General features: G+C 31.6%; 5 protein-coding genes across 11 annotated transcripts; 2 read left to right on the plus strand and 3 right to left on the minus strand.

Annotated features, from left to right (window-relative positions):
* The first annotated feature begins 2,419 nt into the window (after positions 1–2,419).
* Positions 2,420–7,249, plus strand: LOC101211674 (rhomboid-like protein 19). Of its 2 annotated transcripts, XR_969570.2 has the most exons (9): positions 2,420–2,592; positions 2,769–2,893; positions 4,569–4,629; positions 4,755–4,921; positions 5,173–5,278; positions 5,378–5,580; positions 5,703–5,840; positions 6,805–6,974; positions 7,092–7,249. XR_969570.2 is itself a non-coding variant. In XM_004143753.3 (8 exons), the coding sequence occupies exons 1-8, from the start codon at positions 2,569–2,571 to the stop codon at positions 6,905–6,907; spliced, it is 927 nt and encodes a 308-aa protein (XP_004143801.1). In that variant the 5' UTR covers positions 2,420–2,568; the 3' UTR covers positions 6,908–7,231. The 2 variants fall into 2 exon arrangements, 1 of the variants encoding a protein (XP_004143801.1); XM_004143753.3 differs by having other exon boundaries at positions 6,805–7,231.
* Positions 7,250–8,639: 1,390 nt separating this feature from the next.
* LOC101211909 (tetraspanin-6) lies at positions 8,640–10,873 on the minus strand. Its single transcript, XM_004143754.3, has 3 exons — positions 10,209–10,873; positions 9,105–9,406; positions 8,640–9,018 (listed from the first exon to the last, which is right to left on the minus strand). The coding sequence occupies exons 1-3, from the start codon at positions 10,674–10,676 to the stop codon at positions 8,982–8,984; spliced, it is 807 nt and encodes a 268-aa protein (XP_004143802.1). The 5' UTR covers positions 10,677–10,873; the 3' UTR covers positions 8,640–8,981.
* Positions 10,874–35,337: 24,464 nt separating this feature from the next.
* LOC101219573 lies at positions 35,338–43,337 on the plus strand. Of its 3 annotated transcripts, XM_031885794.1 has the most exons (5): positions 35,339–35,631; positions 35,843–36,156; positions 36,585–37,430; positions 38,778–39,812; positions 40,970–43,330. In XM_031885794.1, exons 2-5 carry the CDS (start codon positions 35,994–35,996, stop codon positions 43,075–43,077), a joined length of 4,152 nt encoding a protein of 1,383 aa, XP_031741654.1. In that variant the 5' UTR covers positions 35,339–35,631; positions 35,843–35,993; the 3' UTR covers positions 43,078–43,330. The 3 variants fall into 3 exon arrangements, with proteins under 3 accessions (XP_011655309.1, XP_031741654.1, XP_004143829.1); XM_011657007.2 differs by having other exon boundaries at positions 35,338–36,156; positions 40,973–43,337; XM_004143781.3 differs by having other exon boundaries at positions 35,339–36,156.
* A 149-nt stretch (positions 43,338–43,486) lies between these two features.
* On the minus strand, positions 43,487–49,174 carry LOC101219816 (RNA pseudouridine synthase 5). Of its 3 annotated transcripts, none has more exons than XM_011657009.2 (14): positions 48,922–49,174; positions 48,764–48,821; positions 48,621–48,648; positions 48,468–48,514; positions 48,282–48,372; positions 48,021–48,183; positions 47,234–47,321; positions 46,062–46,140; positions 45,588–45,663; positions 45,253–45,320; positions 44,919–44,988; positions 44,709–44,787; positions 43,942–44,035; positions 43,487–43,806 (listed from the first exon to the last, which is right to left on the minus strand). In XM_011657009.2, exons 1-14 carry the CDS (start codon positions 49,016–49,018, stop codon positions 43,714–43,716), a joined length of 1,131 nt encoding a protein of 376 aa, XP_011655311.1. In that variant the 5' UTR covers positions 49,019–49,174; the 3' UTR covers positions 43,487–43,713. The 3 variants fall into 3 exon arrangements, with proteins under 3 accessions (XP_011655311.1, XP_011655312.1, XP_011655310.1); XM_011657010.2 differs by having other exon boundaries at positions 43,487–43,785; positions 46,062–46,146; XM_011657008.2 differs by having other exon boundaries at positions 46,062–46,146.
* A 3,033-nt stretch (positions 49,175–52,207) lies between these two features.
* Positions 52,208–55,219, minus strand: LOC101212152. Of its 2 annotated transcripts, none has more exons than XM_031886272.1 (4): positions 54,937–55,219; positions 54,158–54,308; positions 53,243–53,533; positions 52,208–53,087 (listed from the first exon to the last, which is right to left on the minus strand). In XM_031886272.1, exons 2-4 carry the CDS (start codon positions 54,290–54,292, stop codon positions 52,461–52,463), a joined length of 1,053 nt encoding a protein of 350 aa, XP_031742132.1. In that variant the 5' UTR covers positions 54,293–54,308; positions 54,937–55,219; the 3' UTR covers positions 52,208–52,460. The 2 variants fall into 2 exon arrangements, with proteins under 2 accessions (XP_031742132.1, XP_004143803.1); XM_004143755.3 differs by having other exon boundaries at positions 54,158–54,313; positions 54,937–55,218.
* Between the last annotated feature and the right edge of the window lie 14,998 nt (positions 55,220–70,217).

A 70,217-nucleotide genomic window follows, 5' to 3' on the forward strand; every position in this document is an offset into this window, starting at 1 on the left:
ATATTCGTACATTCTATCATAAGAACTTTCATATTTCATTCTTCCAAATTCTTCTTTTAAATGTGGAAATTACAACACTATTTATACTAATTAAAATATCAAATGAAAGGTTACACATTTAATTTTATGTATTTCGAACACATGATTATGTAACTCATTTGAATCCTGAATGAGTTATAGACTCCTGCTCATGAATGGTCGCCCATTGATTTATGTTGGAGAGAGTGACCTTCATTACTGGTTCAATAAGCCTACCATCTTGAGGACAAATCAAGTGGGAAGCTAGAAACCTAGCTTCACAAAATGGATTCACTCATTCTCGCCTTTAGGGTAAGTAAATAGGTTGTTTCTTTAAGGTCGACTCTAGAAACTTGAACAATGAGACCTTATCTTTTCACTAGCCTGAGAAAGAACATTTGTTTGTGGTTGGACCATAAACAAATTGTTCATAAAAGAATTGGTGGTACATAAGGAGCAAAGGAAAACTATAGAGGTAAAACGGTAATTTGACCCGATTGTAGTAATGAACAATATGAAAAAGATTAACCTGTAGAAAATGGTTAAATTAATGGACACATAAATATTCTACGGCTAATAAAAGTGCAATTATGGTTATGTAGTGGAGTTCTCCATAGTTAATGAATATCAATTAAATTAATTAAAGAGTTTAATTAATTAATCTTATATCATTGGAACTTATAATTGTTGGTTAATTAAGTACCATCGGATGTTACAAGAATTTTAAGTTTTGAATGAATTTGATGTGTTCAAGGAAATTTATTGAAGTTTATTGTATATGATATAAATTAATGTAATGTATGTAGATACAATAATATAAAGTTAATTAGATTCAAATTTAAATTTTATAGAATGAGAGCATTAAACGTTAAAATATCAATTAATATGAATTGGATTCATATTGAAACCATGACGAAAAATTAATGTGAATGAAATTATGAAAGCCATATTAGTATTATAGATTTGGAGAGATATGTGTATTAGAATATAATTTACACATACATTAGATTAAATATAAGATATTTAATAAATATATTAATTAAATTTGATTTAATTTATAATTGGTTTATTTAAAGGGGTTTTTAAAAAAGTATGTTTGGTATACGATCTTGGTGTTATGATATATATATATACATATGTCCTTTATTGTAATTTTACATAGTCTCTAGGGTTTAGTTTATTTTTTATATAAATATGTAACATTGCTTTGACTCAATGAGAATAAGACAGATACGTTTCTGAATTCTAAATTACATTGGCACACAATCGTTTAGATATGGAAGAGAAATATGTGAGAGATGATGAAGATCGTTTACCAAGTGGAAATTTGAAGAAGTGAAAAAAGAAAAAGAAAAGAGATGACGAAGAAAGAAGAACTCACAAACAAGAAGAAGAAGTTGATAATATGAAGAGGAGATTAATAAATTGTAAAGAAGAAGAAGAAAAAGGAGTGTTGACAATATTTAAGGACAAATATAGAATTTATGAAGGTATCGTGAGTTTTTTTATTTTGTTACACAATTCGCAAATATTTGGTGTTTATCTATATTTGTGAAAATTGACTGATTTAAATTAATTACCACTGTAAATCATACTTTTGCGAGAGGTGAGTCATCAATTATAACACCCTTTCGAAAGGGTTGTCCGTACAAAAAATTTCTTGTCACATGATTAAAATGAAAATCGTGAAAGTTTTAGTTTAAGTAAATTAGTGTCTCTATTGCACAAGTAAAATAATGGATTGCTTCAATATTTAGTTGATATTAATATTGTTTTTATATATATTAATGGTAGAAAATAGTATAAATTTTGATAATTCAATTTTATGATTTGTGGGTCTAACTTTCAAAAACTATTATATGTTTGAAGGCTTAATTTTAACGCTTATATAAGTTTATGATCTACCCAAATTTTTAAAAGATTTATTAACGAGAATTTAAGAATTTTTTAAATATTTCCTAATTTTTAAAATGCATGAGAAGCACATGTTAAAAGAAGTTTGAAAATGATTTTAAATTATCTTTTAAAAAATGCATATTTTAAGTTATAAAGAATATTTTAGTATTTGATTTTATAGTTTTAAACAACATATAATCTTCCATCATATAAATAAAAGATTTGATCTCCAAGTGTGATTAAAAAAAAAAAAAAATGTAACTTTCGTAGCATTGAAGTTAATTTAGACAATTTTCCTTTTACCCCTATTCTGAAAATATGAAGAGATGAAGGAGTAATTTGCAAAACATAGGTTTTCTTACAAAACAAGCAAAAGCGTTGGGAGCTGACGTGTGTTTCCCGCAAACAAATCATGGTCAAAGGTAAATCAGAAGTAAAGCTGATCTACATTATCTACATGATGTGTACCATATAAACACTACAGCTCACCGCACCCAATTACTCACATTTACGTTTCGATCTCCTAAGTTACACTTCATAGAAGACCCACTCCCCCCTCCCCCCCATTTAATCCAAAAGTCTCCGGCCAAGCAAAACAGTCCATTTTTAGCTCGCAACTCCGATCACCGTCTCCACCGTTCACCCTGTCCGCCCATGAGTACTCCATCAGTTCCGGGGGTATGCTTTGTTACAATTATTTGTTTTAATCTCTTCTTAATTGTTAGTGTATCAGTCGCATTCAGATCTCGCAGTTTGTCTCTTCTATCTTCGAATGTGTATTCCAGATCTTGACATTTTCTCGAAATTCTGCGACGTTTCGATTGATGTTTTTGTTTTGTGTTGTATTTGGACAGGGCTCTGGTTCGTTTACTGGATTCACCAAGCTATGCAAGGGCATAGCCGTTGTGCTAATTGGCGGGCATATCTTGGTTCAGCTTTTTCCTGTGGTTGTTAACTATCTTGCTCTTATTCCAGCCAGGTACCTCGCTTTGGAGAATTTAGTTTTTTTTTTTTATTAGCAATAGTGAAAACTGTGCGAAGCTGGTGTAGTTTCATGGCTGAATATATGCGATGCTTACGTTCTTGAAGTAATGCCAGTAGGTTTCTGGTTAGAAGTGTGTTTGTTTTATCGAGTTGAAATTTAGTAAGGAAAGAGTCTAGAATCTTGTGACCACTGATGATTGAATAACTGTATAAGATAGGATTTCAGGCGGGGGTGTGTGGAAGGTATTTGTTACACGTTTTGCATGTTACATACTTGTGAATTGTGATCCAGAGGCATGTGTAGAAAGATTGATGGAAGTTAGTCAATAAAGTAGTTTCCAAGCTTCGAAATGTGGTCAAAATAATAAGTTGTGATGTTATTGGCAATTCCACTATTTAATTTATTGGCCAAACCATCCATGTATCGTTCTGCCATACTTCAGAACAAAACGTTTATGTTGGTAGGAAGTAGCAACAAACCTTTTGAGAGGCTACACAATCTACTGCCTGAGTGTACTATTTTGATATATAGAACTCTTTCATTTTATTTTTTTTTTTCTAGTGAAAAGTCCAAAGATGTTATTACCTCCATGCAACCAGATGTTTTCACTGCTAACCAATCTGAATTATTGACTCTACGAAATAATTAGAGGAAACACCTACATGAGTGTGAAATGTGAATCCCTTATCATTTTGAATTGGCTTTATTCCCTGATAGAAAAAAAAAAGATGGTTATAAGATTAGAAATATAGAGAAAGATGTCCACAATAGAAAAAGGAAATTACAGAAAAATCAAGCCATGTTGAGCTGTATAAATATATAAAACTGAGCCCAAAATCTGAATGTTCACATTCATAGACCAGCAAGAGGTAGAATATAAATATCTTTTATCTGGAAAATTCTCCATGTGAATATTTTTCTTAGTAAATAAGAGTCTTCCTGTCCAACCACACTACTCAAAATTTTCATGCACATCTCTTAGGGAAACCTAACAGATTTAATTCAGAAGCAAGTAACTCTGAATTTGTTACAAAATTCAAAATGGAGAAAAATGTCACTTATCAAAGAAGCGAGGATCCATTATTTTAGGCAAGACATGGTGATTGATGTGATAGCATGGTAATGGAGCCTCGATCAACTGCAAGTTATGAGTTCTTGTGTACGGTGGACAATTGGACATACATCTAAACACTTAGTAGATTAGTTAAGATACTTACCTTTTCAGTTACAATGCAGTAAATACTAAATATGACTGCGAGCCATTTAGGTAACTTTCCTCACGAGGAGACTCAATTTGGGCATGAAAGTTTTGTATTTTCTTCTCATTGACTGATCATCAAAATTCCAAATTTGTCATTGTCATTCAGTATTCTATCACCACTTTCCATCTCTCAGTTTCTTGTATATAGATTTATCAAGCTAAGTCCATATTGATTCTTCGACTCTTAATTTTGACGAATAAGATTACATATCGTAATGAAGAAATTTGTGCCTAGTTTACTTAATTAATTAAATTTATTTGTATGATATGAGAATATTTCCTCTGAATTGATTAAAGTTCATTGATGGCCTTAGTATTTGACCAACTTTTAAGTTAAATTTTAATGGATAATGTGTAAACTATAAATGGTGGTCGGGTTATTCATTCCTTTGAACTTCTATTTTGTAGGACAATACCTTTTGCCTGGAATCTCCTAACTGCTGGTTATATTGAACAGTCAATATATGGGGTATGCAACCAAATTGTCGCGCACTAATTTTTTTCCATTTACAGAATAACGGTTTGAATTTATCTCACTATTTCTTAGTCATTTCTCCACTCGAAGTTACACTCACAGAGAGCAATATATTGCAGGTTGTTGTCAGTACAGTTGGCCTCCTGTTTGTTGGAAAGCTGCTTGAACCCATATGGGGATCTAGAGAATTTTTGAAGTTCATCTTTGTAGTCAATTTTCTAACTTCCTTATGTGTCTTTATCACAGCAATTGCCCTGTACTATATTACACAGGAGGAAAGTTATCTGTAAGTGCTACTGAGTCATCGTGCATCAGGCACACCTTTTAGGCATACTTGTGTACATGTCTTTAACTGATTGAGCATTCTGTTGATATCATCACTCAAAACTGTTTTAATCCATTTAGATTTGCATTCAAGTAAACTGTCTGATTCTTTTCCATCTCAGTATTTCTCAATTTGTCCTCCTCTTTAAACATGTTTCCTGCGCTGCTCCCAGGTTTTCCAGACATCTTATTTACATCTTTTTGTGGTGTCAGTTATTTGCCTGTATCTGGTTTCTATGGGATTCTAGCTGGATTCTTGGTTGGGATCAAACAAATGATACCTGATCAAGAGTTGCCAGTATTGAAACTAAAAGCTAAGGTATGAAAAATGTAGATAGATATATCCTAATTTTGAATAATTTTTTATCAGAGTTTTATTTGAACCCTCTTTCTGGCCTTCGCTTGCAATTTCATTCAGTGGTTGCCATCTCTTGCTGTATTGTTATCCATTGCCGTAAGCTTTTGGACAACAGGAGCTGCAACATATCTCCCAACAATAATATTTGGTACCTACATCAGCTGGATTTATCTGAGATACTGGCAGAGGAAACCTGAAGCAAAACTGAAAGGCGATCCAAGTGATGATTTTGCGTTCTCTACATTCTTCCCTGAACTTTTACGGTATAATGTTTTGTTTTGAAGCCTTTTCTATTTTTAAGCACCTGTTCCTCATGTTTCAGGAATACTCTGTGTTCTCTTTCCATAGTCTGTAGTATACTATGAATCTTGATGGTTGTGTGCAGGCCAGTCATTGATCCAATTGCATCGATATTTCATCGTATGCTTTGTGGAAGATCTGAATCCCCTGACAATGCTGAGGACTATACTGCTGCAGGCGCCCCGCTGCCCGGTTCAGATCCAGTTGAGGCATCTAGAAGAAGGTAATATTTGTTATTACTTCTCTTCTGACATACTACAAGTGTTTTCCACTTTTAGCATTTTCTGTAGCTTGCAGAAGACCTGCTTTTTTGTTTTAAATGGCTTGAGGTAGACAGGACAAAGCAAGAAATTATAACTAATTGGAAAGAGTCCTAAATTTTAAAATTTAAGCTTACCATTTAAAATTTTATTTTGGGGCCAAATTAGGAGTTCAAAATTTGTTTTATTATCTAGAAATTAGGTGCTACATTTAAAATTAAAAATTTTATGTATAACTTTCAAATTCAAATATTGAATTCCCATCACCTCACTATATGCATCTACCTTAGTGGTGATGTTTCGCTCTTTATATGCATCTTTTCACTTTGTGCTTTGACTGCAGAAGAGGTACCCTATTAACCACCCACCTTGTTGAACATGAACATTGTTGTCAGCACTTTTTCGAAAAGAAAACCATCCAAAGGGGGTGACAGGGTGTCAACCCACAGGGAAAGAGGATTTTTAAATCAAAATCAAAAGGGGAGGGTAATTTTGAATGGGCCCAATATTAAGTGCTCAAAGGAAAGGATGGTTGTCCACCAGTCAAGACGATTGTTTACAAACAAACTATTATGAGTTAAGAGGTCATAGGTTCTATCAATGGTTTTACCTATCTGGGTTTTAACATCCTACAACTTTTCTTGACACCAAAATGTCATAGGATTAGGTTAGTTATCTTGTAAGATTAGTTGAGATGCATGTAAACCGACCTGGATATTTAAAAAAAGTTGGAAGCTGCAAAAGCAAAAAGAAAAGAAAAAAAGAAGTTTCCATGAGTGTTTCATTTTTTAGAAGTGGAATTGAAGCTACAAAAGCAAAAACGAAAGAACAATATAAACATAAAGAAAATGTGTATGGCAAAAAATATAAAGAACTTGGTGGAGAGAAGAGAATACTCATAAAATTTGAAAATTGTACTCATTTCAGAGAAAGGGGAGCCAGAGCTTTGGAAGAAAGACTGGCAGCTGAAAGATTGGCGGCAGCCAGAAGTGCTCAAGAGTCGGGAAAAGATGCAACAGAGAATGTGTGATTGATTGATTGAGATTATATATGGTCATCTAAAAGGGTCTACGTTTGTTGATTAACTTCATGAACAGGTCCTCTTTTCTTTATTCTGAGATGCAATTTTGTTTTGCATATTTCTTATTTTGTGGTGCTTTAGTTGCAAAAAAAAAAAAAAAAAAAAAGTTGCTTCGTTTGTGCTTTTTTTGCAGCACTGGGGATTTATCTGTATACAGCCCGAGGTATATGAGTAGAGTTTCGTCCCAAGTTTCTCCTAAGACTGATTTTGAAATACTCTCAAACGTGTTTATAATGATTTGATTTATAATTCATTCATGGTATAAAAATCAAATCAAACCATTTTAAATTATAACATGCATGATTTATTTAAAAGAGATTTTAACTATTTCTAAATGTCTTTTTTGTTTTTAACTTTAGAATCTTTTATTGGGAATCTGTCCAAAATGGTTGCAAATTAGACTTGGTCCACGTGTAAGCAACTATACAGTTTTAAGGTAAGGGTAAGCTGAAGAAACCCTTAAAGGTATGTTAAGGTAGTTGTTACACTCTCAATTTTTTCATCCTAAAATTTGGACCCTCATATTTTTTAAAGTTCTTTGATCTTGAAACTTACAATAATGGTAGAGTTTTAAATTGGACTCCAAATGATAAAGAGATGGAACCCTCAAACATATATAACTGTTGTCATTTTTTGTTTCTTGTGTTATTTTTCTAATATTTTTCTAATTTTTTAGTTTAAATATAATTTAATTATGTAAAAATTTAAAAATATATAAACTTTATTAAAATATATAAAAAAAAAAGTAACATAATCAAATACACATAAAATACAATAATTTTTATTAATCATATGGTGTTAAAATTTGTTTTTTAATTCAATTCATTACTTGTTGATTTAAATTCAAAATCAACTCAATTATATTATTACATAAATATTGATTTTAGTAGAAGAAATTATATAATACAAAATTCTAACTAGTTTTGATGGTAGTAAAAGATAATAAATTTAAATTTAAAATAAGAGAAATTGTAAAAAAATTAGAACATTTGATAAAATATTTATCTTTAATAGAAAAATCAAACATAATAAATTTTGTTGGTTTTGTTGAGTGTAAATATATACTTTTTTTTAAAAAATAAAGTATAAAAATAACTATCGAAAAAAACTAAAATTTAGAAAGTATTTAAATAAAAATCTCAATATTGAAAATTGAAAATTGAAAATTAAATTAACATGTGATTATGAAAAATTATGAAAAATTAAGAGAAAAATAAAATAAAAATAAATTAAGAAATATTAAACATATATGTGAAAGATTAATTAAAAAAAGGAAAAAGTAAATTAAGAAATATTAAAACAAAAATATGAAAAATTAATAAAGGAAAAATGTAAATTAAAAAAATTAAACATATAAATATGAAAAATTAATAAAGGTAGAGAACAAATAAAACAAGCTAAGAAATAAAAAAGATCATCCAAGTTGGGAACTGAACCCAAGAGCTTTAGGCAAAATATATATATATATATATAGGCATGTCTCCTACCAATAAGCCAATTAAATAAATTAAAAGGCTTATTAAATAAATTAAAATGTATAAGAAAGAGAATTAATTAAAATGAGAACATAATTGGGATTTACAACTCTCTTAAACATTTTTAAAATTTTGAAAACGAACGAAAAGGTCATCGAACATATTTGTTTCTTAAAAATTGAGAAACAAAAACAAGAAAACGGACATATCAAACGGGCTTTAAAATTTTCAAACTCATAATTACATGAGTATTAGATCCATCACAAGGATCTAATAAGCAAAGTAGAATAGCAAACTTTACACATGTCTAGTATCAAATAAAGAAAGCAATTGTACATTAGGATAAGAAGTAAAGACTACATCGTGGATTTCAAAGTAGCCTAAGCTTACTGCATAAAAAGAAAGCCCTGAAAATCCCTACTCCCTTTCACTAAAATCGAAAAAGAAAAGAAAAAAAACTTAGTTTTCTTAACCTTAAGATACCAAAGAAAAGAAAAGAAAAGGCAAAGATTGATAAAATAGAAGGAAGATGGAGTTCCTTTATACTCTTAGTAAAACTCCTTCCTGTCCTCCAACCATCTCCACCTTCAAGAAACACAAGTTTAAGTTTAGAAAGACTGAAAGTAAAATAAACCCAAAACGTTTAGTAAAACATATGATAATTTGTTTACATCTTGTAGTCCCATCGCGGTTGAATTTTCGTCATTCGATTCTCGCCATATGCATAATCAGCTCGAGCTCGTTTCGTGTTTCGGAATGCACAACAACCAATTGAGTAAATGACAATGAGAAAAATGAGCATGACAACATTAAGAATAGAGAGCTTGTGCCAGTCTCTTCTTGCAGTCTCAAGCACGGCTACTTTGCACGAATCGCAGTCGTAGCACAGTATGTTGGGTGCCCCGTTCCATCGGTAGCAATCAGGATCTTGCACGTTCTCGCTGCATGTACTTGGTGGCTTGCAGCACCCCGACTGCAACCAAAATTTGTTCTCTACATCAGTTTTTCTGTGTTTCTGCTTACAACTTTCAATTTTTCATCTTATAGGTTTTGGACATATTCAAAATTTAACAGTTAAAATCTTATCAAACACAAAATTTCAATTTTGGAACTTATAGATATGTCAGCTTTATTATTATTAGTCTTTTATATGTCAGACGATATTAGATATAGACTAAACTATCAATCCAAGCTTATAGAACTAAAATGTTAAAAGTTGAACTAGTTTAGACAAGTATTCTAGAATAAGAGGTGAAAAGTTGAGATCTGTTGAATATCGAACTAAAATGGTTACTCAAATTCCTACAATTAAACTGTATATTTGTAACGTTAGGTGGGTCAAAGTAACAAGGAGACAAATAGAACTAATCGCCATTTCTTTTTCTTCTTCTTTATGTTTAACCTGTACTGATCTTCTTTTAGAAGATTAAACTGTGCATCAACATGGACTAGTCTTCGTTTAAAAGAATCAACCACTGATTAAGAGACAGTTTCTTTTTCTTTTTTTTTTTTTTAGAAAGAAATTTAAGAGACATGGTTAAGTAATGGATCAACCCTTTATGCTTTTTTGAATAAGGTCAATAATGGATCAACCTAAAACTTAAACCTTAGAGAGGTTTGATTGAACCTCGAAAATTAAATCATTAAATCATATTTAAGCGGATGAATGAAGAAGAAGAAGAAGAAGTAAATGTTAAATAAGGGACTACATAGAGACCAAATCTGCAACATAACTAAAACTAATTAGGTTTAAGAATTGGAAGAAGAAGAAAAACCTGAATGGGAGTGATGTCCCTCTGCAAATAATTAAGAGGAGAGAAAGAATTAGAGGCCTGATTGCAAGTATTAGACCCCAAAATGCAGCTTCTAATAGTAATCCAATACTGAGGATTATTAACTCTATTCCTTAGCCATGCCGAATAGTCTCCAACCCGATGCTCACCGCCGCCACCACTAGCCACGACAATGCCAAATATGGTGAGGCCCAAAAGGGTAGCAATTAGGAGCAACATGACGAACAAATAGAGCCATAGCGCCCAAGCAACGTCGAAACAAGCCCCGACGAAGCCAGCCAGTGAAATCAAAAGCACCAAAAAGCCAACCACAAGCAATGGTCTTTGGAGAAAGGCCTCGCAGGTGGTGCTGTTCCGAGCCATCCATAAGGCTCCCCCTATGATTGGAATTGACCCTAACAAAGTTAACAAATTTAGTAACCCAATCAATGAGTTGCTCAATTTGTTCATTTCTCTCTCTCTTTGTAATAATTCTTTGGTTTTGAGTTTGGGTTTTGTGAGAAGTGTTTTGGTTTTTTTAAAACGGTGGCAACATTTTTGGCTTTTTCCTCTCCTCCTCTCCTCTCCTCTCCTCTCCTCTCCTCTCCCTCCTAAATTTTTAACTTTGCCTTCAAATTTACACAAACTTTTATTATATGGAAAATACTTAATTTTATTGTTGTGTTAGAATTTACAAATTTTTCCTATGTTATATATACATGCAAGTTATGCTTTGTGTTAGCCGTTTTTGTTGAAACCTTCAAAACTTACTTATTAAGTTTCCCACGGCTTACTTACTTTTTTCGTATCATTTCTTTCGTGATACAAATTCAAATTTTCTTATCGATTCACATCCAATTTTGAGAAAAATATACTTTTCCATCTCTAGATTTTAGATTTACATTTTTATCTTCAATCTTTTGGATACTTATAATAAGGATAATTGCAAATTTAACAATTAGATTCAAAATAATTAAGTATATACCAACATTTTATCAATGATAATTCTATCACTGATAAACCATATTGTAAATATTGGTCTATCAGTGATAGATCATACGAACCTATCAGTGATAGTTTTTCTATATTTGTAATTTTTTTAAAATGTTGCTATATCTTTAATTAATATTTCTAATTACAAATATAGTAAAATCTATTATAGTTAATAAATTTTTATGATCTACTAGTGAAGTTTATCCGTTATAGATTTTGCTATATTTATAACCATGTTAGAGTTATTTTTTAAAATTTAATAAATGGATTAATTTGAAAGAAGAAAAATGTGGAATATGGAATAGGTCAAATCAAGGAGTGGTTCACTTTACTTTTCCTTTTTGTTTGTTTATTTTTCTCGGGAGTATGAGTTTTGGATTTTGTAGACGAAAGACCCTTCACAGTTTAACTGCCTTTGCCTTTTTCCTTTTTTAAAAACAATCTTTTCTCTTCACTTTATTTAATTTTAATCCTAATATTTTTTATTTTCAATATTTTAATTCAATCTTACATTTGTTAATTTATAATAAAATTGATCCTATTATAATATATATATATTTAGCCAAGTCTATGATTTGTTTTTATTTTACCCTACTTAATTAGCTAACTATTCTAAATAAAAATTAATGACATTTTTCAGAGTCTATGTAATAGGAGTTTGATAATTTGGAAACGTCTTTTTGAAATTGCTTTTTCTTTTTCAAAGTTCTCTTTGGCATGCGTGGGAGGAGGCTAAGGAATGAGGAAACAATTATAATTGTATTGAAAATCATTCCGAGAGTAACACTTGGAAATTAATGTATATGTCTTAATCACTAAGTTATATTCCTTGTGTATTGTTCTTTTATAGTTCAATTAATTATATTTATGTAGCCAAAGTTCTAAATTCTTTTCTAGGCACTTTACTTTCATGTTTATGATATATTCTAATTACTTGGTTACTATAGTGAGAGAAATAATGGAGTCTTTCTCCTAGAAATTGAATTAAACTATATTTACAAAATTGGCTTTGAGAAGTGAGTCTAAAGAAGTGGTATCTATACTTTATCAAATTTCTAAAGGCACGCAAAGAACATTTGGATTTTTTTGTGTATTTTTTGTATTACTATATTCTTCAACTTTTAGTAAAAGCAATCATAATTAGTTATAATTAGTTTTAATAAAATAGAATACAAGTATACCAATTTCATATTTATATCTTAAACTAAACTGAGGTTAGCTCAACTAATTACACATCAATATTGCTTCAAATTTCTGTACTTTACTTAAGACTTTGATGTCTTGTAACTTTAATCCCTAATGTATCTAAAAATATAGAATATCATTTTCTACCGTGAGTTATTTTGTACCAATTTAAATATTTTATCCTAAATTTTCTCTTTTCTCAAATTGAACTTTGAACTTAAACGTTCAAAAGTATTTGTCAATGTACTTTGCGTAAAAATTACAATGTTAATAAAAGTTTTGAGGTGCAATTGGATTTGAACCAATACCCGTGTATACCAATGATGAGATGCAGTTGGATTTTGAATTATGTATGTATGTGTATATGTATGACTGTATAAGTAATGTATGTATGTATATATGTATAAATACTTATATAGCCCATGAGGTCAAGTTAAATTTTGGATCCTTTTATGTATATTGGCCTTTTTTTTTTTGCCATCAATGGCAAATTAACTAGTTTTAATATTTTGATGATAACGAATTTATTTTTATTCACCAATAATTTTAATGTTACGAAGAGTTCGTTGTATTGAGTTCGGCACGATAAGTTCAACGCAATTTGAATCACTCAAATTGAAGCTCAAACGAATTTTAATGTCAAATTAAATAGGAAAATTGCATTAGAGGATAAAATAGTTTAGAAAAAAAACTCTTCATGACATCTCTTTTTTGCATATTGCAAATTTGGCAAATATGACAATAGTCGACTGTAATCTGACATAATTTGCTTTTAAATTTACTACTTTTGCAATTTTGAAATGAATTCTATTATCATAATTTTTTTTGTTATTTTTTTTTTTTGCTAACTTTCCAATTAAATAATTTTAGTTAATTAATTAATTTTAAATAGCCCCTAACCCTTCTTATCTTACCGTTTCGATCCGAAGGATTATCCATATTAATTAAAGAACATTTTCTTTTTAATGTAGTTTAATTGATGTGTCGAAATTTTATTAACGACAAAAGTAAAAATTAGAAACACAAAACAATATTATACGAAAGACTTCTCCTAGGAGATGTTAACTCATACCATCATAAGTTAGAGCAAAAGAACATCTATTTTCTTTTAATTCTCATAATCCTTCTTTTACTTCGTTTTGTTTAGGTAGATTACATTTTTACTTCGTTTGGTTAGGTAGATTACATTTTTTTTTGTTTGTAGTACAACAATTATATTACAAATTTTAATTGAGCTAAGTTAAATTAGGATAGAATATCATGTTAATATTTTTTTTGGGTACAATTTTAAATTTGTCGTTTTGAAAAATAGCAAAACTGTTTATTTTTTTCAAAAATAGCAAAATGAAGAAAAAATACAATAAATAAGAATTTGAAAAAACCCAAAACACCCCTATACGTAAAGTATAAACTACTTTCTTAGAGCTAAAATAGAATAAATACACTTTAATAAATATTGAATACATACTTGTTCAATCAAAATTAGAACTCTTTCTTTTCATTTTCCAAACATGTTGCAACGATCTTCATACTTCATTTTTATTTTTCGTTTCTCATCTTCCATTTTGAAAATCTTTCTTCATCTCCACTTTCCATTTTATTTTTTTGATCTCATCTTCTTCGAGCGGGCAAACTCCAATCTGCACCCTCTTCCATTTGAAGTTTTAGTTTCATCTTCCTTCGTCTCCACTTTTCATTTTTCTTTTTTGATCTCATCTTCTTCGAGCCGACAAACCCCAATCTCCACCCTCTTCCATTTGAAGTTTAAATTTCATATTCTTCATCATGCATTTTCAAGAAGAAGAATATAAACATTTGAAGCACGCAAACACTATCTTTATTTTCTATCTTCCATCTTTGATTTTCAAGTCTACAACCTGTAAACGCTTGGGTGGAAGAACAAAACCCTTAACTCAAAACAAAAAGATACAAAAATTATCTTCCGAAGAGGAATTTCAGCTGTTTTTTAATTAATATTATTTATTTATTAAAATGTATATAAAATTTAGGAGATTTTATCTAAAGACACTATATCTTAACCTATTTTATTGAAAAAAATAAATTAAGATACAAATAATTTTAATTTTTAAATTATTAAAGGTTTAAAAATTCAACTTATTTTGAAATAAAAAAAAGAATAGAGATTTAATTTTCAAATAATAATAATAAAAAGTTTGAAATGTTGATAGGAAAACTAATTTTAATTTTCAAATTCAAAATTTAAAATTTTAAAATAAATTAAGATCTAATACCTATTTTGAGAAAGGCCCATTTATGTTTTTTATTGGGCCTCATCCTCTCATATTCGTCTTTTAGCATTTGTCATTCATTAGTTAGGAAGTAGGAGAATCGGAAGAAATGATGAATTTTGGGAGAGATACTTAATTTTTGACAAAAAAAACAATTATGGCTAATTAGTTTTATGACAAATCAAATGCACAACACATACTTATTATTTTAAATATATCATTTTTGACTAATTTATTCCTATTGTTCGAAATGTGAACATTAATTAATTTCTAAAAAACTTCATACAAATTTGAGAAATGTGCGAATTTGAAAATTGAAAATAAAAAGATTTTTATTAGTTTTAATAATATCTAAATTTATTTATTTATTAACAAAAAAATCGTTTACCTTTAATTTAATCCAAAATATTTTATTGGACTCCTTGAAAATATTTTTTTTGGTTAATAAATAAATATATTTCATTAACCTACTTGAAAATATTTGTTTGGAAAATATAAAAGAGTATAAATTTAATTTTTTTCACATTGTAAAAAATACGTATATAGATTTTGTTTTCCAAAATATAAATACATTTAAGTTTTTTGGTATACCGTGTAATTGACTCAAACTCCCAAAAAACAATGATTTCATCTCTCATAATTTTTCTCCATCAACATAATCAAATCAATTAAAACCTTTAAAAATTCTAATTTTTATCCATTAACATAATCAAATCAATTAGCAACCCATATTCACTCTTCTTACATAGCCTCAACGCCTGATCACCTGGGAAAGGAAAATTTAATGTGTAAGTCAAAACTTTGTGAGGGGTGACTTAGAAATCCGTTTTTTGATAATAAATACAATCTTATAAATTCATTTTCATTTCTTAAACATAGACTTCCAACACCTTATTTTATAAAATATCACATAAATTGCGCATTAGCTTCCTCTTATTCCTTTCCACCAAGAACATGAATCATTCCTCACGCCAGGACAATTGGAATTCACTCTCGTCAGCAACTTGCATTTAGCCTACTGTGATGTTCACTCCATCAACAACATTCAGGAGTTTTCTGGTTCATTTCTCGTTGCACATGTGCTTGTTAATTTGGAATTCACCGTGCCAAAGACTTGGTTGGTAAATTCAGACTTAAGAGTTAATGTTGGTGTTTTGTGTATATCTAATTCTATGTGATGAGTCATTGGCAATGGTCATTGCATACTAGATGCTCACTATATATCTCATCTTTACATAAATACTAAGTTCTATTGAGTACAATTTTTTCTATTGCTTGCCTAAGTGTAAGCGAAACAATAGGTTTCCTGGGTAATCCAAGGTCGAACATAGAGAATTGATATCAAAATATTAGTTCTAGGGGTTTACTCTTCATTAAGGCAATATAAAAGAATTATCTATACAATATAATGAAGTGTAAGTTTATACTATATCTACTTATCTACATTAGAAAATTTGTAAAGGGGGAGTAGGATGAAAGTGAAATGGAATTGTGAATTAACTTATATATAAGAAAAAGTGAAGGAAAGTCCACACACATTATTAGGCGCTAAGCAACATTAAAGCCTTGATGTGACATAACTAAGTTAAGTAGCTTATGATTAAGACAACCACCTCTCAGTATCTTTAAACGTTTCACTATCTCGCCTCTTGGAATGCAAATGACTAAGTTTGGTTAAGCGAGACATATCTAGAAGATTTAACTTATAAAACTTATAGAGTTTCTCTTTTAAGGGTGACAACATCTAAACACCAAACACCCACACTTGTTCTCCTTTCATAACAAAAGTGATGGAAGTTATCTCGCTAAGGTAGAATTTGTCTCCAAACTCCTCATTGTGCATGTTAGCCATATCCTTGATACTTGTCCTCTCGGGTAATTGGTGATATACACTGGCCAAGCGATGAATATAGCTCAGCTAACGCGATAAGAATTATAAGCTAAGCTTCTTATTAAGAACTTATCACAGACCTAAACTACAAATAACACGTTGATAGATGAATAGTAAAGAAGTGATGGATTGAAGAGGTATAAACATGGAATATATTAAAGAATATAGGCCTTAGGCCAATGTATAATATGAACAAATACATTGCAAGGAAATATAAAAATGGAAAGTACATAAATGACATTACAAGTAGGGCAGAAATGGAAAGATGACATCTTCTCTCTTCGGACTCTAAGTTCTCGCTTAGAGACTGACTGAAGAAGAAGAAGACTTTATAGACGATGAAAAGGCTACTCCTTTCTACCACTATTTAACAATTTTCACAAAGTGTTATGACTATCTTGCAGTTATGGTAGCCTTTGAAAATATTTGGCTTAGTTTGTACTTGTTGGAAATTGGATTTGATTGGTTCGTACATAGTTCATCTTGATTTTTAGCTATTTGTTTGTGTTAGAAGTTAACTCACCACTTTCCCTCTCAACATGAATATCAAGTAGTTGGTGAAGTGGAAGAAAAGATACCTTTGAAACTCTAAATGCAGTGTAGGGTAGATTGATATATTTATGAAATTATCTCTAACACTTAACATTATTAGTATTGTACTGTATGATGTCTGTACTTAAATCATGAAATTAAGTTCAAACTGGTATGGTTGGAAGGTCATATTTTGGTAAGATTTTTCTTTCAACTTGTTATCCCTCCCACTCCCCTTCTTACTAGGTTTGGAAGAATCCATTGGAGTAGTGAAGCCAACATGGAGAGATGGATTTGATATAGGACTTTTTGTATGGTTATTCGAAAAATCTTGGTTCCAATGTAGTGATGTTAGGCTTGTTGGTACCTAAAGAATGTTTATTCTTTTTGTATGTAAACTACATTTTAACAAAAAATGGTTATTAGTCAATGTGTGCACAAAAATTATAAAGTGTATTATAGCGTATATATATTAAAGTATCGACTCTTTGTTTCCATATGGGTGTGATATATTAGAACATTATTATTAATGAAATGGTTAGTGTAATGGTAGAGCGACATGAAGAACAAGGAAAAACGGTAGTAATTGAGGAATATATGATAGAGAAAAAATGTCATAATATACGAATTCGTGACATTTTATAATTTTGTCTATAATAAAACAATGACAATTTAATTTTACAAAAAACTGTCATGATTAGTCTATCTTTGACAGAGAAAAAATTTCATAATATACAAATTTGTGACATTTTGTAATTGTTGTCAATATCTAAAAGATAACATTTACTTTTACAAAAACTGTCACGATTGACATATCCTTGACATATAAAAAATGTCATAATAAACGAATTCATTGTAAATGTTGTTAATATGCAAATGATAACAGTTATTTGTTATCATAAAATAAAATATGACATTTATTTGTTGTCAAAATATATTAATTAATGAGGACATTTATTTTCTATCATGAAAAATCTTATTGTGACATTTTTTGAAACTATCATGAAAGGACTTTCCACAATAGGCGATACTATGATATTAATTGATGCGATCAGAAATTACATTTAATTTCTGTCATGCAAAATCTTATTATGATTGTTGTGGTTATTAATTGATGCGATGAAAAATTACATTTATTTAAGATTGATATAATTGAAAATGTTGTATTCCCCAAAAAACTATTTCCAACTCGTCATTCACTTGAATGCTCCAAATATTCGTGCATTCTACTACAATAACACACAAGAACAAAATTCTACATTCTAGAATTTTCAGATTTCATTCATCCAAATTCTCTTTTTTAAATGTAAAAATTACAACCCTATTTATACTAATTAAAACATGAAATGAAAGGTCACAACATTTAATTTTATGTCTTTTCAACTTATTCATTCGATTCAATCTTTCCGCTTCAATGAATTGCGAAGGTCTTTGAAGTCCAAAGTTGAAGCTTTGCGATGAGACAAGTTGAAGAAGTCGTTTCGCTTACTAGGCGTTCAACGTGTCATCTTGCAATGAAATATGTATTGAGTGTCTAGGTGTTATACCTCCAACTGATTGCATGAAGTGACATTTGGGACGGGACGTGATTTAAAACTCCACTCTCTTAAATTTTCTCAATTATAAATTAAATATATAAATTATTGCCACCAAATTATCGTGAAAATACAATTAATATGGTAGAATAGTGTGAAAGAACAATGTAATCACCAAAAAAAAAAAAAAAGAATTGTAGAAGAGTGTTCTAATCAAAGGGTAAAATGGGAAGAAAATGTTTCTATCTCCACTTTTATACCTACACTCTCTCTCTCTATATATATATAGACACAAATGCAAGGATGAAAATTATTTGTTTGTTAATTTGTTAATTTATTAAGCTTCTATTTTGGAATCAAAAGAAAATTTTAAAATGGCAATCCCATGATTAGTGCGTTTGGAGTAGCCATGACTTATTAAATTAGGTCTACCAACTCTCTTACCCAATCGGGAGAGTTTGCACAATTTATTTATTAAATCCTTTGCTTGTGAAGTTGGTTTTAAATATATATATATAGAGAGAGAGGTAAAATTAAGTCTCTCTCCTCCATCTCTACCTCTATAAGTTGATGAACTTAAACAAAACAAAAAAAAAAAAAAATGAAAATGAGATATCTCTCAACTAGTTTTAATATAGCAATAACATGGTTCGTATCAAAATCTTTACGAGCTTCTAATATTCTCCCGTTACAATATCAATAGATTATTAGAAGCTTGTAAAATTTGATATAAATGATTGTTGATATTAGAAGCTCGTCGTTGGATACTCCAATACCTAATGTTAAAAGGTTGTCTTTGTGATGCAACTTGGGTCGAAGAAATAAAAGTAGAAAAAGGGTTTGTTGGGTTATGTGAACATGAGTTTGTCTGCAAACCGATGCTTATAGGTCCCCTCCATATTGAGGAGCACAAACACTTTTAATTTTATACTTTTATTTTTATAGTTAACTTGTCAACCGGAACTTATCTCAACTTACATAAAATATACATCATATCTATTAAGAGATCAAAGTTTGAACCATTGGATATGGTTGAACTCAACTATATATAAATTTTTCAATATTGTTGGTTAAAATAAACAAATTAACTGGAGGAACTTACAATTTCATCAATTTTAACCCTAAACTTTAATCTCGATTGTAATTTTTAATTTTTTTTATAACAAGGTTAAACCTTCTGCATCTAAATTGCAGTTTTAACTTCTTCTAATTTTAACCTATCTAATAAGTTATTACTCAAGTATCAGATTTCTCTTAATTATAGAACATTTATACAATACAATTTCTTTAGAGAAACACAAATATATGTTTTTTTTCTTTTGAAATTTATGAATTGTGATAATGTAGTACTTTAATTGTGTATTGAGATACTTATGCTTGTGCAATAATACTTTATTTTATTGAATTTACTGAATTTATGAACATGTTGATGGTTATAGTATTTGTATGAATTTAGATTTTAATAGGAGGTATATATTTACGAGTGTTTGAGGTACGAGTTGAGTTATGAACGTTTTGAAGCTTTATATATATCTGTAAAGTTTATATTATATATGTGATTGAGGTGCATAGTTATTTTGGCTAAGTGTTCTTTAAACGTTGAGTTGAGTTTTGAACTAGAGTATTTGGTGGAGTTTTTTCTAGCCTAAACCAATTTGCTTTTCTAACGATTCTTTTGTAACTTTTTATTCAATAACACTACACATCCATTTTTTTTTATAAAAAATAAGTATGGATTACATTTTTTTTAAAAAAAATTAGAGTTGGAATGTAAGAATAACAAAAATAATCCAATAACTAGGAATACTCAACCCATCCATATTATAAGGGTTGAATTGTGTTTGTTTAAAATGTGAGTTGGGTCGGGTTGAGTTCAAAATTCTGGTTTTTTATGGGTTAGGTTTTTTATGAGTTGAAAAATTTGGTTCAACCCAACCCAACCCGAACTATAGTATATATGTATGGGATAGTTGCAAATTTAGCAATTAAATTCAAATTAATTAAGTATATAGCACAATTTTAAAAAATTTGCAAATATAGCAAAATTTGTCAAATTCTATCAATAATATAAGTCTATCAGCGATACAAGTCTATAAGTGATAGTTTTGCTATATTTGCAATTTTTTAAAAAATATATTCTTAATTATTATTGCTAAAATAGTCCTCCATTATAATTTCCCTATATGTATACATGAAGAAGAAAAAAAAGTTGGTTGATACTTAGGGATGACAACTCGACAATCTAACCTAACCCAACACAAACCATGCATATTTTAAGGGTTGGGTTGAAATCCTATTCGAGTTGTCAACCCAACCAACCTGAAAATTCCAATCCAACCCATTTACGCCTCTAGTTACACATGTATTATTGGGAGTTTTAAAAAGGGTTCTGTTTAAGAATAATAATACTAAAAGAAAAACTATTTTTACTATACTAATTTATAATAAAAAAATCACTAAAAAATGAAAATATGAAGCGTAAATATTTGGTCAATTTTGCTTTTTTTTTTTTTTTTTTTTTTTTTTTTTTTTTTTTTTACAATTTTACTTTAAAAAGGGTTTAGAGTTTTTAAATAGGGTTTAGGTTTACTTTTGATTCATGCTTTTTTTTAGCTTAATTTTTTTGTTTTGCCCTTCAGTTGCACCCATATTTTTTCCAAAATTTTTAACACTCAATTGAAATAGCAATAGTAACTTATAACCTAATTAATATATGTTTTACAATTCTACGTGTAATCATTGTACTTGAGTTATAAAAAATACTTATGTTTTATGAACAACAAAATTATACTACACTTTCAAATTAGTGAATTGTATGAGTGTATTGTGAATAAAGAAAAAAAAAAAACAGTAGGTCATCAAGGAATCTGGGGCTAATTATAGCATCTTAGACCAAATTGTTAGCAAAGTTGATTATGCATGCTCATTAACGTTGAAAATGCGATCAAAATGCAATCAAAAGTTACACATTCTCTAGATAATATGTTAAGGGAGGAAAATTAACATCAATGTCAATCGTATGAAACATTTTGGATGAACCTAAAAGTAAAGTCATTGATGAATTATTCTTGAAATGAACATTATCATACTATCGTGGAGATATTAAAGTAGCACCAGACCTTAGCCATGTTGATAGAATCCTCAAATGTTGAATAAAGAAATTGATAGTTTTAGAAGTTGTAGTCATTGTGACCTAGCCATAAACGTGGTTCGCACAAATGTTGTAATTCACGAAGTTGGACATTGGAGTCGGTCAGTGGAGGTCTTTGCGAAGGTATGTATAAAGCAAGTGAGCAATAGTTACTAGTGGTGATTGTAGCAAAGTTGAGCACCACAAAGATAGTTGACGAAAGTGGTCGTTAGAGTTGATCATTGACAATGGCCGACGAGTGGAGTTATATCCAAAACGTTGGAAGGAGGGACTCTTTGATTGCATGAGATTTCATCTCAAAACCAATTGACAACAAGAAAAATAGCACATTTATAAGAAATCTCCTTGGTTTTTTTCAATGTGACACTCTTAACATCTCAATAGAGAGGATGGTGTGACGGTTGATTGGAAAATAGAGGTATGTTTTGAGAAAAATGAAGTAAAAGGGGTGTTCTCAAATAAATTAGGGGAAGTGGTGATTTTTTTTGTTTTTTTAATGGAGTGCCTATGTTCTATTTTTTTTCTTTCATTTTTTTATTCCATTACTTCTTTCATTCGTTTTTTTTTTATTTTTTATTTTTTATCTTTTAAAAAAATAACTAAAGCGGCAAAATATTTACACGTTATAGAACAATTTCGAAAATAGAAAAAGCTTAGACTCACAATGAAAAATACCAAAAAATGATCCGTGATTACTTAGTCTACAGGCACGTAATATATTTGGTTTAGATTTGGTTATTCTACTCTATATGATTGTTTAGATTTTGGTAGCCAAATCTAAATGATTTTTTTCAAAGTGTTGGTACGTTTAGATTTTCTAAGATGCATAATATATTTGGGAAACGATCGTTTAGATTTGGTAATTCATTCCGATCATTTAATATTATTTTTCAAGATTTTTTTTGTACACAATCGTTTAGATTTTGCACACGATCATACACGACCATTTAGATTTGATAGTTTAAATTAGGCGATCGTTTATATTTGGAATATGATCGTTTAGATTTGGTTACTTTTTTTACACAATCGTTTACATTTGACAATCTAATATCTCAACAATTTTTTTTCATGATATTTTATAGTTGGCACATGATCTTAAAAAACTAAATAACAGTTTGAAAAAATTATAGAAGAAGAGAAAAAGACAATGGTAAGGAAAAAAAATTACAAAAGAAAAAGATATGAAAATGAAGTACAAATGAAAATATTAAAAAAAATTGAAGAAGAAATGAAAAAAACAATGGAAATAAAAAACATTGCAAAAGAAAAAAAGAAAAAAGATTCCAGAAAAGAAGAGAAGAAAGACTATAAATATTTTTGAATTTGTGACGGACGGTAAATATATTTTATGTTTGTTCTATTAACGAATGTTATTTATTTTTATCAATTTGCTTCTTTCATCTTTTTTTTTTCTTTTCTTCTTTCTTCTTTCTTCTTTCTTTTATTTTAGTATTGAAAATTTGAAATTCTTAAATATGATTTTTTTTTGTGATAAAATGTATTTTTTATTTTTAAAATATTGTGTCCAGTTTATTCCTATGCTAAAATGACATTTTAATTAAAAAAAGTTATTAATTTTTAGTAAATTTTATTTCAATTTGGTTTAAAATTTCATATTGTTACAATAAATGTTATAATTTTAGTTTGACATTTGAATTCAGTTTCATTGAACAACTTTCAATCTTTGGCATTTATGTCAATTAATAAATTTAAAATAATTCTATATTAAGTGAAATTGAAACATGGATTTGCACTTTAACTTCAATTTTTGGTAACGTCTATTATTTAATTTAAAATAAACATATTCAATTAAGTAGATTTTTCACCATTATTAAAAATAAAAATAAAATTAAGATCTACCAATAAAATTGAAACAAAATTCAAATTTTAAAGTAAAATTGTATACAAAATTGTTTTTCATCGTTATTAAAAGTGTAAATCTTGAAATCTAGAGATAAAATTGAAACAAAATTCAAATCTTAAAAGTGTAAATCTTGAAATCTAGAGATAAAATTGAAACAAAATTCAAATCTTAAACACATAAACCAAACAAAATTTATTGAAAATATATTTTTTAAAAGATTAAAAATATCATTTCCAACCATGGGAATGAATTAGACCCAAAATGTAATAAAAAAAATATATATAAAAGATAATATTTAAGAATTTCAATACCAAAGTAAAAGGACAATTTAAAAGTAAAAGAAAAAAAGGTAAAAAAAAAAGGAAGCAAATTAATAAAAATCAAAGTAAAATATACTTTTGATGTTGAGGTTTGAAAATCACTCTTCAGTTTCAAAACAGACATTTTTATCTTCACCTTTCTTAAATACTTCTAAATTATTCTTGAATTAACGTTAGCCTAATGAAATACTTACTAAACCGTTACGGATGATTTTAAAATATTTTAATTTTTTATTTAACTTGTCATTGATTTTTCTTTTTTAATAACTAATATTTATAATAATACTGTTTAGTTGATGATTTTATGTAATAAACTTATCTTTAGTTGATGATTTTATATTAGGGAAAAAAATATTATTATAACTATCAAATATCAATATCTATATTTATTTTTCATTTTTTTAAAACTTACCTGTTAAATAAAAAAATTGTTTCCTTTTCACCGATAAATTATATAAAAGAAAAAATTACATAAATAGAAAGTATTTATATCATATAGTAAAATAAAAAATGATGATACTTCGAATTTTGGTGAAAGTTTAAATTATCCATTTTGAACATGGATTAAAATTTTTGTATGACGTTTAAAAGTTATATTTTAAAACTCTTATTTTAATTTATTCTTTAACTAATTCAATATAATTTATACATCATCAAATATAACTAACATCTATATTAACATTTAACTGTTCAGTAAGCATTTTTAAATTCATAACACAACTGACTAAACATGGATGAAAATGTCTAATAGACGAAAATCACCTATTTTTCCTAATTAATTTCAAAACACCCTTTTTGTTATTTTAACATTACGGATATTTAAACTTAAATAATAATACTAAATTGAGTCTAAGAAAAATTGAATTGGTATTTTAGTAATTCCAACTTTAGCCCTATTAAGTAGTAACGAGCATTTAACAAGAAGCTCCAAATTCCACCGGTAAGGTATTTAATGCTTTAAGACTCCCCGCAGCAGCATTCATTCATTTACCTTTATAATTAAAAATTAAATTTCCCTTTTTTCTTTTTTGTAACAAAACAATTCATTAAATTTTACGTCAAAGTGAAAATGTGACGCAGTCCCCTTCCCCGTTTGAAATGAAAGTCAAATTCACGTCTTAGAAGCAAATAAGCAGGGGTAATATCGTCAATTCATTTTACAAATACAATAAATATTACACGTGGCGGCTTATGGTTCTTTCACGTACTACAGATTCTGCGATGACTCCTTCACGTCCCCATCTTCACAATTCAGCGCGTGGCTTACACTCCGTTAAACCCTCCTTTGACCTCACACGTGCGCTTCGTGCGTGTCTTTCTGCTTCTTCTATTCCATTAACCTTTACTTTTCGTCTGCCTCTCCTCTTTTTTAATATCACTTGCTTGCTTTTGTTTCTCCTTAATCATGACACACAAATTATGATTAATAAATCAAATCATAAAAATTGTTCACTTTATCCTATTATCTGAATAAGATAATTATATTAAAAATAATGGAAGTGAATGCCAAAATGTTACCTAACCTTCAGTTTATTGTTTTGGTGGTGGTGTTAGGGTTTGGTTCTCCACGACTCTTTAGGTTGGGTTTGTCTTGCTAGTCTCAAAGTTATTGAAAGATTTAATGAAGTCAAAATTCTTGAAGCTAAGCCATGTATGAAGGTTTCTCCAGTATGATATCTCTTACTATACGAAATGTTATTTGTGGATCAGTCCAACTATGTGTAGTTTATAAACCTCTTGAATGACTAGTCTAAGGATCTTGTTGAGCTTTACTTCCTTATCAATGCGCAGCTATATATTATGCACAACATTTGGACGATGCCTCCTTTTAATATGTAGTCGTTAGAATGTTGTTCTCGCACACTAATATGCGTCTAAGGCGCTAGATGAGCAAGTTTCTGTCTTTCAATCTCGGTTTGCCACAACCTTGAAATGCACCGAGGATTTTTCTTTATGCTTTCCTTCTTATTCGAGATTACTCCAAGTTGTCCCAGGATTTCCTTTCTTTTTTTATGGCTTGGGACTTACATCATGAGCGCTGGCTCAATAAACCTCCCATTTTAGGGGTAAGACTGGGTGAATAGCTGATCATATAAGGTGCAAGATGAAATTCGTTCATGTTCACTTTTAGGGTTGGTAAATATGTTGTTTTCTTAAATGCTAACTTTATGTCTTGAACAAAGAGATCATGCCCTCTTATTGGTCTAAGAGAGATCCAGTTTATAGGTTGGACCTTAAACTAATTGTTCATTAGAGGATCAACTGAAGATTTAGAAACAAGATGTAGTATTGGGGGTAAAACGATAAATTGATCCAACCAAGATTACAAACCACCTGTGAATGATTGACTTACTAATTATGGTTAGATCTGGTGGACAAAAATATATCTAGTATCTACATTGATGAGAGAACAACTACGAGCTATAGCGGACAGTCCTGATTAGTTAAATGAATATTGATTAACCCAATTAAAAGAGGTGAACTAGTTGGTCGTGGTTCGCTAAAGCTTATGATTTGTAGGTCCATTTGGTCCTTCTACTAGCTTGTTATGGATTTAAACTTAGAATAAAGTAATTAAAGAAATTCGAATTGTTCAAGTTAATTGAGAAAATAAATCGTTGATAATATTTTATATAATAGCGATTACAAATTTAGAGAAAATGGTATTAAATAAGATTTAAATATCGAAAATTCGAATAGAGTTTGAATTAGTTCAATCAGATTGATCTGAATATGTGATTATAATAATATAAATATTAATTAATTATATGGTGTAATTAATTATTATTTCATTATTTACTTACTAATGAGATTGATTAATTAGATTGAATATAAAATTGTTTAACTAAATTGAATTATCATTTTTAGAAAAAAATCAATTGAAGTTATTTTTAGAAGTTAAATTTGTTGACGTTCTAAAAGTGAGTGGATTTCTCCAACCTAGGTTTTTTAGTGAATAATGGCGTTGTTTCTTGTGTTGTTAAAGTTACATAGCTCCAAAAATCCCACCCAATTAATTAAAGATTTAATATTAATTGTTATGCTAAGTGGTTTGCATGTTAATTAATTGTATGGTCGTAAGTTTTATTTGTCACATATCCCCTCAAAGTCATTCTATGCGACTAAGTGGAGGCATGACTGTCTAGACATTCTACGTGAGACTCTCTATGAGATGACACGTAAAACGTCTAGTAAACGAGAAAAACACAACCAACCAATTAATGCATGATGGAAATTTATTTTGAAAATAGCAAGAGTACTTCATTTATATTGCTTCAAAAGTACATTATTTCAAATTTAAAGAAACTAAGTACAGCACAAGACAACATTAGACTCTCCTTGCACAGCTTCTATATGCTATGCAAGTTGACAATGGCTACTACCAAATGATATGTTTCACGACTGGCGTAGTAGGCTTTCAAGGTTGCAAATTTAACACTGGATGTCCTTCACTACTTAGTGGATTAAAACAAAATATTTGAAAGGTTAAACGAAAATGTCTAGTGAGTGGGGTCTTTTATCAACACTCTTAATAAATCAATTTGCCTTAACGAGTTATAAATCATTTCAATCGGTAAGACATGAGGTTTAATTCAAATTAGTCAATATGTTGGGTGAACTATAACATCTCGATTTTATCAACAATTTTTGTTAATCATGTGAAAATTATTACTTTCAAATTATTCATAGTAATTTGTATAGAAATCATTATTTTCAAACTCTTTCAATGCAAGTCATAACGTATAGTATGCATCTCGCATACAACATCTCATAAATTATCTTGCAAAATCATTCTGCTTGTTTAATCACATCTTTGTATCATTTCCTCATCTCAAGCGTTTACCAAAAACTTGCTTGGTCGTTTGTGGGCATTTTGTGGTTGTGGTTTGTGTTTTGTTAACCAACTGCGCCAAACACTTGGTTGGGATGCCGCGTAAGTTTACTTAAGACTTAAATGGTACAATTAACTCTATGCGACAAGTCATTGGTCATAATCACTGAACATGAAATACTCACTATGTAGCTCCTTATCGCGCAACCACTAAACCCTTGTTGAATACAAGTTTTCCTATTGCTTGCCCAAGTATAAGTGAAGTGATAGGTCTATATGGGTGATCTAGTGTCGAACATAGGAAATTGATATCAAAGTTTAGTTCTAGAGTTTACTTATCAATCAGGCAATATAAAAGAATAAATTGAATAATATAAAGAATGTAAGAATGAACTATACTTCTATCTACGCCTAGAGAGTCTGTAAAGGGGGAGGAGATGAATTGCGGGTGATGATACGAACTAACTTATATGTGATAAGGGAGTTGAAGGAAGGTCTACGCATTAATAGATGATTAAGCAATGTGAGAGCCTCGATGCAACATTACTTGCTTCACCAGCTCATAATTAAGGTGAGTTTTTCTCAAAGTCTATAAACGCTACATTTGCGCATCTCTTGGGATCCAAGTGACTAAGCATACTAATGAAAACAACCTCTCGGTAGTTAGCTTCCACACTTGTTCACCTTTTGGGATATAAATGACAGAAGTATTCTCACTAAGGAGGAGTTTGTCTCCAAACTCTTTCTTGTGTGCATTAGCCTTATCCTTGCTACTTGCCCTCTCAGGTAGTTGCCAATTTATGCTAGCTAGACGATGAATATAGCTCAACTAATGCAACAAGAATCATAAACTCAACTGCTTATCAAAAGTCATCACAAACTCTAACTTCTAATAACACATTGACGAATGGAAAGTTAAGACAATGGATTGAAAAAGTATAATCAGGCAATATATTAAAGAATGTAGGCCTTTGACCATTGTACAATATGAACACATATATTACAGAGAAATACAAAAATAGAAGACAAAGAAGATGGAGAATATTACAAGTTAGGGACAAATGAAATGTGGGTTCTTCTCCCATCGGAAGCTCAACTCTCACTTTTACGATTGATTAGAGAAGAAGAAGAAACTCGTTTACAGATGGCAGAGAGGCTATTTCTTTATGTTGCTCTCTCTCTAGGTTTTAGCCTACTCAAACCTTTCAGCCGATCTATTCATACGTCTAGCCTCTTAGCCCATATAGGTGAAGTTCTTTTATAGGCAACTTTCAGCGAGAAATTTTTATTCTTCTGAGCATGTAAGCACTGTCCGCCAAAAGTTGTCTGTTGCAAGTCACATCATCTTCAACTCTCATTCTTGTCTGTAGTGAACCGCTTTCCTTTGTTGTACTTCAGTCTTCTCTCCTAAGAGGGTTATTTGTCAACTGAAACGTGTAGTGTTGGTGCGAGATCCTTTGTGATTCACTTGTTTATTCTTTTTTATTAATCTTGCGTTAAGACACTGTAAACATGGTGAAACAGGCGTGACAACTTTTGTAATGTCCATCTCTAAATATTTATGCAATTTCAATATAAACTATGAATTTTGACATACTTCTTCTATATTTTGACTTCATTATTCTAATAAAAGAGGCTATAATAACTTTTATTTCTACAAATTATCAGTTTACCACACTCTTTTGTCAAGTTGCAGCTATGAGGAGTAGTTTCAACCCATTTAGCAAGTTCCATTAATTCTATTATGCATAATGTGTCTTCCAATGCTAAATCACACAACAAGCAAAAAACATCTCACACCAGATCACACAGCAAGTATGAAACATTCTATTCCAAATTACACAAGCAAAGGACATCCCACACCAAATCACACAACAAGTGTGAAACATCACATCGCGTAGGTACAAAATATTATTTCAATTTATATCAAGTCTTATTCATTTCTCAAATACTCACATTCTCATCATATCATTCAAGTCATAACAAGTCCAATTTTATTTATAAATTTCATGCATTTTAGAAATCATAAATCATAAGAAAAATAACATAATTCATATATTCAAGGATTTAAGCACATTTAGAAATCCCTTTTAATATTTTGAAAAATATTTTATAAGAAAAACCACTCACAATCATAATTAGTTAACTTCTTCGCCTAGCTCCTCAGTCAAGAGCTTTCTTACACTTCCTTGCAACTCTTGTCGGATTACGCTTGTTTCAGATCTCTAATAATCTTGGAAATCCTCTCAGTTCTTTCTTAAGTAAGCTTAGGGTAAATAAAAAAACAGCTTCAATGTTCCTGGATATCCTCTATTTATAAGCCCCTCCAGTGAAGTTTCCCATGTCAGAATGATTACTTCTGTTCGAAAGTGAGATTGGTCCAATGTCAGAACGACACATGTCACTACCATTCCATTATCTTGAAGTCTGATTGGGTCATAAAGTCAAATCAGTCATGACTTTCTTATGCGAAGATGATGCCACTACTTCCCGGTGTAGTAAACTTGCAAAACATAACAGTTCCTCGAGTAAACACTTCTCGACACTGAACAGTTTCATCGCATAGGCCAATCTTGTCATATGAGTCTTGTCGTGTAAGACATAATGCGATCGGGGCCTCACGTTATTTGAATTTTGAAATGGCGAACTTGTTGAATTTTAGTGAAAATCATCAAGTGTTCATAAACTTAGAAAAGACTCTTGTGATTATTCACAGCTTCATTTCATCCAAGTTCATTAAGAATTGAAGGAAAATTTTGAGTTTCAAAGGTAAGTATTCTAAATTTTTTAATTTTCTCCAATTTTTCTTAACATGCTTAATTCTCAAAATTCGTGAAATTTAGAGTGTTTTAGTTCGATTCTCTTTCGCCAGCATGTTAATTTAACTTTCAGTTTGAATATTGGTTTGACCAAAATCCAGTAATGCTGATAAATTTATAGAAACATCCGACTAAGTTTCACTCCATGTCAAACTAACTAAACCATTCAATGCAACACTATAGTTCTCATGAAAATTGTAATGAGTCAACTGTTCACCACAAAAAAAAAAAAAAAAAAAAAAAAACAACTATACAAACATCAACCATAGTAAAAAATTATTGTAAAACAAGGAAAAAAAGATTGAATAAGAAACTAATAGACAAAATATGTATATTAGCGATAGAAAATGATAAAGTTCTGTCACTATCTATCAATAGAGAGATTTTCAAATCTCTATTATCTTCACACAAAAAATCAAAGCGATTGAGTTTATCACTATCTATCAATGATAGATAAATTTTCACATTCCTACATCTTTACAACAAAAACAACTAATAAAAAGTGATAGAGTTCTATCATTGTCTATCAATGATATCTTGCATCTTCACAACAAAAACAATTGATAGAAAGTGATAGAGCACTATCATCGTCTATTAGTGATAGAGAGCAATAGAGTTATATCATTATATATTAGTGATATACAAAGAGATTTTCACGTCGTAATAGAGAGATATCTATTTTCATATCCCTACATCTTTACAAAAACAACTGATAGAAAGAGGTAGAGTTATATCACTGTCTATCAGTGATAGAGAGATTTTCACATCCCAACATTTTTACACAAAAACACCAACAAGTAAAGAAAAGAGCATTTCAAATTGCATGTACATCTTTACACAAACAAATAGAAAACAACAAAGAACATCTACAAGAAGTAAATTGCAAAATTATATATATATGTCTATCACTGATAGACGGTGATTGAAATCTATCACATACACTAAATTCAAATTCATCCATCAATTCAAGGAACCTTGTAACCCACCAAAATCACATTAATTTCATTGCCTATTAGCTAAATTTGAGTTGTTGACTTTGATTAAAGAAGAAAGGGAAAGAAAAGTATCATTGAGACAACTAAATAAGCAAGATCTAAAACAATTCTAAATACCAAAAAGAGAAAAGTAGAAGAAAAAAAGAAGATAACAATGAGAATGATAAAGAAGAAGGTGAAAGAAGAAGAGAATACCTTTATGGATGGATCACTGATGATACAGAAGAAGTTGTCGCCAATAATGATCTGTAGATGAAAAATGTTGATATCATGAAGTAGCTGCACTCAACTAGGAAGGAGTCGTTGAAAAGACTTTTTGCCATATATTGTAATGATGTAAATCAAATAGCCTAAACCTACTGCTTATCTACTGGTTTTAGCTTATTGTTATAATTTGTTAAAACTACTTAGTTATTTACAAAGTAATAGACTTGTATTACTTTTCCTTAATAAATAAATTCCTCCTCTCACATTGAGAGGCGAGATATTCATTCATTCAAAAAACAGTCTTTGGTATTACACCAATTGGTATTAGAGCACCATAAGCTCTTAAGACCTATGGTTATTCGGTGAAACCAATCGGCTGCAGCAGGGCAACCTACTCAAAACCAAGAGGCGGATGAAACCTTCGTCCTCTTTCCAAGAACCTCCTCGTGACGCTTGCTGCCTATGGAAGTTTCTATTGAGAGAATTAAAGCTACACTTCAAGAAGTTTTGCAACAGCTTGAAAACTTAGCACCTCTTCAAATAATGCATCAAAAACATCAAAATTCGTTCAAGATTGAAGGCAGTGAGGCATTCGTGGGGCTGGACTACATAAAGTTGGGCGAAATCATCAAGAAAGAAGGTTCGAAGTTCAAGAAAGGAGGAGACATGTCCAAGATTACCAAGAACCCCATCAAAGAATCCAAGATTACTACTATGAACCTCAAGATTAGAGCTTTATTGATGATGAACGGTAAGAAAAGACAACAAATTATCATAATATAAGATTTCAACCACATGTTGATTATAGAAGAAGGGAGCCAGCAAAATATAAAATGAAAATAGATGTTCTAGTTACGACGGTAAAAAAACATAGAAATTTCACATCCGAGACGAAGAAAGTACGTCTAGTAGCTTTTAAAATGGAAGGTAGGAGCTTTAACGCGGTGGGAGAGAAAACGAAAGTCAATAGGAAGACAAGTAGAAAAAGACCTATTGCTTCTGATGAGAAAATGAAGAAGTTGATGAAGACTTGATTTCTTCCACCCAACTACGAACAAACTCTATATAATCAGTAACAAAATTACCGAGAAGAAACCATAATTGTTGCTGATTACATAAAAGAATTCCACCAGCTGAGAACAAGAACTAATTTGATGGAAAATGAACAACGCCTCATTGCTCAGTTTGTTAGACTATTGAGTTTGTTGCTTGGGGATGGAATGATGTAAATCAAATAGCTTAATCCTACTCCTCACCTACTGTTTTCTAGTTTACTCTTATAATTTTTCAAAACTACTTAGTTCGTTATTACAAAGTAACCAACTTGTATTACTTTTCTTCAATAAATAAACTCCTCTCATATTTGAAAGGCAAGATATTCATTCATTCAAAAACTAGTCTTTGGTATTATACCATGACATCATAAATGATATGTAGATATAAATGTTGATACGATGAAGTAGCTGCACTCAACTAGGAAAAAGTCGCTGAAAAAACCTTTTGCCATATATTGTAAATAGTTTATATTACATGAAATTTCTTAATTTTTTAAAATTCAAACACTTTTCCAAATTCAAAGTGATTGATATCTTTTACTGGAAAAGAAAAAACTGATTGATATCTTTGAAACTAAAGACACATAATTGGATTGGCCACAGTTGAAGGAGAAATTAAATAAACAAATATAGAATTTTATGAAATAGCATAAAACGGCGACGTAACGGCCGATATTCACCGGCACCAACAAACGCTAAGTCTCGCAGATTAAATTGAGAGTGAAGGGGTAATATAGTAATTGCACAAAGAAACGCAATGGGCCCAGCTCCGTAATTATGCTCTGAAAGCAGGCGAAATTTTAGAAATAATGAAAGAGAAGACACAAAGAGGGGCCGAATTAAGATTCAAAAAATAAAAAAGAAAGCAAAGAAAAGAATTGAAAAGAGAAAAAAAAAATGATTCCAGTATATTTTGTTTAGATTCTTTTCAACATTTAGTTGGTATACAATCGTTTACATTTATCTATTTGTTTAAAGAAAGAAGGAACGGTGAGAAAGAAATAATATCTATTTTTATGATTTAAACATATATTTTTTCAATATTAATGTCTTACAAATCTTAGTTTATGTCTTAATATTGAATTAGACTCAAATTAATAATTCAGTTGATATTAGATTGAGCAAAGAAAACACATGAAAACAATGACGTGGATAATTTAAATTTTTATAGTATAGGGCAAATATCACTTTATATCTTTAAATTTTGTTGTTTATATTCATTTAAATTATAAATTAAAATTGTATCATTTTAAACTTTTGAGTTTAAATCAATTTAAATTCCAAACTAATAATCGTATAATTTTATATTTTCGTATATGTTTCAATCTAAACATTGTTTAGATGCAGTTAAAAAAAAACTATCATCCAAAATATTTAATTTTATAGGTAAGTTGTTTTGAAACCTTTAATTGGACATATTTAGTTCACCTACAAAATGAAATATTTTTAGATTAACTTTTTTTTTTAAGTTAACAATAAATAATAGGATTAATTTTAAGATTTATGGAAAGTATGAGATTAAGTTTAAATATATTAAGTTGCACGTATCCGACTAAATAAATTAAAAGTAATTATAAAATAAGGTTAAAATATAATGATCATTTTGTATGAATCTTAAATTTAACTTGTACTATTAGTTTATTGTGACTTTTTCAAAAACTTTTTGTTTCGTAAGATTAGTGTATTATGGAGAATTGAATCTTTTACGTTTTGAGGTTAATGATACAACTACTATGCTATTTAGAAGTGTTTAAAAAATCCAACTGTCTGGAAAAATTTATCAATCTAACCAAACTCATGTGTTTTGTAACGTTATGAAGTTTATGAGGGGAACATCAAGGAATTGATATCACATTTGAATGAAAAGGGACTCTGAAGACATGAAAGTAAGGTTAAGAAAGACTTAAAACAATTAAGTTAATGATTATACCAAGAGGATGCACATTTCTTTTTCGTGATTTCTATGCAATTATATGTTGGGTGAACTTCTTTTCAGTGGCTTTCGAGCAATTCTTTGTGGGGTGATCTTCTGAAAATTTTTCTAAGATATATGTGAGTGGGGACAAAACTTATGTTGGTATGTGGAAAGAACTTTAACTGGGGATTCAAATTTCAATTTCTAGGTCTAGGACGTTACACATTTTTTTAACGCTTTAAAAAGTAAAAAATTCATTGTATAAATTGATATTAATCTTAATTCAATATGGAAAAGTAATTAAATTAGATGGGTATGTATTAACATTTTACTTATCAACTAAACCCAACCAAAATAAGATTTCATGGTGAAGTTGAATTTAGTTCATTTTAAAAAATAAAAGGCTATTGAAATAATTGAGTTTGATAAAAAAAAAAGTCCTGAAATCTAATGGAACCAACCGAGGGAAGAAATGGACGAAAATGATATTAACAAAAGAAGAGGGAGTAAAAGAGAAATAAGAAAAAAAGCGGACGCGAAGAGAAAAATATTGAATAGGGTTGAGAGTTTAATTGAGATCCGGAGAACCAATCTCTCCCTCTTTCTCTTCTCTGTCAGGGTTCTCTTTCATCCCTTATCGGCTCAAATTCTCACTTTCTCGCTCCGGAGGCAAAATTTTCCGTCCGCCATCAGAGGAAGAGAGAGAGAGAGAGAGAGTTTAGAGATTGAAGGTCGCTGAGGAGATACGAAGGGCGGAGATTGCGAACTCTAACTTAGATTGAGGTTTTGCATGTGATGTCGTAGAGCCTTTCAATCGCCATTGTCGGTTCCTTCTGGTTCTAAACCCTTTCAATTTCAAACCCGTTTCAGTCTCTATTCATCACGTACGCCTGTATAGCTTTTCCTTCTGTTTTTTCTTCCTCGTTTTGGTGGTTTTTCTTCAAGATTTGGTCTGCAGTTACCCGTGTGGTGTGGCTGCTACATATCGGCGTTTTTTCGTTCTTAGACGTCCAGTGAAAGGAGGCAGAACCGATCGATATGATTGTGTTGAGTTGATTTTGTTTTTGGTTTTCTCTTTGGCAATTCCTTTGGCAGGATATGAAAGTTTTGTTACTGAGGATTCTTGCTTGACATGGTTGCGAAAGTAGTTGAATTGATTTCCGGCGGTGCTATTTGGGGCGCTCCTCGTGCTGTGCGTTGAAAACGGTTGTTCTTTGAGGGTGCCCATGCTATTGGCCTCATTTTCATGCCGCCTGAACCTTTGCCCTGGGATCGGAAGGACTTCTTCAAGGAGAGGAAACACGAGAGGTCAGAGTTCCTCGGACCTTTACCCAGATGGAGAGATTCATCCAGTCACGGATCCCGTGAGTTTAGTAGGTGGGGATCAGGTGATTTTCGGAGACCTCCAGGTGAGCAATTCATTCATTTCTGATTTCTTTTTGAATTATTTAGGTTTTATAGAATCAAAAGATTTCTACATCTCTTCCCCTGTTGAGTTCTTTATGGAGACTCGTAGTTCCGAGCATATACTACTATTGTTTTGCTTAATTGAAACCCAAGAAAAGTTTTTCTTCTGTTCATTAATTAAATTCTGGATCCTCTCTTTCTGATAGATCTAGTTGAACCAAGGGTTTGTTATATATTCATGATTTTATAAAGTATTGGTGGTTAGATCTGAGGTTTATCGCCTGGATTCGTCCCAACTAGAAATCTTAGTTTTGCTACAGAAATTGCTCGGATTATTTTCTTTCAAATTTTGCCCCATGTTAGATCCTTTGCTTGTATTGATTGTGTTTTCTTTTCCATTTTCCTTTTCTTTTTTGAAATATTTCTGAAGGTCATGGTAGGCAGGGGGGTTGGCATGTGTTCTCTGAGGAATATGGTCACGGTTATGGGCCTTCCATGTCATTCAATAACAAGATGCTTGAGAACGTCAGTAGCCGGCCATCTGTTTCACATGGCGATGGGAAGTATGCTAGGAACGGTAGGGAAAGCAGATCTTTTAGTCAAAGAGATTGGAAAGGCCATTCTTGGGCAACAAGTAATGGGTCTACAAACAATGGTGGTAGAATGCAGCATGATCTAAATTATGATCAGAGGTCAGTTCATGATATGCTGATATATCCCTCTCATTCTCATTCTGACTTTGTAAACCCGAGAGAAAAGGTAAAAGGCCAGCATGATAAGGTCGATGATGTCAATGGGTTAGGCACAAACCAGAGACGTGATCGGGAGTATTCAGTGAGTTCCTCAGGGTGGAAGCCTCTTAAATGGACACGTTCTGGTGGCTTGTCTTCACGAACATCAACATCGGGCCACTCCAGTAGCAAAAAGAGCATTGAAGCTCTAGATTCTAATGATAGAAAGTCTGAGACTGTGTCGAAAAATGCATCACAAAATTTTTCTCCTTCAGCCGACCATGCTGAGTGTGCCATGTCTTCTCTCCCTTATGATGACGCAAGTGCCAGGAAGAAGCCGCGGCTAGGATGGGGTGAGGGACTTGCCAAGTATGAGAAAAAAAAGGTCGAAGTTCCTGATGGCAGCACTGCCTTCACAAATATTACTGCAGAATCTACTCATTCTCTGAATTCTAGCTTGATTGAAAAAGGCCCCCGAGGCTCAGGATTTGCTGATTGTACCTCACCTGCCACCCCTTCTTCTGTCATTAGTGGTTCCCCTCCAGGTACGCAGCTCTTTTTTGCTTTTCTTATGGTGGGGCAAATTTTCACTTCGTATGGTGTTTATCAAGTGATAATATCTCAAATTTTCATGCATTCAACTTATGCCAGTAGAAGAAGATATTAATGATTATATATAGATTTATATCGAATGCAAAATAGTCTCAATCAGAGTTAACAAAAATTACAAAAGAAATTCTCTAATTATCAAATGCTTTAAATATTTCCATTGCCATAAGAAGCTACAAATTTTAGAAAAGAAAACACGGTAATCACTAATCAGTAACTACATGCTATAATTTAATGAACTCAACCTATTATTGTGGCATAGGAGGCAATAATGAGTAAGAAAACACGATTGTCTTCATGTTAACTTCAAGAACCAGAACATGGAATCTAGGGGATCAAAAGCAACAGTGGGGAAGGGTAAGTGAGTCCTGGAGGGGGGCGGGAAAAACATTCATTGTACCAGCAGACTCTAGGAGGAGGAGAGGGTTCTTAAAGTTCTCATCTTTTGTAGACGTGGGAATGCCATATAAGGGTTATGTCAGCTTAAAAGAAAAAAATTTCCTTGTGGTGGTGAAGGGGATCAATGAGTAAGAAGATGCTAATAAACTAAACTATGAAGGGCAGATCAACAAAAGAGTAAATAGTATTAAGCATGTTTGAAAAAATTAGGTATGTGTTGAAGATAGGTAAAACCAGTAGTACAAGATTTTTAGATAATAATTTGATAGTTGACAAGATCACAAGAAAGGTAAACAATAATTTGATGGTAGAGCATTCTTTTAACAGGATGGTTGAGCATAAATAAGAATTGTGATTGGAGGGTCAGAGAAAATCCTAGTGATATGTGGCCCCTCGTTAGATTTTATTTTTTCCTTTTGGCTTTGATTTCAAAGATCTTTTGTAATTATTCTTTAAGACTATTTTGTATGGTTGGAGGCCCTTTCTCTAGTTGGTTTCCTTTTGCGGGCTTGGTTGTTTTGGTTCTTGTATTCTTTCATTTGTTTCCTCAATGAAAGTTGTTATATTATTTACTACAAAGAGGGATGGATTAGTAGGCATATCAGAAGTAGGAGGTTCTTGGTGGATATATATATATCGAAAGGGGCTAGGTCAACAGTGATTTGATGGATGAAATTTCTGATATCCATTACAATGGTATACATCTTACGCCCGTGAGTAGTTTTGGAGGGTATCATAAATTGAAGGGTTTCATTTAGAAAATTTGTTGCTTCTAAATACTGTCGTGTCTTTTGATCACTCCAGATTGTTGTCTTTCTTGCTATTAGGTGAAATGTGCTGTATTTTACTGAAATCAAACTTCTGCATCTGTGTTTCATGTGTAGGTGGGGATGAAAAATCATTTGGAAAGGCATCGAGTGATAATGATGTCAGTAACTTTCATGGTTCACCTGGCTCTTGTTTTCAGAATCAATATGAGGGAACGTCCACTGTAGAGAAGTTGGATAATTTTTCAATAGCTAATTTGTGTTCTCCACTCATTCAACTGTTGCAATCTAATGATTCGATTTCAGTGGATTCCACTGCCTTGAGTAAGCTGCTTATATATAAAAATCAAATTTCTAAAGTGTTGGAGACAACTGAGTCTGAAATTGATTTACTTGAAAATGAGCTGAAGGGATTGAAATCTGAAAGTAAGGGTTACTTTTCTTTCACGTTGGCATCCAGTTCTTTGCTGGTGGGAGATAAATTCTTTGAAGAGCAAAACAATGTCGCTAATGCAGTTGCTACCCTGCCAGTTGTTACTTCTGCAAATACTATTTCAAAAACGATGGCACATTCTACAAGTGACTTGGAAGAAGTGTATGCTGATAAGGATAGGTCTGGGAGGTTGGATGTGAAGGAATCTGTCATGAAAGAGAAGCTAACAATTTATGGTTGCAGTGTGAAAGAAAATATTGCAGCCTATATAGACAATAGCGTGCCTATAAAGAGTGAAGGTGTCACAGTACATCCTGTTGCTAATGATATGTATGAATGTGCTGAGGGAGGAGATAGTGTGTCTGATTTAATTCTGGCATCCAATAAAGAATCTGCATGTAAGGCTTCTGAAGCTTTAATCGGGATGTTGCCTACCAATGAACGTAAGATTGATATTTGGAGTACAAATGCCTGCTCACAGAATCAATGTTTAGTGAAAGAGAGATTTGCAAAGAGGAAACGGTTACTAAGATTTAAGGAGAGAGTAATTACCCTTAAGTTTAAAGCCTACCAGTCTTTGTGGAAGGAGAATTTGCATGTGCCTCCTGTAAGGAAGCTACGAGCTAAATCTCAGAAAAAACATCAGTTGAGTTTGTGGACAAATTACAGTGGCTATCAGAAGAACCGATCTTCCATTCGATACCGTATGCCTTCACCAGGTAAGGAAACTTCTAATCTATGTCCTTAAGTTCAAGAATGTTTTAAACAGGTTTTGCTCTAAACTTGCCTCTTCTTATATCCACGTTAATAACTTAATTTGCCTCAAGTTTTGTATCTGCTTTCCATTCTATGCTATTTGGTCCTCTAACTTCTCTGAGTCATGGGTATTAGTTTGCATATCTCAAGCTTAACTTATATTTTAATTCTTAAACTAAATGTACGTGTGTTAATTTTGGCTTCTCTACCCAAGTATCACCCTATTTGAAGTGCTTGGGTAGTTTGGTGAAATTTCTTCCACCTGACCAATCTTAGTGTTGACCATCCGCATCATTCCTCATGTTTTAGTTTTTAAATACTGAACTTGATTTACCAATTAAGTTTATTGTCTTGAGGTACTGTGAATCGGCACTGTGATGTTAAATAAGTTGACTGCACGTTCTTTTTTGTATGGGAAATGACTACTTATTTGGAAGGGAGAGGAAGGTGTGCCGCCTTATAATAATTTAGGGCCCTGTCTGATTGTTTGGTTTTTGAAAACTATGTTTGTTTCCTTACAATCTCTTTGTTATGATTTTCATCTTAATTGAACACTTGAATTCTTTGCCAAATTCCAGAAGCAGAAACAAGTTCCTAAGAACTTGTTTTTTAAGTTTTCAAGACAGTTTTTACAAATGGTCCTAAAAAGTAAGAAATTAATGGGTAGAAGTAATATTCATAAGTTTAGTTTTTTTAAGAAAACATCAATCAAATCATCCATAGGAGCCAACCCCCTTTCTTTGGTGGGAGATTTTGGTGGGCTTGTTTTTTTCTTGGCCCTTTGTATTGTTTGAAAGCAATTGTTTCTATTTCTTTTTATTTAAATTAAGAGCCTTAGTGATGACAGTTTTTTTCTAGAAATATTACGTCTCATTCGAACTCTCGTTTTAGGTAGCAACCTCTTTAGTCATTTTTTTTTTTTTTTTTTCATTTTTCACGTTTGCTATTGTGATATTGTGATATTCGTTTGAGGATTTTCCCCTTTTCATTTTCATCATCACTTTACCTTCATGTAAATATTTTTCCTCTTTAAATCAGGAAGGTGTACGTCTTTGGAGAAGAATCTCCTAATGTGATACAATTGATATAATCATTTTGAATTTTAAAACTTGACTTGCAGCAGGAAATCTGAACCCCGTTTCTAGCACAGAGATACTTAAGCATGTGAGCATGCAGCTTTCTACTCCCCAGATTAAGCAGTACCGGAGGACATTGAAGATGCCCGCATTAGTTCTGGACCAGAAGGATAAGATGGGCTCAAGGTTCATCTCTAACAACGGATTAGTTGAGAACCCTTGTGCAGTTGAGAAGGAAAGGGCAATGATTAATCCATGGACCTCAGAAGAGAAAGATGTTTTTATGGAGAAGTTGGAATGTTTTGGGAAAGATTTTGGGAAAATTGCATCCTTTCTTGATCATAAAACAACAGCAGACTGTGTCGAGTTCTACTACAAAAACCACAAGTCTGATTGCTTTGAGAAAACAAAGAAGCTGGAGTTTGGGAAGAAAGTGAAGTCCTCCACTAGTAACTATTTGATGACAACAGGGAAGAAATGGAATCCAGAAACGAATGCCGCTTCTCTTGACATGTTGGGTGCCGCCTCAACGATGACTGCCCGTGCTCATAAGTATTCCAGCAGCAGGTCTGGTGGAAGAACTTCATATCACATAACTCAATTCGATGATGGTCTATCAGAAAGGGCCAAAGGTCTTAATGGTTTTGGAAATGAAAGAGAAAAGGTGGCGGCTGATGTTTTGGCTGGTATATGTGGTTCTCTTTCTTCAGAAGCCATGGGTTCGTGTGTCACTAGTAATTTCAACCGAGGAGACAGTTCTCAGGATTTGAAGTGCAAAAAGGGTGTTACTACCGTATTAAGACAGCGTATGACAACCAATGTTCCACGGTATGTTGACAATGAGATTTTTTCTGACGAGAGTTGTGGAGAAATGGGTCCTTCCTATTGGACGGATGGGGAGAAGTCTCTTTTCATAGAAGCGGTGTCAGTTTATGGGAAGAATTTCTCTGTGATCTCTACCCATGTAGGATCAAAATCCACGGACCAATGCAAGGTCTTCTTTAGCAAAGCACGGAAGTGCCTCGGGTTGGATTTAATATGTTCTGCAAAGAAAATGCCAGATAATGGAAATGGGCATGATGCTGATAGAAGCAATGGTGAAGGAGGTGTAGATACCAAAGATGCCTTTCCTTGTGAAATGGTTGGCTCGCGGGTGGTTGATGACTTGCCAAAGGCTGTAATGAGTATAAGTGGTGGTGAATCGGAATCCATGAATCTGCAATCTACCCATCAGGAAGTCAATCCATCCTCAAAGACTTGTAGTAATGCTGCTGTGGATGCTATGGTGTCAGATGATGAATGTACTAGGAAGGATGGCTCTCAATCGGGTTTTGATGACGACTGCCAGTCAGTGAATTCTGCCAATGATAAGAATGGTTTGATACATGAGCAGCAACATGTAGTCATATCTGATGAAACTGCAAAAGAACAAGACATTTCTGTTTTGGTTGCAACATCAGTTGGAAATGTTTCAGATACTGAAACCAAGAGAGGAAATGTCGATGCTAGCACAGCTCGAGGTGATAAAGCTGATTCCCATGCAACAGATTGCCCTTCAATACCCTCAAACTCTCACATAACATCATCGGCTAAGGAGGAACAAGGGCGTCATCATGTGAGAGTGCATTCACGTAGTTTGTCTGATTCTGAGCAATCGTCTAGAAATGGCGACATAAAATTATTTGGTCAAATTCTTACACATTCCTCATTTGTGCCGAGTTCAAAATCTGGATCCAGTGAGAACGGAATCAAGACGACCGAGCCTCACCACAAGTTCAAGCGTAGATTGAAAGTAAACAGCCATGGGAATCTAAGTACAGCCAAGTTCAATTGTAAGAACTCTCCAGGCCAAGAGGAGAATACTCCCTCAAGAAGTTATGGAATTTGGGATGGCAACCAAATACGCACTGGGCTTTTGTCATTGCCTGATCCCACCACCCTATTATCCAGATATCCTACATTCAATCATCTCTCTAAGCCAGCCTCCTCCCCGACCGAGCAGTCACCATCTGGTTGCAAGGAAGAGACATCAAACTCAAACAAGGAAACCCAGAAGAGGGAGGTAAATAATAGTAGGAAGGAGGAAGTAGTTGGAGAAATGAATGTGGAAGAGAGTTGTTGTAATGAGGGCGGTGGTGGTGGTGGGTCATAATAGAATATGAGAGAGAACTTAGGTTTGGTTAGTAGATAAAATTATATATAATGCTTCAGAGAGAGCCATTTCAATAGAGAGAGAGGCTTTCTCAGCAGCAAATTCTTTGTTTTTGCTGCAACCCCCCATGTATCATAGTTTCTTTCATGTTGATTAATCAATAGCAGAATTTGACGGCTCTTATTGCCGTCTTCTAGGAAAACAAAACAAAAAAAAAAAATTATATTCAATCAGTTGCCCATTGCAGAGTTAACACGTTACATTTGAAGGACACATTTCTGTAGAAATGTCCATAGAATTTTTGTTATTATAAATTTAGTCAGTAACTTAGAACTTAATTAGTTCATAGATGATAAGATGGTTTGATAAAACCCCTCTCTTGCTTTGTTTAAATTGAACCTTTCTCGCCTTTCTAAAGGTCGAAACAAGTTTCAATTACTTTAACTTTTTATAAAAGAGATTTTGTTATTGTGTTTTCAGTCACCTCCTACCAACGTATAGCAGTTTTTGAGAAAACACGTAAGTATTTTCATGTGGCGATTAAAAATTAAGAAAAAAAGTAATGAAGTAGTAGTATATGAAAAGGGAATAGAACTAATCTTCGGGACATCCACGCAAACATCTATCCACCCACTTTCACTCGTGGACATCTTCAGCCTCAATACGTGTGCGAAGGATCGGAGGAAGTGGTGCGATGATCTTCACAACCTTCAACAACACAAGAAAACCCTTGTACTTTCTTTAGTTAATACACAGAAAGAAAGAATTAAGAAAAGAAGAAGAAGAATGCACACATAATTCACATGATTACGAGTTCCTATCACACGAATAAATCCTTAACGACCCAAATATCTCAGAACATACCTCATTTGTTTTTGGGTGATAGAGAATCAACTGATGCGCGTGCAAGTAGTAGCCACAATCTCCAGGCACAGGTTTCGTAGGCCTTTCGTAACCTCTGCACATCATAATATAAATATATATACACGATTTTGTTGGAAAAAAGGAAAAGACATAAGCTTTAGTTAGAACGGGACTATAAACCCATGAAATGGGTTAACTATTCTACAATCTACACCGTGCATAACATTCCAGACATTTCCCCTCATAGTGTTAATTTTGGGGAGTTCATATGAGTGGTTCTTTTCTATCTATATCTTGTAATTAGTATTGTAACCTTTCCATCAATTTATCAAACAAAATATAGTCTTGCATTTTATGATTCACTCTAAACAAAAAGAACAATGATCTTTTGTTTGATAATCATTTGATTGTTTTTTTGTTTAAAACTAGCTTACATTTCTTCCACTTCTAAATTTCTTGTTTTGTTATTTTATCAATGTTTCCAAAAACCAAGTTAATTTTGAAATAATGAATTTGGGTTAAGAATTAAATTCATGTATTATCTAAAGAAAGATGCAAATCGCAATAGTTACTTGAACTAAATGTTTTATGTTGGTCAATATGAGTTTAGTTCAACTAGCATTTGTATGTATATATCCGAAAACAAGAGGTCTTGGGTTCAAATCCCCCTCCTAGGTTGTTTTAGGATACTTTTTAAGAAAGAAAAAAAATGTTTTATGCTGACAAGAATATAAAGAATGAAATTAAACAAAACACCAAATTCATACCCGTCTTCTGCAAAACTCTGATTTACTACCTCAGAATGAAGGCAGTTTGGTTGCCCGCCAGCAACATAGAGAGGATCACCTACCAAAAAAAAAGAAAAAGAAAAAGAAAGAAAACTTTAGCAAAGAATTTTCAACACATTCATAATGAAGTTGAGAACTTAAAAAGATTTAGAAGTTGATGAATGAATGAATTACTTTTAACAGCATTACCTAATAGAGGATGTCCAATTGAAGAAAGGTGGATACGGATTTGGTGGGGCCGTCCAGACTGAATTTCTACCTGTAAATGTACGACGTAACTTAAAGTCTTTAAACTGTAGTACATCACACTATTCATTCTCCTTTTCAGAAGATTTTTCACTATTAGACCAGATGCAAAGTTTATTTAAATGACTTGCAAAATTAATGAATGCCATCTCAATCGATCTTAACTAATTTATAAAAACAAAGTGAAGAATTGAAAGCTTGGCAGTAAATCTCAGTACAGCAGAAAAAGAATTCGTAGTTTTGAAGTACAAGCAGAATGTGCAACAAAATGGGATACCTGGACCAATGTGTGTTTGCTTTGTTCATCTCTCTCAAGAACATTGACTTTACTGCAAGCTGGTTTCCCTGCTCAAGTTATTAATTCAAAAAAGCATATGTGATTGAGTATTGAAGCTAATAAATATTGAAGAAACGGTCAGATACACAATGGAAATAAACATGAACAGTACAATAACGTGATGAACATCTAAATTTATCAAGAACTCCATAAATTATGGCACTCCTCTTTCTTAGCCAAAAACTTTGAGATTTATCGTTTATGCTTTCCCTATATGGTACAATTTATGGTAGCAACAGTCCTCAAGAATCAACATATAAAATGCAACCAAAAACCTGAGGGAGTGGCAACATACAGGCCCTGCGCAACCCCAGGATATTGCATCCTTCCAATTGGCTGGTCAACGCTCACCTGTAAAAAGAATTCTCAATCATATATATATGAAGCAAGAAAGAACAGGAACAAAACTCTTCAATTTACGGTGATATAATGACCACTTATTAGACCAAACCCTCTATTATTCTGCACACTAACTCAGGGAGAAAGCGCTGCAACTATTTGCAACAAATTTAAAATTTCAACTATGTTTAGAGTTTTCAACGTCACCTTTATGTTATTTCAGAACAAACGACCTTTGCTAATAGATTGTCAAACAATTATCATCTAACATATAACATTTTAGAATTAATATTACTAGCTCAGTACCGTTTACAAGAATGGGAACAGTAGAAAAATTCTAAGGATGAAATGAAAATGCTACAAGACTATAACCACAAGAAGTTATATGAGAAGTATCAATATATATATACCTCATCATCATGAATTATTCCAGTCACAAGCGCACGATATATTTTTGAAATTTTCCTTTTTGTACCTTCCTCCATAGTGCTGTTTCTAAGTCGGGTTCAAACATTAATAATATGGTGGAAATCAATCACAGATACAAATATAAGACAAAATGTCCTTAAAAACAAGAGCTATCCCAGTTAACAACTAAATTACATTCAACCCTTACATTTTACCAAAAAAAAAAAGAAGACATTACACATTCAGATGTTTCTAATGTCTGTCATTTTGGCTGATGGTGATTTATATTTTGCTAGAGAGTACAGCTGAAAACCAGTAACTTGGGTGCAGATGAGGTGAAAAATTATCAATTCTGGTAACTTAATGTATATAATATATACACAAAAGATTTTCCTCCTATCAATGTAGAGTTTCCGGTACTAGCCTAGATGACGATGCAGTTTCCTTAAATTCTTTGACCGAATCCACGTATGCCCATAACCTGTGATTGCTTCGTCTTCAGCCTCGTCCACATATTATTTATTCATTCTTGTTTTCTTTATTTGACAAAGAAAAAAGAAACTAAAATTAATGAAATACTCACACGGACAGCCCAATTATTTGATTACCAGACAGAATTCACATGTATTTATCTTTCTAGATTTGCAAAACTAGTGGTCCAAAATCATTATTCAGAAACCTAGCAATATGGTAGACATCATAAATCCAGAACCAGAACCTTCTTCAGCCCGATTGGTGCACGTGCACCTAACATATGTTTGAGAAGAATCTTCATGCTTTTTTTTCAATATTTGACCTTTTAGTAAAGGACTCAAGGGTACATGACTTAACCAGTTGAGTTATGTCCATTGGCAGAAAAATCTTCATATTATAATGTAGAATAAAGTAGAAGTAGCACAATACCAAGAACTTATCATTGAATTATGTAACTCTAGCTATCATAAGAATAAAACTCTAAGTAGTGGAACAACAAAGTAAATTTTCACAATTTCCACAATGGTAAAAGTTAAATTTTACCATCAAGAAGATTACGAACTAGGAAAGCCACTGAAAGATGGTAGGAGACAAAAGCTTATCAGCTTATAGGAAATACAAACAAACTATCATTCTCTGCATATATAAAATCCACATGCAGAGACAAGGCGAGAAATGTACTAAAGGTATGTTCCTAAACCTGTTTCTTCTAACGGAAGATGTTCCCTCAGCAAAATATGCAGCAAACTGTGTTCTGGCGAGCTTTGTTTTTGCACATAATAATATTCCTGAGGGATTTGTAAATAGAAATAAGCAGGGAATAATGAAGCATTTTAAAGACCAAATTGAAGTACATTTTCAACATATTTGATTAGTGTATCATGAAAGTGAGGAAAAATAATCCATTTACCAAAAAGTTGACAATAGTCCATGGCCAAAAGTAAATGGTATCTTGTAAAAGGACCATACATGATTAGCGTAACAACTTTGGGTATTTATCAAACTGAGAGTACTAGACACAGTGAAATATCTCTCTGGCATTAATTTCGGCAATATGAACTTCCACAACAACCTAGAGAAATAGTGCTTCATTTAAACCAAGAAATGTGGTAGCAATACAGAATTCTTCAAGGATACCTAATGTTGATAAATGAACTGATGGTGTTTCTATCCTCTATTTAGGGTGCTAGAGAAATTCTTACGGAACAGCACACCAAGTAGGAAAAAGGTGACATCTATAGTTGAAAGAAGCACCCTAAATCTCATGACTAATTCCACATTTCAACATCCCACGCAGTATCAGCTCGTTGTTTCATTCCAACACAAAGTGCTAATGCCTTGTGCATATAATGCTATCGCATACAATCTTCGTTTGACTTTGGCATAGGCTGACAAGTACTCAGATATCCGACAAAGATAGTAAATAATAATAAAGCTTCCACGTATAAAGGATGATCTTGTTCACCATTGGGTTTATGCAATCTAACCTGAAGTCCCCCTTCCTAAACGATGAACAGGAACAGGGTGCAACTCTTCTGAGACGGAGAAACTCTGCTTACTTGACCACCACTGAAGCTGTGTCAAAACTGTCCGTTGCTGAAAAACACCACCAGGTAACACTTGCAAGCCAGACGGTTTATTTAATGCAATCTGAAGAATAGAAGGTACTTTAAGACTTCATGGAAACTCGAAGCAACCAATAACACAGATTACAACAAAAAAGAAAGAACCAGCTATAATGCATTTACCATTTCATTGTCTTCGTAAAGAATCTCGAGTAAATAAGGGGTATCCGGTTCTTTCCATGGAAGTCGACGATAAACCAAATCAGAACCAATTCTACAGATTTGTAATATTTGAAAACAATTAATGGTATGATGGAAACTTTTAAACATGCCAATAAAATCTGTAGCAAAGGAATCAAAGTAAAGAACCTGAGAATAGTTTCTGGATCTGTGATAACCTCACCATCGATTGTAATCTACACTTACCAAATTGATTTTGTTTCAAAATACTTCAAGCATAAATAACAATGAAATACCTCTTTCACATATGTCCTCAACTGCCTAAATTAAAGACCACCGTACCTGTTCGTTCTTAATTCGCTGCAACCAGCTGCAAAGTAATAGATGCAAAACAAGCTACATTAATGATCAGCAATAACCTAAGAGTAAGAGATATGAAACACAAGATATTCCGATAAACTAGATAGAGTTTTAGTAGAACTTACCCCTCCAGTGGAGCCGAACTCTTATATTTCCAAGAATAGAAGTGGATCAAAGACTTCCCTGGAAATATATAATCACGCAAAGAAGAAGAAATCGTGAAAGATGAAATTGAAATTTCTAGGAGGGGGGGAAGTGGAAGTTGAATTGAAAGAAAACGAACCGGAGTCGGGGGGTTTAACGACATCGTTGTAGAACAATCCGTCGTTGAGATCGGGCCATGGAATTCCGATAACTTGAAAGGACCTTCCGAGGAGCATGATAGGGATTGATCTTCGATGAGAAAATTGAGAAAGGAATTTAGAAAGCAATGGATTCAAGGCCTCAATGGTAATTGAAATGTAGGAATTCAGTGCAGAATCACGAGCGGGAAGTAGCGTTTGGTCTTGAAGAGAAGAGTAAGAGGGAAAATTACTTTCAACAATGGCTTGATTAAATTCTTTATATATACATTTAGATATATCCGTTTATATTAAATTTAGTAAATCTTAACAATTGCATAAATGACTATTTTAGCAATAATAATTACACATATAACAACATTTTAAAAAAATTGTAAATATAGTAAAACTTTACAAATATAAACTTGTATCGCTGATAGACTTCATATAGGAAACTTGATAAGTAGGAGGTGGATTACATAGCCACTAAGAAAGGCTATGTTTGCTTTACACTTGGTGGACACTAATAATAATGTTTGCTTGACATGTGGCTATGCACATTAATGAGCATCTACCTATTTTAATAGTATTTATAATATTTTTCTTTAGATGTTCGTTACATATATGAAATATGTCTCGTTAAAACCTTACTAGGAAAAAATCCAATGAAAAAAAAAAAATCATAATAAAGAAAAAAGAGTAAATATTTCATATATACTTACAAAAATGAAATTTACTCCCCTCATGGTAACATCACTTAGATCTTTTAAGTCACTGCGTTCCATTGTGCACCAATTTTTCAAAAGTTGCAGTAGGTAGTGATTTTGTAAATAAGTCTACTAAATTATCCTTTGAACAAATTTGTTGTAATGTGATGTCGCTATTTTCTTCAAGATTATGAGTATAGAAAAGTTTTGGTGAGATGTGCTTTGTTCTATCACCTTTAATATAACCTCTTTTTATTTGAGTTATACATGTTGTGTTGTCTTCGTATAATATTGTTGAAGAGAGTTTACTAAAAAACAAACCACAAGATTCTCAAATGTGTTGGGTCATCAATCTTAACCATATACATTCTCGACTAGCCTAGCAAGAATTTTGGTATGATTTGAGGAGGTGGTTGTTATGGTTTGCTTTACTGATCGCCAAGATACAACGAATCCTCCACATGTGAATAGGTAACTTGGATGAGATATAGTTTTATGTGGATCAGATAAATATCTAGAATCTGCAAAACTAATTAGATTAACATTTGATTTATTTGAATAAAATTATCTCTTATCAATTGTTCTTAGGAGGTAACGAAGTATATGTTTAATTTCATTTCAATCCCCTTTTGTTGGAGATGAACTGTATCTAGCTAATAAATTTACTGAAAATACAATATTTGGTATTATATTAGCAAAATACAAAAGTGCACAAATTATACTAAGATATGGTACTTCTGGATCAAGAAGTTATTCATTATTATTTTTAGATCGAAATATATCTTTTTCACATATAGTGAACTAACTTGCGTTGAGATGTACAATGAATGTGCTTTATCCATATAAAATATTTTCAAAACCTTTTATGTATAAGTTGATTGACGAACAAATATTTCATTTGCTAGATACTCAATTTGCAAACCAAGGTAAAAATTTTGGAGCCGGACGTGCGTTCTTCACCCGCTGAGTCTTTTGAATCATGAGTGACTCAACGTCTCAAAGAGCAGGTATAAAACACTCATATGTTTCTAGTAACTATGAGCTTTTTTCTTTCCAATATTTTTGTTTTCTTTTTAAAAATATGGTATGAGATTTATAATTGTATCAATTACACTCTAAAATTTTTAGAAATAAACTCTTTATTAAAATTACCTTTGAAAACCAACCCTGACCAATCCTACATTCCATAGGTAACTTCTTCAAATGTTGTATTGACAAAATATACCTTTAGATTTGATGTATGGACAACTTTTCGTGACATAAAATTAGTAGTTTCACATAATGCTTATCCAAATAAAATATAATTGTCAATCTTCGTAGAAATAACCTTTAGAGTTTAAATTGATAATTCCGAGAGTGTAAGCGGCATTTTTCGATATAAAGCTGCTCATTTGTGGGAACAATGTGCTTGCGCTGGCACCTTTCATTGCAAAGAAGATAGCACCGGATTTTTGAGCAACATGAGAATTCTCTTGGGGGTTGCCACTCGTCAAAACTTTCAACTTCTCCGAGAACTCATCTCGTGTATCTTGCAAAATGATTGATACCTACGTAGTCCAATGGAAGACATTTCTATTCAAGATTCTACCATTTGAGATGATTGGAGCATAACAGTCATCTTCCTAGAGTTTCAAAATTTTCACCCATTAGAATCTAGCAGGATGTTTGAATTTATGATTTTATGAATTTTGCTTAATATTTCTAGTTCTTTATTTGATTTAATTGTCATTGTTTTTATTCTATTCAGTCTTATAACACTTGAGGTGATCCAGGTGCGTACAATTCTTAAATTTGTATATAAATTTATTTATCAACAATAAAATCAGAGGCAACTATCAATTTATACCCTTAAAACTTTACGATGGTGTCAATTTTTCTAAACTCTCATAAGTTTACCAATTTACATCATCCATCAAATTTCATTCAACCTCCTAAAGCTTATGATTTGAGCCAACTAAAGTTAGGGTTATTTTTTAAAATCTTTCATATATTAATTCTTAAATGTATATATACTTCTTCAAATATTAGTTTTTACAAAATGAATAGTTCGCGTAAAGGCATGAACAATCCTCCCAAAAGAGTCTAAATTGATTTATTTAGGTAAGTCTTCCAAATAAGATATAATGCATTGTGTAAATGATACATTTGCAAAATCTCAAGATATTGATATAATCTAAGCTTAATAAGCTTGTGAATTTGACATACTATTAAAGACATGTTAGGATATCTGCTAGCAAGAGAACTCATAAACACAATGAATAAATAGAGAACACTAAAAGATAGATTTATATTGTAATACCAATGAAGAAACTATAATATACCATAACCTTTCAAAAAGGCTACTATCTTCCTAATTCTTAAATGAAATCTCACAAAATTCTCCACTCCCTTCCACTTAATCCACCCACTATTTATAACTAAAAGCCTTAACAAACTTACTGTCTAAGCCCTTCCTAAAGACCTTACTAATATTTACTAAGACATAGGTCTGGCATGATAAAATAAAGATGAAGTGATTAGGGATACAACACAGTAATTATGGCCTATTTGCCATGCATTTTCTTCATCTACTATTGGAAGGTTGAAGGAAAAACACTTCCCAATTTTCTTGGGTCAACTAAAACAACGAGTGCTTTAGCCGACTATATTGAATTGAATTTATCACAAATGCCCCACCAAGACTTAGTTCACACACACGGAGAGACTTTTTATTTCATCATTTTATATTTTGAATTGTCAAAACGCTTCCAAACAAATGAACAAACTGGTGTATAATCGAAGAATTACACTCATTAGGATACAGAGCAAAACACTCGTAATAAATGATTAAGAGATCAGCACGGCACCTTATTTGGTGAAGCTGGACCTGCTACTTGAAGAGTGGTAACTGGATTCCAGCTTTCTATGTCGCCACAATGACCATTCTTCATGTTAACCACCGGCAAAAGGGTAGCTTCCGTGAGAGAATCTTGTAGGGTTAGTTTTTTCGAAGCCACTGCCTTGAGTCGAAGTCGCTCTGCCCTTGAGCCGATAACCTGCCCTAAAACTGACGCTGCAATGGTAAATGCCATGGCTGATTTAGGCATTAAGATAGATTTCCTTAGCATAGCTATAAATGGAACAGCTGCATGAACGGCAGCAAACCAAGAGGGTGAGAATTTTTCGGTATGTTCTCTCCATATTCCTAGAGGTACATTTGCTGCCATGCCAAGAAGACCGATTGCAAGGACTTTTGCTGGCAACGGTTGGGGACGGAGATTCTTTGCAAATGCAGTCTTTGCTAAAGCTGCTCTTGCTGCAACTACTGCTGGTGGGCATCTAAATTTCATGCCTGGTGGGGGCTGAAGAGCTTTTGCAACAAGCGGTATAACACTGCTAACAGCACGGTATGACTTTGCAATTGGGCAGTTACCCATTTGCAGCCACTCATTGCCCACTGCTTCATGCTGTGAATTTCCACCCTGAAAATGAACATAACGATAAGGACGGATTGCATTCATCCTAAATTTTCAACAATTCAAATAACGGGAATCTCAGCATAAAAATTTCATCATTCTTCATCTCACAGCTAAAGTACTCAATGGTAATAACCCATAGATGATTAACAATTGATCACCTGCGAAGAAGACTCTTTCTTTGATGACTCGAATTTCTTCTTCTGATTTTTCCACTTCTCTGAAAATGAACCAAAACTGAAGGGACCACCAGGTCCGAAGGATGAGAGGCTAATAGTGGCTGCCTTCGCTGCTAAAGGATTGAACTGTGATGGGGCTGGTTTGAGTTCTACGCTCCCTGGATGCATGGATCTTCCAGAGAGTGGAACAACTCCATCTCGTCCATGGAAAAGCCTAAATGCCATATCAAAATTGGGACCATCTTCAAAAATTGGCCCTTTAGCTCCACGTACCTAATCAAGAGAGTAGGAACAGCTATCAGATTAACTAAAATTCAGAAAAACATGAGAATTATATGGAAGACTAAATTACAAGAATTCCATGGAAGACATAACAACCACCTATATTGAAGATTGTAAGATGAAAAGCAAATATAATACCTGAACTCTAGAGCTAAATGGTAAAAGTAAAGTATGCAATAAGAGAATAACTAAACAAAAACATCCCAATAATTCATCTATTAAGTCAGACTAGCCAGAAATTGAAGTAGCCTATCACGTACACCAGAATAACTAAGCTAAATGATAAGAGGTAATTAGTATAAAAGTAAAACTAACATTTACATGTGTCAAGTTTTGTAAAACTAATTAATATCTACCTAATTATATCTATGTAGTATTATAAATAACTATAAAAATAAACATGAAGAATATTATTCCTATTACGTTGGAATATGGTAACAATAATTATGGAAACATTGATACATATCTGATTTTCCATGTGTTTTCCATAGTTGAACCTTGACCAATGTTGTATTTTGTAAAACAAACTGTTAGAGGGTAGATTAATATTTTCGTTTCTTATCTTTGACAAAACAAGTGCATTAAATTATAAATTCATAGAAAGAAGAAACTTACAGGTACTGGGAAAGCCATGGACGAGGAAAATGAGAAATTTGTCGGCTCATTAATATTCCTTAAGAATGGACATCTTTGAATATCCTGATTAAAGGTTGTAGAGTCCTCTGTAAAACCTCCTAGGAAATTATCCATTTGTACCTTCAATAACCTAACCTGCACAAGAATGGAACGGTCCCGAAAAGGTTTTAACCACACACACACACACACACACACGTAGTACACAAAGAAATAGTAGCCATAGAATGAAGGTTTTAATTAAAAGCTCTAAAACCCAGAAAAGTCAACCAAAGAATTTAGCCTATTTCGTCTAGAGGCCCAACTTACTGTAAGCACTCCTACAATCAAGAGAAGCAGCAAGTAATTATAGACACAAGTAACAGAAAAAAACTCAAATTTACAAGAAAAGACGAAAAAAACCCAGTTGTTTAACAAGTCAACTTTCAACCTGATCAATACTGATGAAATGAAAAAACGATCATCAATTAAATTCCATGATATATCTAAAACAATTCCAAAAAAAAAAAAAAAACAATCAACTCAGAGCTAAATCCTTGGGTAAGAGATGAGAAAATACCAAAAACCAAAACATTAAATCCAGAACAATTAAAACGCATTAATCTCACCAAAAAAAAAAACGCGTGCGCGTGAAGCAAAAAAGTCAGATCGCAGAGAAAAAAGAATAAATTTACAACAGGAAACATAGAAACGAAAATAAAAGGGAGAAATTAGAAATGTAGGGGAAAAAGTGAGATCGGAGAGAAAATGCAAGATCGTACCTGAAGGATTGAGATCGGAGAGAGAGAAAGAGAAGGGGGGAAGAGGAGATGATTGAAGAAGGAATTGTGGAGAAGAGGGTAGGTGAAGGGAAAGACAGAGTAAAAGGAGGAAGGAAGGAAGGAAGGAGAAGATGCTTTGATTTAGTTTTAATTTTACAAACGAAAACAGAGGAAAGCAGAAGAGGAGAGAAGAGAAGAGAAGAGGGATGAAACGACACCGTGCAAGACACACGCCTTTAGTTGGTTTCCAGTTTCTGAATGCAAAATCAAAATAATTGTAGTTTGTAAATGGGGCGTACGTATGTTTATGATATTTGTAATTTTGTATGGCGTTGGCGGGCGACCTAATCTTTGGTCAACTCTGTACAGCGCTCATTCTTATGCTTTTCTCTTCCCTCATTCTGGGCCCACGCCCCATTCCTCGCTTCTTTCTTTCCATTATTATTACAAAACTTTGGAGGACTTGAATTCTCAATTTTTTTTATTAATATGAATTCATTTTACGGATAAATTTGATATATTTATGAAAATTGATATATTTATTTAAGAGTTTTTTTAAAAATATAACAAACTAACGAAATATTTAGATGGTATAGAACAATTTTAAAATTGAAAAAAGTCCCCAAGTTCATAATAAAAAATACAAAAAAATGTCCAAGTCAACGCGCGATTAATTGATTATACACGCTTGTGTAATTATTCTTCTAAACGATAGTGTAGAAAATGATACATGATCATGTGCCAAATCTAAACGATATTGTTTTAAGATTGTGTACCAAGATCGTGTATATACAATATCTTGTACTAATATTATTTAGATTTGATACACTATCAATGTGTATCAATATCTTAATGATTTTTTTTTTGTTTAAGTTCATGTACAAAATATCTTTTATATTTGGTACACGGTCTTGAACCAAATAACATTTTGAAAAAAATAATACAAGATTGATAATTGATTGAAAACAAATATCATTCTTTCAAAAAAATATAAAAGAAAAATTGTGTAAGAGAGAAGAAAGAAGATGGAAAGGAAGCCACCCAAAATTCAAAAACGACCAGAAAACTTGAAATATTTAAACCCTAAACCCAATCTTACCTATTTATACTATTACTTATTTGAAGATTTTTTATTTAATTTATTTGTTTGCAACCCTATCTAAATATGATATATATTGCATACAATTATGATAATATTTCAACTAAACTTTCTTTTCGTCTTTTTTTTCTTCTTCTAGGCAAATATTGTCGTATTCCTTTACGTCGTTCATCCCCGTAGAAATATATTATCTACAATATTTCAAATAATCTCTATCTTCGTCCATTTTTTCTTCTTTCGGTAAAATCTTGTATTCCTTTGTTGTTCATCTTCTTCATATTTTCCTCTGAGTTTATATTTTTCTCATCTATATTTTATTATAATATACATCAGTATTTTTTGATGAGTTTATATTTTTTTCATATATATATTTTAGATATGACCAACATTACAATATATTATGATAGTTTTTTCAATGATTCAGACAAGTATATTAGTTACAGTATATCAAAAACTTTATTTTATGAATAGATGTTTTTTCAAGAGTTATACAATAGTCTTATATCCAAGTTAGATAGTTTTCTTAATATGGATAGTTTGGATATATATCTTTGCTTAGTTTCTATAGAATGTCTGAAAGAGGATTTAGCCTATTACCAATGCAAACAATGTAAAATGGGTTTATCACGTAGTGGCGGATCTAAAAAAATTATTGACACAGAGCTTTATAGTTTAGTCAAAATAATTTATAAGTGAGTGGTTTTAAAAATGGATAGTTGCAAAATTTAGCTATTAGATTCAAAATAATTGAGTATATAACAACATTTTAAAAAATTTGCAAATATAACAAAATTTGTCAAATTCTATCAACGATAGATCATGTTGTAAATATTGGTCTATCACTAATAGACCATACGAATCTATCAACGATACAAGTCTTAGTTTTGTTATATTTGCAGTTCTTTTAAGATGTTGTTATATACTTAATTATTATTCCTAAAATGACCCTCAATTATAAATACCTTTTAAAAATTAATAAATAATCCAACAAGTTTACTTAAGATCCATAAATGTTTTCAAGAATTAATAAAATATGTATAAAACAAATGAACTAATACAAAAAAAATAAGAATGATTTGAAATATGAAAACCAAATGCATATAAATAAATTACAAAACTTACCTCATAAATTAAAAAATAAAAGATAAAATTGAAAAAAAATCCAAAAAAAGTTGAAATATAAATTTTAAAAACTAAAACAAAAACAATAATAAAATATTAATACTAAGGCATATAAATAAAGTAACAAACTTAAAAGTAAAAAAAAAAAACAAACAACAAAAACTTACATGACAATCTACCAAAAGATGTTGAAGAAGAGAAAAAAAAAAAAAAAATTTAAAAGCTAAAAGAAATTAATTTGAAGACTTATAAAATAAAAAAATAAATGAAGTTGAATAGCTAAATTATGAAGCTGGGAGTTGAAAAAAATTAAAAAGCTACAAAAAAAAATTAAATTGAAGTTTTATAAAAAAGAAAAGTAGTTTTAATTTGAATGAAGTTGAATAGTCTACTAACTTTAATTTTGGTGGTAAAGAGTGGATAATTATTATTTCTTAGATGAAAATCGAATGATTGTAATTTGGGAAAAAAAGAAAATTTTAAAAATTATTATTAAATAGGTGGAAGGGCGACAAGTATTAAAAGTTAAATATATTTATTTACATATATTATGTAAGACGATAAAATTGAGAGGGACTTGAGTCCCGTGGACTTATACGAAATTTGTTGGTGTTACCACATAATAACATCAAATGTAAACCAACACATTGCTCTCATTGTTTATTTATTGGCTGCTACACACTAGACCTTCCAATTCATTGCCAACAAACATTTAGGCATATGAGAGCCGTTTTTTCTTTAAAATATTGACATGTCCAAGATTTCTTCCAATTTTGAAATAAAAAACCATGACTTTTTTTCAACGAAAGCTTTGTTGAAAAAAATCCTTGCAAGTCATTGCCATTGTAGACAATTTTCAATATCGTACTATTAAATCAAACAAGTAAGTTTTGATTTTGCAAAGCATATTTAAAAATTGTTTATAGTCAGTACGTGCTTCATTTTGTTTCCATAGTGACATATCTTTATGAGTTGTTATTAGGTTTGATGGTGAACATACATATACTCTATAGATGTTTATTTAATAGATTATTGACAAGCTACTTTTTATGTTATCAAATACCTGATAAAGAAGAAAAATAAGTATATCTAGGTCGGAGTTGAGACTTCTAAAGATATAGTACATTATATTCATTGTGAGCATGGTTTGAACATCAGTTACCTAAAAAGTTTGGTGTGCATGCGAAGCTGCTTTCAAGAAGTTAGAGGATCTCTTAGGACTCGTACAAGATGTTACCAGCATTTACGTACATGTTGAATTTGAACAACCCATGTGTATGTTCATAATATATACCCTTACAAAAACAATATATATCTATGATGTCACTTATTAGACATTATTTGTTGAATCAATATATCCATTTTTCACGTCCATAGGTTTTTTTTTTTATTGAATACAAGGTTGATGGTGAAGGTAGATTCCTTTATTTCTTTATGGCATTATATGCTTCAATTTCTAGTTGGCAGCATTGTCGTCTTGTTTTGTCCATTGATGGTACAAGTCTAAAAAATAAGTATGGTGATACTCTTTTACAATTAAATTTTTAGACAGAGGTAAAGAAATGACAAATTGACGAGCGACAAGATGGGCTCGTGACCTGCTATATAGGGACTCTACTCTTTTGCTTTTGCTCTTTACGTGTTTTTACATGATGCAACTGTTTGGAATTTTATTTTGAACTTAATGAATACTTTATGTTTATTTCTTTGGTCCAAACTAGGTTTACATTTTCTAATATTTTACTGATGTACCAAACTTTGCTTGAGAAACATTTGTTTTGTATTTATTTAATAAAGAAGTAAATTTTGCTATGTTTTAAAACCATCCGAAAGTATTGTTTATTTTAAAGTAATGATCTCAACTTAGCTTGAAAAGTCTTGGGTCGTTACATTTTTAGAGAGTCAAAACAAAAATTTGATGATTTTTCTTGTGATGAATTAGAATTAAAGACAAACATCGTGAAAACCGTGAAAGAGGGATATGCTTCCAATAGCCAAACCAAAGCTCTATTGCTAGAATAACCACCATTAAAGTTTTTATTGCCATTGTTTCTATTCTTAAATGGTGAATTAGAAGAAGAGATTTACATGGTAGAAAAAATGGAAAGCTGACAAGTGATATGAAGCGTCCATGAGACATGCCTAAGTCTCACTTCCGCTTTTAATAATTAATTTTTTTAGTATTTGTGATTTTAAACATTTTATTTCAATAATTTATTATTTATTTTTATCATCTTTAAAATTTGTAAAACTAGTTGCGGTATGTTTTCATGGTATTTCACCGATTTTGTAAAATTTTGTTTTATAAACAGTTGTTTGAAAGTTATTATAATAAAGATCTAGTTTTCTCCCATTTTAAGACAATGTCAAAATTGTTATTTATCTTTTAGGTAATGACCTCGACTGGTATAAAAAGTTGGATCGTTACACCATACATGTTAATGCTAGTACTATCAACATAATATTCAATAAATTATTAGACAATAATCATCACGATTTAATGATGATTTCGTCTTTTTTTGAAATATATGTTTGTTTATGTCTTAATTATCATTTTTACCATTCTTTATATCCTAGTTTCTAATTGCTTCCTAAGATTTAAAATGTTAGACGGTAATTCCGTAAGTTAAAAGTTTGGTTTCAATTTAGTTCCTAAATTTCAATTTGTTATAATTTTATCTTTGACATTTAAGTTTTGTTTCCTACATTTCAAGATTACCTTGAATTTTCACTAAATATTATTCACTTTCTTTAGTGACCATGTTTATTGATTAATTAAAAGAATAACTAGTTAAAAAATTTATAAAACAACCATTGTAAATGACAAACTACCTAAAATATTTACAAAACATAACAAAATTTCAACTCTATCAATGGTAGACACCGATAAATATTGATACACTTCTATTAGTTTCTATCAATATCATTGATAGATCATCCACGTAAAAGTTTATACCAATACCTATTACCTAGAATGTTCGAACTCCATAGAATTAACGATAGAACCTATTTAACTAATTATGTATGGAGATGGCCGTTTTGGAAGATTAATAAATTGCTTTTGTCCTTTATGAATTATACCAAAATATGTAATTTATTAAGCAAAATCAATTTAATGCTTAAGATTTCACTTTTAAAGACTACTTTTATACCATAAAAATTAATTTATACCAAAATACTTTCAATCATGCCATACATATAAAATAAGATTGAAACGTATCAACACAAGTATCCTACTGAATCATGGAAAATTTCCTCAAATATGTATATAATTAAGGAAATGAACATAGTATTCAGAAGGGAAAAACATACCCTATTTAACAATATCCATGAATTAATTACACATCTTTTTCAAAACGTATCAATTAAAATTAAAAATGGTATAAGTGGTTAGATCTTTCTAGATATACAAAATTGATTTTGATTGTATATAAATGGTTCATATCCTAAAGGGTTAAATGAATCACTCACGAAATTCTAAGGCAATTTTTTAAAAAATGAAGGCTGTGCTTTTTATGTTCGTAATTTTTGCATTATCTTTTAACATTGACAATTGTTATGCAGCCTCCAAAAGAATAGCTCCATTGACATCATGGCATGTGACCATTAAGAACTCTCAACCAACTACTGCTTTGGTAGTTCATTGCAAGTCTAAAGACAATGATTTGGGTAAACAATTTACAAAATTATTACTTCGTTCATTTTTTTTTTCAGTTTTTTATAGCTTATAGATAAACTATTTACTTTCTGTACGTATTTGTTCTTGAAATTTGACATTTTTGGTTTAAATCTTAATTTAGTTATTCAAAGTATTGTTTTATTTTAACCCGTTTTAGCAGCCATTCATTTTCTTGCTATTGTTTTCATCTTACTATTTTCTTTTTTAGCTTTCAAACTTGGCTTGATATTTATTGGTAGGAAGTGTGTATATATGTATCTCTCTATTATTTTTGTTAATTAAAATTGTGTAGTAACATAAAATTTTGAATTTGCCACTGATTTTAGGTCAGAGACTTCTGGACATTGGGCAGTCATTTGATTGGCAATTCGAGATGGATCTTTTTGGAACAACGTTGTATTGGTGCACCTTTACTGGCGCAGTAAAGCATGCTTCATTTGAAGTTTTTTGGCAAGAGGAAACAGGTCATACATGGCTTGAAACTCATTGCTCTAATTCAGGTTGTGTTTGGGAAGCTAAAGATGATGGATTTTATTTGCTTAATGGGTCTACAAATAAATTGGACTTTGTTCATCCATGGTCATAAAGGCCAATATCTCCATAATAAAACCGATGGATAATTATTTTTTGTTTAGTTTTACTTTTTCATTACTCGCAATTGTACTTTTAGAAAGGTTCTAGAGAGGGATCCTGAAGACTGAAGTGCACTGGCCTCATCATTATGTCTCAGACATCTCAATATTTGAAATAAGATTTAATTTACTCTTAGTCTCTTGCCTCTTTCTCGGTTCTTATCTAAAAAAGTCACATACTTCATTCCTCATGATCTTGAATGCGCATAAATAGTGGTTGCTGTGACAACTAGCTTGGGTGAAATATATTATATATATCATCATTCAATAGCATGACGATGTACTAAATAGTGTTTTTAATTGATTAATTCATTAGACAACTTCCTAATTAATCCTCATTTTCTTCCAGTTTTTATCACACATCTTTTCATATTAGAAGCTGAAGGGTAGTGGTGTGGGTTCTTTGCTTTGCAAATGCACAGCCCAAATTTTCATTAACAAACTCAATTCATGATCATACCACAGTAATCTTCTGGATCATTGTAAGTCATACGAATATAACTTCCTTCTGTAGATAATAGTGCACTTTCCACCTACCATATAACATCAAATAATACTCAAATTAGTAACTAAATTAACTAACTAGTTATCTTCAGAAATGTTTGGTTAAACACAAGCAAAGTTTAACTAGAAAAATGAAGATTGTACTATTGATGTCAAAGTTTAAGGTTTGATTTGTTGGAAATGCAACCAAAGTTTCACATTTGGCTAAATGAGAGAACATACAATTATTTCCAGTAGCATGAGGCATTTGTAGGTGAAACAAAAAGCAAAGTCATGAAAATTTATGTCAAAAGTTGATAAAACCATCTAGTAGCTAGTATCTCTAGAGGTTAATTTTAAACGATTCCTTATTCCGTTATATTGTAAAGAAAAAAGTTGGTAACGTAGGTGTTTTAGGCTAGGATTTTCCCTACCTGAATCGATGAAGGTGAAGAACAAGATCATTGCAGCTAAGAGAGCAAATGTGATAGGAAACTTCATGTTCATGATTTTGAGGGATGTTAATAACTTGGTTTGCTTTTTAGTTTTTCTAGCCGAACGCTCCTGTAATTGAGGTTATTTGTAGGTTTAAAGTAGAAAAAGGTCTAGGAGAAAAGGAAGTATGAAGATATATGTGTAAAGGTAACTTAGCTTTGCTTTAAAAAAGGGGAAAATAATAGAAAAGGTAAGAAAATTACTGTGAAAATAAGATATGTATGATATTTGAAAATTTTGGGTGGTTGTGAAAACTTAAAATTAATGAGAAAATCATAATTAGAGTTTAATTTGACAAAATGAGAAAGTTTGTAATCTCACATTTAGAGTTTCAAATGTTCCAACCACATAAATTATAAAAAAAGAAAAGTTAATTTTTTTCTTAAGAAATTTTTGTCTACAAGTATTATCTAATTTAAATAAATAAAAAAAAAGGTCAACTAGAACAATAGAATTATCAAGTTTCTATTTGGAAAAATGACAAACCTAATTTGACAAAAAAAGTTAAAAATAAAATAAATAGAAGTTGGCAAAAGTCCATCATACCCCCCAAATATTTAGCATGTTAGCTACCTTATGCAACTGAAAGAATATATAATTACACTTTAATAAAAACTAACATTAGAGCCTAATTAATCAAACAATCTCACTAATCAAGATGTTTTTTAAACAACCCACCTAGAGTCTTCATCTTCATCACTTGCGATCTCCAAGCCTCCATCTTCAAGCTCGTCGTCTCCAATCCTTCATCTTTCATCGTCAAGCTCAATATACAATGGTCTTCACAAACTCACCATTCCATCTCCATAACATAAAAATTTGTACCTAAATCATCAAGCTCACAATCTATAAACCCAACGTCACTACAAGAAATCGGAGTTATCTCGACGTAGACTTAGGTGTCGGGATAAAAGACGTCGTAAGAAGAAGCTTTCCCAACGCCGTAAAAAAGGTGTTGGCATTGAGCATATATGCCGACATCGACTTGAAGATGTTGAGACAACATAAGCCTTCCACGACGCCATGCACAAAGATGTTGTAGAGACATTTCATTTAAATAATAATATAACTTTTTCGTTGTGCCATGCAAGTACCCGTTGACAATGTCCCATATGTGGCGTGTATATGCATAGCGTCGACAATTGATCCGTCTACGATGACGTTGGCATTCACCGCGCCGACAAAGGTTGAACCTTTAAATAATCATGACAGCCGTTCCTCGAAGCCAAGAAGTGTCACGTTGAGATAGACCTACCTTTTGCTGACGTAGGGGTTAACCATGTAACGAGAAATTATGATGTTTGAAAGATTTTTAAAAATTTTTCACGACGCCCGTTGGTATTTCATAGAAAAAAATGACACACTCAATTATGGCGACGCGGTTGGGGTGTTCTCATGATGTTTCAAGCTGCGTCGCGAGAACCCTTGTTATTAAAGTTTCCATGTTCACAGAACATAGAACACAAAATAGAGAAAAGTGAAAAGAGAAAGACGAAGCGAAAGAGAGAAGAGAGTTTGCCATGCCGTCTTTCATCCATCGTCACCGTCGTCCGTCAAGTTGTTGCCTGTCGTCGTCACCATCTGCCGCCCACCGTCCTATCGTTTTCCACTTACTTCGTCATCTCTACTGGTAAAAATGTAGTATTTGGTTTTCTTTTGTTTCTAAATAAATATATATTAATATATTATAGATTATAGATTAGGTTGTATGTATATTGTATATTGTATGTATAACTTGTAGATGTATGTGTAGATTGTATTTTGCATGTATAATTTGTAGATTATATATTGTATTTGTATTGTATGTGTAGATTGTTTATTGTATGTATGTTTATTATTAAATTTGTTGTATGAATAAGTAAATGTTGTTAGAATTTAAATTAAATTGTAAGTATAGATTGTATATTGAAATTGTTGAAAGTTTTTTTTAATTAAAATGCATATTGAATTGTTTAAGAATCAAATTATATGTATGAATGAAATTTTGAAAATTGTAATATGTTAGGGTTTAAATTCATGAAATTGTGGTTATGATTGTTATAGAGAGATATAAATGTATTGAAATTGTTGAATTTGAAAAAATTTTAAATTGTTGATATAGTTTAAATACTTGAAAAACTTTATTGATTTGTTGTGGCTATTTTGGGGTTGTAGTAGCTTGTAATTTATTATTTGTGAATATGATTTGTTTGTTAGAAGTAAGGTAGCCGATATTAAGTTAGAATTATGGTAGCCCTTAGTATATGATAATTTTTAGTTTAAACTTAGATATAGTGAAAGTTGGGATATTAAATACTTGTGAGGTGAGACTTATTCATGGAGTAAATTTAGCATTTGAGAGGATGAATATAAGACTAATTACACGTATTTATGTTTTAAGTTTTTAACGATGGACATGTGTTAGATGAAACTTGGGAATAAGTTCTCGGTTGAGTATAGAGAAAGAGTTTTTCAATTTTTAGAAGTTGAAAAGTATCACGCCAAATGAGTACGAACGGACAAGGTTTCCATGCAAAGAGACGTATGAACTAAAATTGAGACTCATTAAAGGGTGTGTAGAGAAATTTTTTAACCATTGGAATATGGTCCTCCTACACAGATTGGGTGTTCCATGGAGAGCCAGTAAACTTGTATAAAGGTATAGAAAGATTTGATGCAGGAACTAGCAGTGACCCTTTCCAAATGAAGGAACTAGCAGCGACCCCTTCCATGAAGGAACCACTAGTAATCCATTTCCTGAAGAAAATGAAATATTGGATATGTCGCATGATTTAAAAGCTTCGATTGAATACGAAGAAGAAACTGCAGAGGAATGTTTGGAGAACGATATGTCGTTCAATAGTGGTGTAGAAGAGGAGACGACAAATATATTTTAGAAGTTATTAAATCAAGCACGTCGTAAGCTATACCCCGACTATTTAGAATTTTTATCCCTAAATTTTTTGATCACGTTGATGCATGTGAAGGTTATCAACGGTTGGAGCAACAAGTCATTCGAGATGTTGTTAGAGATATTAAAACGTGTGTTTCCAATGTGCAGTATCATCCCTAGCTAATTATACGAAGCCAAACAAAAATTGTGTGACTTGAGCTTGTGATACGAAACTATTCATGCCTACAAGTACGACTGTGTATTGTACTGGAAGAAGTTTGGGGATTTGAAATATTGTCCAACTTGTGGGGAGTTTCGGTATAAAATATGTCCTAACAGAGGGAAAAACTTCTGCATAAGGTATTCTGCACTTTCCTTTGATATTAAGATTACAACGATTGTTTGTATCGCAAGAGGGCTCGTCTGATATGAGATAAACGAGTCAAAACGGAGGATGTGTTAGAGACATCCAACGGATGCAGAAGGATGGAAGCATTTTGATTATGAATTTCCTAAGTTTGCTTCAGATCCACTGAACGTTTGTTTGAGATTAGCTTCTAATGGGTTCAATACCAGTGCTCCTCTAATGACAACATGTTTATGGTCCTACCAATAAACATAAACCCCTTTCGTGCCATAGAGAGGGTATGACATTTTGTTCAAGTTTTAGAGACACCATTTAAGAGAACACTCATCTACTTACCCTAAAGTAGAGAATGAGTGAATTTCATCTTGTGTAATTATGTTCCCAGCTCTCCACTCGGTCTTATCCCCAAAATGATAAGCTTTTTGAGTCGACAATCTAGTCACTATAACCCATACAAATTAAAGGATAGTCCCCTACGAACAGGAGTTCATAATACATTCAAGATTAAGACTAAGTTATCTAGGTCATTCTAGTGAAATAGAAACCTAACTAGTTAACGGAGTTACATCTAGTGGTTACTATTTCGCGGTCTGATCTTATGCAAACTCATTGCATAGGATACCCTCATTCGCATGTCAACTACACGAATTCGTTATAAATCATTGTGTTTGTATCAAATACAAAGTATGTCGAATTCATAGTGTTACTAGGATAAGGTACCAAGTCTTATCTCTATATTATAGACTCTTTAAGCTAATATCAAACATTGATCCATGTATGTCTCTACATACTGTTCAAGACTCACTAAACATTGATCCCTATTGTCACTTCTTGAATGCATGAGGCCTTAAACGCATGAGGTCTTCCTTTCTTCTGTTTGACTCTTCAACTCTTTTGCTCTCTAAGATTAGAGTCGACTTCTTATCATCCTCTTCTTTCTTGCTTTTCGCCACTAAGGCTGCTCTCTATAGAAAGTCCCTAGGGTGTAAAGGTGGCACTTTCTTCTTTACCTAGATTGCCTAGCTACCTCTATTAGCAAGGGCGGATTCATTAAGGGGCCACGGGGGGACACGTACCCCATCTCACATTATCAATTTTTGTATTTTAAATATTAGTTTTGAAGTATTAGATTACAATATTAATGGTACACTTTGATTTTATCAATGATAAACATTAATAAATATTGATACACTTTTATAGACCGTCTAGGTAGAAATACCATAAAAATTAATTTATACCAAAAGTACTTTCAAACATACCTCTATAAAATAAGATTGAAATCTATCAATGATAGACATTAATAAATATTGATATACTTCTATAGATGGTCCAAAAAGAAATACCATAAAAGTTAATTTATACCAAAAGTACTTTCAAATACGTACATAATTAAGGAAATGAACATAGTCTCCAGAAGAGAAAAACATCCCTATTTAATAATATCCATGAACTTAATTATCCATCTTTGCCTAAATGTATTAAATAAATTAGATATGGTATATGTGGTTAGATCTTTCTATATACAAAATTGATTTTAATATATATAAATGGTTCATATCCTAAAGGGTTAATCACTCAAGAAATTCTAAGGCAATTTTTTTAAAAAAATGAGGGCTATGAATAGTTTGTGTGTGCTTTTTATGTTCGTAATGTTTGCATTATCTTTTAACATTGACAATTGTTTTGCAGCCTCCAAAAGAATGACTCCATTGTCAACATGGAAAGTGACCATTACGAACTCTCAGCCAACTACTGCTTTGGCTGTTGATTGCAAGTCTAAAGACACTGATTTAGGTCAACAATTTACATAATTATTACTTCGTTCATTTCTTTTCTTTCGTTTTCTATAACTTACAGATAAATTATTTACAAGTTGTGTTTAACTTTTGTGTGTATTTTTTCTTTAAATTTGACATTTTTGGTTTAAATCTTAATTTAGTTATTGAAAGTATTGTTTTATTTTAACCCCTTTTAGCAACCTTTCGTTTTCTTGCTACTGTTTTCATCTTTCTAAACGAATTTTTAGCCAAATTCATTAACAAGTTTTTAAATACAATTTTCTTTTCTAGCTTCCAAGACTTGGCTTGATATTTAAAACATGGACTAAAACATTGGCAGGAAAGTAATTTTGTTAATGAAAATTGTGTACATGAACATTATGTGTAACATAAAATTCTGAATTTGCCACTGATTTTAGGTCAGAGACTTCTGGATATTGGACAGTCATTCGATTGGCAATTCGAGATAAATATTCTTGGAACAACTTTGTATTGGTGCACGTTTGCCGGTGCAGTAAAGCATGCTTCATTTGAAGTTTTTTGGCCAGAGAAAACAAATTGGCTTGGAACTCATTGCACTAATTCAAACTGTGTTTGGGTAGCTAAAGATGATGGGTTTTATTTGCTTAATGGATCTACAAATAAATTGGACTTCGTTCATCCATGGTCATAAAGGCCAATGCCTCCATAATAAAACTGGTGATTATCAATAATTGTTTTCTTTTGTTTAGTTTGACTTATTCATTGCACACACCTGCACTTTTAGAAGGCTCTAGTTTGAGGGGATCCTGATGTACTGCACTGCCCTCATCATCATGTATCAAACATCTCAATATTTGAAATAAGATTTAATTTACTCTAAGTCTCTCGGTTCTTGGCTAAAAAGTCACACATACTTCATTCCTCATGATCTCGAACACACATAAATAAGAGTAATCGATCTATAACATTATAAGAGAAATACCCAGTTGTATCATAATCTCATTGATTCATATATATATCAACTTTTACATCCAAAAATACAAAATAGAAGGTTTCTATGACAACTAGCTTGGGTAGAATGTATTATATATATCATCATTCAATAGCATGAAGATGCAGTACTAAATAGTGTTTTGAATCGATTAATTCATGAGACAATTTCGTAAGTGATTTTCATTTTCTCCCAGTCTTATCACTCATCTTTTGATAATAGAAGCTGAAGGGCAGTGGTGCGCTCTTTGCTTTGCAAATGCACAGCCCAAATTTTCAATCACAAACTGAATTCATACCACAGTCTTCTGGATCATTATTGCAAGTCATATGAATATATATAACTTCCTTAATTTTGTAGACAATGGTGCACTTTCCGATACACATATAACATCAAAATAATACTCAAATTAGTAACTAATTTAACTAACTAGTTAACTTTAGAAGTGTTTGGTTGAACACGAGCATAGTTCAACTAGCAAAATATATATATATATTGTACTATTGATGCATGTCAAAGTTTAAGGTTTGATTTGTTGGAAATACAATCAAAGTTTCATAATTGGCTAAATGAGAGAACATGCAATTATTCCTAGTAGCATGAAGCATTGTATGTGAAAACAAAAAAGCTGACGAAATCATACCATCTAGCGGTATTTCTATAGGTTCATTTTCTTTAACATGATTTCCTATTCCGTTATATTGTAAAATAAAAAGTTGCGGGCTAATGGAGTTGTTTTAGTCTAGGATTTTTCCTACTTGAATCGATGAGGGTACAGAATAAGATCATTCTAGCTAAGAGAGCAAATGTGATAATTAATTTTCTTAATTAAGTTTTTTTATGCTAATAATTTGGTTTACTTTTTAGTTTTTCTAGCCAAATCCTCTTGTAATTGAGGTTATTTGTAGGTTTAAAGTAGAAAAAGGTATAGGAGAAAAGGAAGCATGAAGGTATATGTCAAAAGGTAACTTAGCTTTGGTTAAAAAAGGAAAAAAAATAGAAAAGGTCAAGAAAAAATTACGGTGAAAATAAAATATGTATGATATTTGAAAATTTGGTGTGGTTGTGAGAACTTATGGAGTTTAATTTGACAAAATGAGTATATAACTCGGTTGATAAAATTTGTACTATCAACTTCAAATTTAGAGATTCAATTGTTTCAACTATATAAAAAAAGTTATTTTTTTCTTTAGAAATTCTTGTCTACGAGTATTATCTAATTTAAATAATAATAAAAAAAGTTCACTAGAAGAATAAAATTTTCAAGTTTCTATTTAGAAAAATGACAAATCCAATTTTATGTTGCAAAAATGGCAAAAATAATTTTAAAAAGTCCATCATACCCCTAAATGCTACTTTCTGTCACCGAAAGAATATATATTACACTTTAATAAAAACTGACATTAGAGTCTAATTAATCACACAATCTCAATAACCAAGACGTTTAAAGAAAAAAACACCTACACAGACTCTTCATCTTTAAGCACGGGATCTCCAAGTCTTCATCTTCCATTTTTAAGCTCGATAACTCCAACCCTCCATCTTCGATCTTCCATCTTCAAGCTCAATATACAATGTTATTAACAAATTCACAATTCCATCTTCATAATATAAAAATTTGTTCCTTCATCTTCGAGCTGACGGTCCTACAAACTCTAACGTCGTTCCATTTTCAAACAAAAATTTTATCTTAATTAAAGCCACTGAATGTAACGATCCAAACTCTTAAACTAAGTGAGGTTATTACCCTAATCTCTACATCTACTATGTCACACCCCCGC

The sequence above is a fragment of the Cucumis sativus genome, chromosome 5 (assembly GCF_000004075.3).
Source record: "Cucumis sativus cultivar 9930 chromosome 5, Cucumber_9930_V3, whole genome shotgun sequence".
NCBI lineage: Eukaryota > Viridiplantae > Streptophyta > Magnoliopsida > Cucurbitales > Cucurbitaceae > Cucumis > Cucumis sativus.

What these genes read in the sequence shown, in the direction of transcription:
- LOC101212152 (XM_031886272.1), bottom strand. Translation starts at nt 54,292, where the DNA reads ATGGATAATTTCCTAGGAGGTTTTACAGAGGACTCTACAACCTTTAAT. An exon ending in CCATGGCTTTCCCAGTACCT is followed by an intron (nt 53,534 to 54,157) that starts GTAAGTTTCTTC and finishes TCTCTTGATTAG; the next exon opens with GTACGTGGAGCTAAAGGGCC. An exon ending in AGAAAGAGTCTTCTTCGCAG is followed by an intron (nt 53,088 to 53,242) that starts GTGATCAATTGT and finishes GTTCATTTTCAG; the next exon opens with GGTGGAAATTCACAGCATGA.
- LOC101211909 (XM_004143754.3), bottom strand. Translation starts at nt 10,676, where the DNA reads ATGAACAAATTGAGCAACTCATTGATTGGGTTACTAAATTTGTTAACT. An exon ending in GGGACATCACTCCCATTCAG is followed by an intron (nt 9,407 to 10,208) that starts GTTTTTCTTCTT and finishes TTTTGGTTGCAG; the next exon opens with TCGGGGTGCTGCAAGCCACC. An exon ending in CCGCGATGGGACTACAAGAT is followed by an intron (nt 9,019 to 9,104) that starts GTAAACAAATTA and finishes TGTTTCTTGAAG; the next exon opens with GTGGAGATGGTTGGAGGACA.
- LOC101219816 (XM_011657008.2), bottom strand. Translation starts at nt 49,018, where the DNA reads ATGCTCCTCGGAAGGTCCTTTCAAGTTATCGGAATTCCATGGCCCGAT. An exon ending in GATCCAGAAACTATTCTCAG is followed by an intron (nt 48,373 to 48,467) that starts GTTCTTTACTTT and finishes ACAAATCTGTAG; the next exon opens with AATTGGTTCTGATTTGGTTT. An exon ending in TTTACGAAGACAATGAAATG is followed by an intron (nt 48,184 to 48,281) that starts GTAAATGCATTA and finishes TCTATTCTTCAG; the next exon opens with ATTGCATTAAATAAACCGTC.
- LOC101211674 (XM_004143753.3), top strand. Translation starts at nt 2,569, where the DNA reads ATGAGTACTCCATCAGTTCCGGGG. An exon ending in CTTGCTCTTATTCCAGCCAG is followed by an intron (nt 2,894 to 4,568) that starts GTACCTCGCTTT and finishes TCTATTTTGTAG; the next exon opens with GACAATACCTTTTGCCTGGA. An exon ending in TATTGAAACTAAAAGCTAAG is followed by an intron (nt 5,279 to 5,377) that starts GTATGAAAAATG and finishes AATTTCATTCAG; the next exon opens with TGGTTGCCATCTCTTGCTGT.
- LOC101219573 (XM_004143781.3), top strand. Translation starts at nt 35,994, where the DNA reads ATGCCGCCTGAACCTTTGCCCTGGGATCGGAAGGACTTCTTCAAGGAG. An exon ending in TGATTTTCGGAGACCTCCAG is followed by an intron (nt 36,157 to 36,584) that starts GTGAGCAATTCA and finishes ATATTTCTGAAG; the next exon opens with GTCATGGTAGGCAGGGGGGT. An exon ending in CATTAGTGGTTCCCCTCCAG is followed by an intron (nt 37,431 to 38,777) that starts GTACGCAGCTCT and finishes TTTCATGTGTAG; the next exon opens with GTGGGGATGAAAAATCATTT.